Genomic DNA, 71,250 nt, shown 5'->3' on the forward strand with positions numbered 1-71,250 from the left:
AGCCACCCAGGCTCCCCAGGATATTAGTTTTAGGATTTTCTGACAGAAATGGCATTTTATCAGGTTGAGGAGGTTCCTTGCTATTTCTAGTTTGATTGTATCCTGAATGGGTGTTGGATTTTGTCCAGTGCTTTTTCTGCTTCTATGGAGTCGATCATGTAGTTTTTGTAAACACTCATGCACAACACCATAGTTAGTAGACAATAGTAATATCTATTGTCAAGCTTACAATCTTAATAAAAGTTCAAAAAAATAATTACCTTTAATTGGAAGTACTTATAATAACTTTTATTTGCTTCTTCACATTTTCCTCTTTTTATAGAAATATTAAAATTATAGCCTAAGTTTATATCAATAATTAAAATCAACACACTTTTAGGGACTTGGATCTAGTAATTCACTCCTATCAATACGATTGCTATTTAGTTTTTCCTTTATTGTTATTTATTTTTTCAATCTGGGATTCAATCAAGAATCATGAATTTCATTTGTGTGTTTTCTAGTTTTACTGAGATATAATTGACATATAACATCGTGTAAGTTTAAGATGTATAATGTCATGAGGTGATACACATACAATGAAATGACTACCACCTAAGGTTCATAAACACATGTAGCACCTCACACAGTCACCTCCATGTGTGTACATGTGTGAGGAGAACTTTTAAGATCTACTCTCCAGCATCCTTCAAATATACCATATACTATTGTTAACTATAGTCACCAGGCTATGCGGTAGATCCCCAGAACTTATTCATCTTATAACTAGAAGAGTGTCATGCTCTACTCACTGGGCCAGCCAGGCGCCCCTCCCCTGGGGACTTTTCAGAAAAGCAGCTGTACAAAGCGCCTTACCCGGGAAGGTAGAGTTCAGACTCTGTTACCTTTCTTCCGCATCATCTGCTATCGGGGACACCAGAGACACGGTGAAGACAGCACTAGGTCGTAGGTGGAACACTCCTGCGTGAGCCCGGTTCTGCCGCTTAGGTAGCTCCGAGAGTAGAGAGCACCAGCGCGTGGTGGAACGGCGCCCAGCCCCGCGGTCCCTCGAGGGCGTCGTAGATCAGTTTGGCTGCGCGGGTACTTGGCGCTGTTCCTCTTGACAGGGCGGCTCAGGGGGGTCTTGGCCAGGAGCCCGATGCCCGCGGGGTCTTCCGCAGCCCCTCGCCGCGGCCGCTGCCCTCCACCAGTAAGGTCCGGTCTTTGTCGGCTCCGGCCCCGCGCGTCCAGGTGATTTGGTCCAGGTCGCCGGGCGCCAGCCCCACTTTCCGCTCCCGGTCGCCGGCCGCCGCTGCGTCCGTCCCCTCAGGTGGGGTTAGCGGCCCCGCCGCCGCCGCCGCTCCGGTTGCAGCTGCCGCCGGCCGCCCTGCGCGTCTTGGGCCCCAACTGCCTCGCCTCCACCGGCCGCTTCGCCTTCTCCACTGCTGCTCCGGGAAAAAGGGACGCTCAGGGTGCACGGATGAGGCGGAGGCGGCTGCAAGCCCGGGAGCTCCAACGGCACGATCCGCGCTCCGCTCCCCACGCCCCCCACCCCCGCACCCCCAAAGTAAGCAAAGGCAGGCCCCCCGGGGGGCCGGGGAGGCCGCACTGTGGTAAGAGGTCACATCCCGTGCGGCTTAGCCACGGGACACGAGGGGCGCGGGTCGGGGGTTGCAAGGAGCCGGCGAGGGCGCACAAAGCTGGTGCGGAGGCGCTAGGGCGCGAGGCGTCAGGACGAAGGCCGGCGAACCAACACAGCGTAGCAGTTTACTTACAAGACGGTTGCCAAGCTCCCGCCAGCCACACGCTCGGCCGCTGCCTCCGCCCTCCTCCGCGCTCCCCGCCCCCAGCGCCTCTCCCCGCCGGCTCCAGCCTCAGCACCGCAGCAACCGCCCCGGGCCCAGCATGTGCCTCTTATTGCTGTTTAACTATGGACAATGAGAAAAAACTGAGGGCCTCAGAGGGGAGGGGGGTGGGGGAATGGGATAGGCTGGTGATGGGTAGTAAGGAGGGCACGTATTGCATGGTGCACTGGGTGTTATACGCAACTAGTGAATCATCGAACTTTACATCGGAAACCAGGGATGTACTGTATGGTGACTAGTTTATTATTTTTCTCTGATCAAATAAAATTTTTCATTATAAAAAAAATAAATATCCCCTGGCACGAGGCCTCTTGCAGGTGGGTTCCCTAGTTGCTGCCCTGTAGGGAACCCAGAAAAGTCTGACCATGTGCCCTGTATAGATTATCTCATTTATTCGTGTGAGGAAGATCATCATCATCTCCATTCTCTAGTTGAGGAAACTGAGATACAAGAAGAATATTGTCTAGGGTCATACAGCCACTGAAAAGAAAGACAGAGGTGATAACAAATGCCCTTCTGACTGCCAACCCCTTATTCCTCCCCAAGACACCACCAAATTCAGCTGTAATCTAGAAAATCATATTGGAATTGAGGTCCTTCTGAACCCAAACCACTGTTCTTGTCTCTGTAATATACTCATTTGGCTGTAAATCACGTGCTTACAAGATTGGAAGATTTTTTTTGTATTGGGAAAATTATCATACCTTAAAATATGAAGGATATTATTCCATTTAACCATTTTAAATGTATAGACCCTTTGACCATACCATTTCTGGAAATGTACCTGGAAGAAATCATTGCTTCCAAGTTTTTCTATTACAAAGAATATAGAGTTGTATGGAAATTCTGAGCACTGATTGGGACAAGGAGGATGAAGTGAGGAATTGAGGAAACTGGAAGGAGAATGGTTGAAGTGCTGAGATATGATTTCAGGCCAGCACTTTTAACACCATTCAACATGATCTCATCCTCAGTTTCCTTCTTGACTTTCTTATCATGCTTCCTTTTCCTCGCTTTTTCCCAGCCAAACTGGCCTCTGTGTGGTTTCATGAATATGCCAACTATACTGTGTCCTCTGGACCTTTGCATTTACTATTCTCTCTATCTGGAATACTATTTCCAAAATACCCCCTAGACTCTCTCTGTGATCTCCTTAGAATATTTTTTCAAATTCGTTTTATCACTGAGGCCTTCCCTAGCTTCCCTATTCATATCCCCTATTCGTTACTTCCTTATTACCTATTAGTACCCTGATCCCAACTCTCACTATCCTCCTTCCCTACTTTACTCCTTAGCGTTTATCACTCTATCCTACTAATATTGTACTTAGTTTATTTTCTGTCTCCCTCACATAAAAACAGAGGTTTCTATCTTTTTTTGTTAAATACTGTATCCTCAATGCCTGTAATAGTATCTGCACTTAGAAGGTGCTCAAGAAATACTTGTTGAGTGAATTAAATTTCTATAAATGCATGGCAAGATTATGATGACATGTTCCCACTTCTAAGACATCTCAGGATCTTTAGGCTCATATTATGTGCCAGGGATGGTGTTTGTTGTATGATAGATGTAACCTAATGTCTGACTTATGACAAAAAAAAAAAAAACAACATTCCTCTCATAACGTTCTTGCCACTCTAGGTAATGTCACAAGAAATTTTCCAACAAATATATGCCAATATGAGATCTCGTTGTGCTGCTAATTTGTTTCTATTTCAATGGAGTCACAACTGCCTAATATATATATGGATGGGAACATGGTTTTCCAGTCCCTTTCTACGAACCCGGGAGTCATGTGGATCAATCTTAGTTTTCAACACAGCTGCCTATGTGAAACATCTACACAAGCAGATCTTCAGTAGTAAGGAGGGAGCAGCATATTTGTGAGAGTGACAGTGGTCTAACAGAAGGATTGAGGGAGTGGTAATAAGGCTACTTTTTCCTTTTAATTGATTAATTTATCAGATAATTATGAAAGCATCACTATATATTACCTGAAAAATTAACAGACAAGCATAAAGCATGAAAAGTGAAATGTATGTACGTGAGTCTTTTCTTTAATATAGTTACTAAATAAATCTCTTGAACTTTCAATAGGTTATGGGAAGCTATGGCCTGAAGTAATAGGTTATATTAACTGGCCCTCTTTCAATGGAAAAAAAAAATGCAGTGCTGATGCCAGTGGCATTAGGAGAACTTCTGGATTCCTTGATATACACAGGAGCTTTTAAAGCCCTTATTTCCCCACATATTTTTTTCCCAACCTCTTTTTCTCCCAGGCCTATCAGTCTGTCTGTTACTTATCCTGACTGTTGCCCTTTTCTAGGCTGATGTAGTCAATACTTTCCCTTTTGAATGCTGTATTACTTTGCTACGGCTGCTATAACAAAATACCGCAGACTGGGTGGCTTAAATAAGAGCAATTTATTTTCTTCACCATTCTAGAACCTAGAAGTCCAAGATCAAGGTGTCTTCTGAGGCCTCTTTTCCTGACTTGCAGATGGCCACCTTTTTGCTCTGTCCTCACGTGGTCTTTACTCTGTGTGCACATATACCTGGTATCTCTTGTGTGTTCAAATTTCCTCTTCTTGTAAGGACACAAGCCAAATCAGTTTAGGGCCCATCTTGAAAGTCACATTATAACTTAATCACCTCTTTAAAGACCCTATTTCCAAATATAGTCACAATCTGAGGTACTGGGTATTAGGATTTCAACATATGAATTTTCATGGCACAGGACTCAATTCATAACAATCCACGCTCTGGATCCCCAAAATTCATGTCCTTCTCATATGCAAAATACATTCACCCCTATCTCAACAGCCCAAGTCTTAACCTATTCCAGCGTTAGCTCTAAGTCCCAAATCTCACCTAAATATCTAAATCAGGTATGGGTGAGACTCAAGAGATGATCTGTCTTGAGGCAAAATTCCTGTCCAGTTGTGAACCTGTGAAATCAGATAAGTTAACCTGCTTCCAAAATACAATGGTAGGATAGGCATAAGATACAGATTCTCAGGGCGCCTGGGTGGTGCAGTCGTTAAGCACCTGCCTTCGGCTCAGGTCATGATCCCAGCGTTCTGGGATCGAGCCCCACATCAGGCTCCTCCGCTAGGAGCCTGCTTCTTCCTCTCACACTCCCCCTGCTGTGTTCCCTCTCTCACTGTCTCTATCTCTGTCAAATAAATAAATAAAATCTTTTAAAAAAAAAGACACAGATTCTCATTCCAAAGGTACAAGATTGGAAAGAAGAAAGGAATTACAGATCACAAGTCTAAAACCTAGTGGGAAAATTCCACTTGATTTTGAGGCCCAAGAAATAGTTCTCTTCGGCTCAGTCCTCTGTCTTCCAGGCCCACAGGGTTGGAAGTTCCACTTTCTGAGCCCACTGAGGTGGCAACCCCACTCCCAAGACCCCAGGCTTTGCCCACTGAAACCAAAGAGGTGGCCCTGCCCTCTGAAACCCAGGAAGACACTGCCTCATTTTGGGATCATTCTTATTTTTTTCTTGAAGGATAATACATGTTCACAGCTGGATAGGTCTATTGTTCTGTAGAATCCCAGAAGTCCAATAGCTTTTCTTCATCTCATCTCATCTTTGTCTTCTTCAGTCAAAGCTGGCAGTGTTTCTGTTGGTATAACCGCATCTCTATGGCTTCTGGCTTCTGCTGAGATTGCTGGTTAGACTGAGTAATGCCCATGATCTCTTTTATGGAGTGACTGTCTAATCACACCTTTGGTGTTCTCCCCCGAACATGCTTTCTCATTTTTTGCAATATGGATAGACAGAATTTGCCAATCAAGTTCTGGTGTTTTTTGCTTAATGATTCCTGCTCTGATTTACCTCTCTCTTCTTATATTTTATGATAAGCAGCAAAGAGAAACCAGGCAATGTCTTCAACTTTTTGCTCAAAATCTCCATGCTAAATATCCAAATTAATCACTTACAATTTCTACTTTCCACAAAATACTAGAACACAATTTGGCCAAGTTCTTTGCCCCTTTGTAACAAGGATCACCTTTCCTCCAGTTTCCTATAACATGTTCCTCTTTTCTTCTTAAAATCTCACCAGAGTCACCTTGAACGTCCACATTTCTACCAATAGTCTCTTCATGGCAATCCAGACTTTTTCTAGCATGCATCTCAAAACTCTTCTAGCCTCTACCCTTCCCAATTCTAAAGCCACTTCCACATTTTTAGGCATTTATTAAGCTAGTACCTCACTTCTCTGTACCGACATCTCTGTATTAGGATTCTCCAGAGAAACAAAACCAGCAGGATGTTTATTTATTTGTTGGTCTTAAGGAATTAGTTCGCATGATTGCGAGAGCTTGGTATGTAAAAAATCTGCAGGCTAGGCTTCCAGGCTGAAGACCCAGTTTGAATCCAAAGTCAGTTTGTTGGCAGAATTCCTTCTTGCTCTGGGTCATTAGTCTTTGCCCTATTAAAGCCATGAAGTGGTTGGATGAGGCCCACCCATAGAAAGGGGGTTTTGCCTTACTCAGAATTCACTGATTTAAATGTTAGTTTCATCCCCCAAAAATCTTCATGGAAACATCCAGAATAACGTTTGACCAAATATCTGGGCACCATGGCTCAGCCAAGTTTGTACATAAAATGAACCATCACAAATGCTGTCAGCAATGCTGCCTGGGAAGTCATTGCAGCCCTGGGAACTCTCCAAGTCAAAAGAAACAATGGAAAGCCCTTGAGATGGTCTTTCACGGAGCTGCCAGTCCAGCCGAAATACAAAACCACCATTCTTTGAGAATAAGGGCTGTACTGTTCCCTCTGGCACTTAGTAACCTGCACCAGGAGTCTTCATGGCTGCTGCTGATTTGGGGAATGGAAATGGTAAGAGAGGTGTTTAAAATGCCACCACTCTCTCTTACTTAAACGCTGCAGCTTCTTTCTTCATTAAGTTTTCCCCTGGTTGTTCTAAGATTTTGACTAGATTCCCGAATTCTGTGAAAGCTGACTCTAACAATTTTGCCGGCTTCATTGCTTTTGTAGATGGGTCAGGCCCTGGAGTTTGCTACTTTGCTATTTTGAGTGGCATCACATCCTTAAATTAAACCATTTTTATGGACTTCTAAAAGTAACATGATACCTAGGCATTGTGCCTACTGTGCTTAATGGAAAAGATCGCCCAGGGCCTATCTAGGGTCTTTGTACCCAGAGGGCATTCTGGCTCACCACCTCTCCAGGGATAATGAACTTCCTGGAACAGATCAGCTTCAGAGGTCAGAAAAATGGGGATTCAATTCGCAGCTATGCCCTGAACTTTATGATCTTGTCCAATGGACTTAACTTCTCTGAGATTCATTTTCTCTCTTTTTTCCCTCTTGGTTCTCAGAATTAATTTAAGAATTAAAAGCCCTAACAAATGCGAAAGTGCCTAGCCCAATACTGGTACCTAAATCTGATTCCAATTCTCTCTCATCTTGAAATTTTCCTTGAGCTTTCTATTTCCTTTCTTGCCACTTTTCCATGGGGTAAATTAGTGGCTGGTAATGGCTGAATAAATTACCCCTTGAGTAGTGTTTGCATTCTCACAAAGGATAGTCTTTAGCCCATAGGATTTAAACCTTTTAGATGGAATTGAAAGTCTCATTCCTTCTGGGAGAAGAACACTTTAGAAAGAAAGACTATTTCTCTCCTCTTTCTAGATACTTTGGGCATTAGCATGTGCTTTTGGTGAGGGAAGATCTCTGGTAGATGATGGCATTCCACTCTTGCAGAGTGGAGCCTTCTTTCTCAAAGGATATGATGTTTGACAAATTAGACACACTACAGTGGATTTACAGGTATTAACTGCCAACAGGTAGGGAGTTGTGTGATTTGAGGCGCATCACTCAAAGCCTCACATATGTGTACTTGGGATAATGAAGGTGACATGTGAAAACATTTTAAAAACTTGAACTTAACCAATGGGTGGCAGTATAATTATTAATTTATAAATCCACTATTATAAAGTCATAGCTGATGGCAAAATGCCCACCCACAAAGCAAGAGCATAAAAACTGTGACAATGGAAGGAATTTGTGACTTATAATTACTTCTCACTTTCCCTGAAGACACAGTTTCCCTACAAAATCTCTCCTAGAAATGAAACCACAAAAATGTTAATTCCTAGATTCAATTCCACTTATAATTTTTGTGAAATTTGTTTGCTTATTTGTTTATATCAGGCTTTATTTTTTTAAAAAAGTGTCAAGGCAGCTTACAAAGATAGAGGCTTCATGACAGGATTTTTTTTAAATGATGAAATTGCAGATAAAGGAAAGTAAGGTAGAAAAAATAAGAGTGAAGTTATGAGGGATAATGACAGTAAGTTTGGTGTTGAACCCCACATGTAATGCTTCAGAGCTCCCCACACATCCTAGTCTAATAATTAGTCAGCCTTTGAACACTGCCAGTATTCATTACCTCTTGAGATAAACCAGTTTCCCTTTGGACAGCTGTGACCACTGGAAAGGACTTTTTCTTGGGGTCACCACCTTGTAATGTAGCATTTAGTAATGGTCTCCTAACTGTTACTCTCTACTTGTTAGTCTAATTTAATCAGTGTGTATTGAGAGTTCAGTATCTGTCAAAACTCATTATCTTATTTCAAGTTCATCCTCAAATAACCTTGTGAGATGAGTTTCTTTAAATCTCCATTTTATAGATGAGGAGAAGTAAGGTTGCAAGAGGCTAAATGACCTCCTTCCAGTTATCTTAAAGCAAATCAGTGTGAGAGTAGTCTTTCAAACTTAGGTCTTCTGAATCGGAATCCAGTGCCTGCAATACTCCATGTCATTTCACCATAACATATAGGATTTTTTCTCCTCCTGCTGCACTATAAGTTACCTGGGCATTTGATAGGTTTCTGCCAGTTTTTGAATAACGGATATTATACTGAAGTGAATTCAGAGAAAACATGAGGGACCACCTCCTGACTTAATTGGATGTGCATTGAAGAAATCTGTAAAGCTAGAATTTTCTTTCTTTCTAGGATGGGAATGAGCCCTGCTCCACCTAACCTCTTAAAGGTGCTATCAGCTATGGAAAAGAAAAACATAATGTGGATTACTTTCTTGGTTACTTCCTGCAATATTTCAGGATAAATGAGAGCTTGATAAGCCATGGCTCTGGCTTCTCCCCATAAATGTCCCTTTATAGAGTTTATAGATTCACCCATTTTACAGTGGTTGAAAATTCGAGGAACCAAATAAATCTCTTGCTTAGTACTAATGAAGCATCAAACTTTACATCGGAATCTGGGGATGTACTGTATGGTGATTAACACAATATAATAAAATAAAATTAAAAAAAAAAAATCTCTTGCTTAGAGCATTTCTTAAACTAAAGGGAAAGAGTACTGCATACTTCCTGTTTTTCTATCTCTTTGGGGAGTACCAGATACACTTCCTTTTTTCTAACAAATCTCCTTGACCTGTGTATATAACGGGTACGGTAAGATAGATATACAGTTAATCTTTTGAAAAGAATTACACAATTAGATTTCCCTGACACACTGTTCTACCCTCAGTGAGCCAATTAAAGACTTCATGAATTCTCTCTCTTTAATTTTGCTATAATATACCTAAAAATTATATAAAAATAAAAGGAAGGAAACATAGACAAATCTTTAGCAAGATTGCACTAATAATTTTATTTTGTTTTTAGAATAGCAGCCCTGTGGAAAATCCTTTTTTAGCTTTCCAGAATATGATTTATTTTTGCTACTCCCAAACATTTGTTTTCTGAGTGCTTATCTTAAATTGAGGTGCACAGTGAAGTTACACTGACACGTCCCATGGGTCAATTGTTACATACTTGAGGTTTTTAATCCTCCCTGGACTGGATTAAAAAATTTTAAGAAACTTGAGTCTGTAGCTATATTATTAGGGTTCTTTCTATCTGAAGGCTATCTCTTTCCTTTCATGGCATCATGACGTTAGATTGACTTTCTTGGTATCAGTCATTGTGAAATTAGACTGTCTGAAATTAAGTTTTGCTTTTCTCTCAGACATCTATGACTCAGTCCTACTCTTTCAGAGTCTTTACAAGAGAACTTCATAATCTTTTTCTATCTGTCTCTCACTCCTAGTTTTCTCTGACATCATCCTAGTCCCTGATATTACATTTGGATTACCATACAGATTATGTGTCTCCTTCCCTGCTCATCCTTCCAACTTCACACTAACACTCTTTTTTAAATGAACGCATCAGATTCATTTAAGACCATCCAGTCCAACTCCTTCTCATTTTCTGCTTAGAAATCCTCAATGACCCCTGTTACTTAACAGGCAAAGACTACAACCCTCTGTCAAAGCCTTTCATGTCTACCCTACTCTCCCTGTGCATATTCTCTCTCATATACCCTCAAGTGGACTGCTTTCTCTATTTTTATCGCTAACTTCCCTGCATTATGGGGCTCTTCCTGGAAACACCTAACCCTCTTATAGTCTGGCCGCAAATTTTCTGGCCTTTAGAGTGCACATAGACTCTTTTTACCCTGATCAGACCAACACTTCTCAAGCCATGTTAAGTTGTGATTTGATTATAGTTATTGGTCTGGTGACCAGCAGGAATTGTGGTGGTAGATGCTAGGGGAGGGGACGATTTTGGCAAGGCAGAGGGCTAAATATCCTCTTCAAGCAAGATGGGAATGCTAACAACCAACTGGGAGAAATGGGTAGGGTTGTCAGATTCAACAAAGAAATAAATACAAATAATCCAGTTAAATTTGAAGTTCAGATAAATGATGAAATTTTGTTTTAGTGTAATTGTGTCCCAAATACTGCATCGGACATATTTATACTCAAAAATAGCTCTTTTTCTGAAATTCAAATTTAACTGGGCATTCTGTATATTTTTCTGGCAATCCTAGAATTGGTCCACCTCTTCAGGGTAGAAGGCTCATGGGAGATGAGATTTCAAGACAGAGATGGAAATCCTTTTATATGCTACCGAAGATGCCTTTATTTTGCTTTATGTTGGTAATTAATTCTCTAAACCTTTCATTTTCTCTCTCCAGTACAGAATGGCACTCAGCAAGAGTCAACAGATTCTACATAATTGCTGTTTCCCCCAATCCTCTCAACCGCTTGAGTTATTATATTTGCATGAACATTCCTTTTCACTACTATCACTGGTGAAAGTTTTAACAATTGTACTGCTATAGCACACCACGGACTACCTACTAGCAGTATTTTACTAATTACCAATGATTGACAGGATCCTCACTTCTTGTTCCCCAAATCCCATTTTTGGAGTCTGTTTCTTATGACTACTCCTGATACCACCTGTCTTAGGTAAGGTTCTGGGGGAAAATAAGGATGAAATGGAGATTTGTTTGTAGGTAGTTTATAGGGGCATGTTCAAAAGAACAACACTGTGAGGTAGTAAGGGAAGCAGGATTAGCAGAGAAATTGAACTGTGGTACAGTTACAACAAAGGTCTCAGCTGATCCCATGGAGAACTCTGGAAATAAGATGGCCTTTCACAGGTACCAAAAATTGAAACAGGAGACCTTGGCCTTTGTATATATATATATACTTACATTATCCCACCAATGGATGCATGTTGCCCCCAGGAGAGGGCATGATCTTACAAGACACAGTTCCCTTCAGACAAGGCCAATTACCCCAAAAGTTGGGGAAATGAATGCCTTTGTCCTGAAATGTTGGGGCAGGGGGCAGGGGTGGTTCTGGGCAGCACCAACACAGTTCCATTACAACAAATTTATCTCCCATTGGCTGTCTTTTATTTGTTCTATCAATCTATATAATTTTCAAAAATTTGTCTTTATTTTCCTTTTTTTTCTATTCTTTATTCCCCCCCTCTCTTTTATTATGTTAGTCACCATAGAGTACATCATTAGTTTTTGATGTAGTGTTCCAGGGTTCATTGTATTTTCCTATCTTTAACATAGTGTCTCTTCTTTCTTATATTCCTGGCAATTTAATCTCCACTAATTATTTTTATATTTATTTACTTAGTTCTGTCAGTTTTTGTTTTACATCTTTCTGTTGTCTATTTCTGGGTTTTCTTTCTGAATTTATGCTGTGTATCAAAGCTCTTAAATGTTTTCTTTCTTTCAGCTCATTTTAAAATACTGGGTTAGGTTAGTCTTCATTTGCTTTGTGTCTGCATTTCTCTGGTGTGTTCACATTCTATTAGGTCTGGCCTTCCAAGGTGCTACTCTCACCTTTACAAGTTTATTTTGCTGTCATAATACTTCCTGGGATCTGCTTTTTCTGGATTCTTCCCCTATCCACTACTCTCTGAACTTTCCTTTCCCCTTACCCACAGTGCTTCTGTCCTGTTCCATTTGATTTCTGAAACTAGCAGTTTTCTTTTTGTATGTGGGTTTGTTCTGCAGGAAACACTATGCTGTATAGTTCTGAAATCCTCAAGGGCCTAATTCACCACAGCACTCTTTGATCTCTTGCTGATTCTGTGTAGTTTTTTTCCACTCACCTGTAATTCAGAAACTCTGATGGCTTCTTTGAATGTTTCAGTTGTTCTCAAGCCTATTTTCCTAGTTCGATCAAGAAATGATATCTCAGTTTAGAGTGGTGGCAGTGAGGATGAAGAGAATTGAACATTAAGAGAGATATTTTGGTGATACGATCAAGGAGAATTGCTTATGGACTAATGTAAAAGTGAAGAGGTTCTCAAAGATGGTTTTTGACTTGAGCAATTGGACGGTTTTACAGAAATGGCGGAGACTGGGAGGTGAACGGTTGGTAATGGCAGAAGCAGGCACTCTAGGTAGCTATCTATATTAAGTTTGAAGTACCTATTAGATAGCCAAGTGGATGTATTAAAGAAATGTCTTTGAACTGAGAGGAAAACGTCTGCTTAGATGTCACTTCCTTTGGGAAGCCTTTCCTGAATGCCCACTTCCCATTCCATTAAGCTCGTTACCCTTCTATCCACAGCATCCTTCAGCACCCCTATTGTAGCCTTTATCGAATTTATATTGCAATTTCCTATTTCTTGGTCCATTTACTCTGTCAGACCGTGGGCTGTTTGTGGAATAGAACCCATGCTCTTCATTTTTTCCCGCAGGTTCCTTCCTGGCTCAATGCTGACAGTCAGCTCTTATTTGTTTAAGGAATGCATATGACAAGGCAGTCAATTCCATTTTTCCCCTATACTTGCAATTACTGAAAATTATTTTCCAAATTCAGCCAAAATTTGCCCCTCCATTTTTATTAAGGACATACCTATGAAGCTAGGTGCTATTAATTTACTTGTCTGAATACTGACAATTTGTCTTAGATCATATGTGGTCTTACGTCTGGATGAGCATATTAGTCTTTCAAACTAAGCATGTAATAAAAATCAATGTTGTTTTTATATGCAATATCTTAAAATTACACCTCCTCAAATATATTTTTGTATTGTCTTCTACAGCCAAATGCAGGATTTAATATTTATATTACTAAATTTCATCTTACTAGATTCAGCCTCAACTCCTGAAGTAGAGTTAATTTTGGATGCCACACATATATTTAAATATCTTGACTTTACTGTAACCTCCTAGTGCTCAGAGGCAGAAGTTGTGAGTGGAGCAAATGTGCCAAAGTCAGACTCCAGGTCCTTGTTCCCAGCTTCAACCAGAAAATACTTTCTGGTTAATAGAAAATTAATTTTATAATAGAGTTAACGTAAAGTTTATTTTTGTCAAAACAGTTTTTGTCCTAAAAATTTTCAAAACCACTTTCTAGAGCAAGTCACTGGTAACTTCCCCAAAAATGTAGTCAATAGCACACCCTTATCCCTCCCCCAAATTGCCACCCCACCTAATTTAAATGATTTTAATGTTAAAATTTTGTGTGATTTACACAGTATTGATGAAATTGTGTGCTGCTAATTTTAATAAATCATTGATCTATTTAAGTTATTTGGAAAAGATCAAAGCAATTTGGTGTCTTAGTGAATATTCTGATGATGTATAGTTTTGAATTCCTACCCTCCACCTTTCAACAAAAAAATGGACTTCTGCAAAAGAATTTATCAATTCTAAAAATGCTTACAATTCAATAATCTTCTCTTGCACTTTCTGTGGAAAAAAGCTGCAATTTTTGCCAAATTCAGAAAGTAGATTTTGCTATTCGTGTGGCTAATTCACAGTATTTGCTCTGCTCTGGTTCTTTTCCCTCTCCTTTCACCAGTATACCAGTATTCATCTGGTATACCGGTATACCAGATGTGTTAAAAAGAAGAGAAGTAGTATTGTAGCACCAGATAATCTTACACCAACTGTCTTGTGGAAGAAAAGTTAATTTGGGAACTATTAAACTCCCTTTCAGACTATTCATTAAACCTGGTATAAACCCAATCAATCATATTATGCTTCAGCTCATATTTACCATTTCAACAAAATCTCAAGGAAAAAACACTATTAAATGTGTTGCCTACATGCAGATGTATCACCACCTAAATTAATTACCTTTTTGATAAGATTAACACATCAAAGGAATACTATAGCCTATTTTTCCTATTCCTGATGACTCCATGTTGGATTCTGATAATATTCCCACAAGGTCACATGGCAAGTTGATGGTACAGCTGAGACCAGAATCCTGGGATTTGGATTCCCAGGATTACTCTTTCTACTGTACCATGGTACAGTACCATGGTACAGTACTCTTTCTACTGTACCATGGTGATGTTCAAATACTTGCAGGAGGTGTTAATCATAAAAAAAGGGAGTACCAGTGTAAAAAAAATAAGATGAAACGATTTAAAGATAATGTACTCTCACAACCCTCTCCCACTTAGAAAATCCTTCCTTCTTCAGTTTCAAGTTATTTAGTTGGTCAAATTTTTTAAAAAGATTTTTTTTATTTATTTGACAGAGAGACAGCTAGTGAGAGAGGGAGCACAGGCAGGGGGAGTGGGAGAGGAAGAAGCAGGCTCCCAGCGGAGGAGCCTAATGTGGGTCTCGATCCCAGAATGCTGGGATCACGTCCTGAGCTGAAGGCAGACACTTAATGACTGAGCCACCCAGGTGCCCCTACTTGGTCAAATTTTTTAACTTAAAACTGAACTCAAGTCTGCATCTACTAAGCAAGATGTGAAATAAATGAAATTATTAAAACCTTACATTGTGATCTCCCAAGAGGTACAAACTGTATAATTGTTTCCTCTCTCTTTCCCAAAATAAAATCATATTTGGGTGGGAAATGACTGGTTACACAAAACAATATGTAGAAATTAAAACACTTTAATATAATATAAACATTTCCAGAATATAGACTGATTTTGTATCAGTACCTTTTGAGAGCTTTTTAAAACTATATATCATCTAAACTTATTATAGACTGTTTCATTTTCACTTTCAGAACTAGAAAATACAAAAATACACTGCAAATTAGATTTAACAAACAAAAAAATCAGTCTAAATCATTTCATTCATTTTTCTTGGAGAAAGCCAAGAAACAAACACAACAACAACAATAAAATACCAACAACACTAACACAAACCCAAACAAGGGATGGATTCTGTAATGCCTGGTAATTCTCTCATTTAAAATAAATTATCTCCCATGGGTAAATAATTCACCACCACAGCAATTTGATGAATAGAAGTAGAGACAATGTAAGCAAAATTACATTATATGTAAGAAACATAATTTTTCTTTTTTTTTTTAAGAAAATGAGGAAAAGTAACTTGAGGAAAAGGCATATTGAATACTTTTACTTCACTTGGCTTCTGTTAGAGGTTAAAGTTAACTGTTCACTTAGGAAAATTCAATAAAAACAATTTCATGAAACCAAACTCTTCAACTCATTTCTTCAATTCAACCTTAAGAGAACAAAACTAAAAGGTTCATAATCCGAGAGTAGACTCATCCCAAAGCATTATCTTTCTTCGATAGGTTTCCTTTTCTTTTCTATTCTTATGTTCTTCTTTCTCAGAGGCTAGGTTTATGCTTGTTTCTTCTTTCAATTCAATTTCAATTTTCTCACCCCCCCAAAAAAACTGAGTTTTCCTGAATTGACATTGACCATATTCACCTCTTCTCTTCTTCACTGAATATTTTTTTTTGTCTAAATCCATTTTCTAAACTGATGTCTTCAATTCATCCTTCGGTAAACAAAATGAAATGTTCAAATTCTTAGAACAAACTCCACCCAAAACATTGACTCTTGTCTTTTCTTCAACAGGTTTCCTTTTCTCTTATGTTCTTGTTGTGTTTTTATGTTTTTTTGTACATTCTTTCTCAGAGGGTAGGTTTAAGCTTGTTTCTTCTTTCAATTCAATTTCAATTTATACACACAAAAACTAACCTTTCCTGAACTGACACTGACTGTATCCACGGCTCCTTTTCTTCACTAGATGTTCCTGTTTGTCTAAATCCATATTCTTAACTGATTTCTTCAATTCATACTTGGGTAAACAAAACTAAAAGCTCAAAATCCAAGAATAGATTCATCCCAAAGCATTTCTTCTTCTGTCTTTTCTTCAACAGATTTCTTTTTCTCTTTCTTGTGCTTACGTTCTTCTTTCTCAGTGGGTACACCGTGGCTTTTTTTCTTTTTTCGATGTTTAAGCTTTCCTGAACTGACACTGACTTTATCTCCCTGTCTCTTCCTTTGTCGGATGCTCTTGTCCTTGTCTAGATCAGTATCCCCATAACTCTTTCTCCTTTTATGCTTGGATTGCTCTTTCTCTGGCCTTTCTTCACCTTCCTCCAGGTGCCGCCTTCTCTTCTGACGTCTCCGTTTATGACCTGCTTGATGGTCACTGGTACTGTTTTCTGAGGAGAGGTGCTTGTAAACTTCAGATTCTACACTGTATGGGCCAGAGTTATTTTCTTGCTGACTAAGGCTCAGGGGTACTGGTTTTTCTGGGAAATAGTCTCTGATGGGTTGACAAGAGGGCATGGAGTCTAGTTTCTGTTTGCTGTCATTAGCTGGTAAGCAATGAGGTAACTGGTTTTCTACTGCTTGTGAAATACTGTATGATCCTGTGTAGGTCTGGGAAGTCTCAAATGGGAGTTTTTCCTCAAACATTCTATGTTTGGGTCTAGAATCAACCATTTCTTTGTACTTATGGGTTTCTGTAAAGCTATCACTAATCTTTCTAAAACAAGTCTTTGGCTCTAGTCCTCTGGCTTTCTGCACTTTGATATAATCTTCAAGTTCATCTTGGAAAGAATCATAAGTCCTCTTTGAATGAGTTGGTAACCAGTGATGTAATTGGCTTTCCACTGGTGAAATATTATATGGTTGTTGGTAGGTTTGGGAAGTCTCAAGTGAAAATCTTTGCTCAAACATTCTTTGTCTGGGTCCAGAATCAATTTCTCTGTACCCACAGGTTTCCACAGAGTTCTCTCTTACCTTTCTGAAACAAATCTTTGGATCTAGTCCTCTGGCTTTCTGCACTTTGATGTAATCTTCCAGTTCATCTTGGAAAGAGTCATAGGTCTTCTTTGAATGAGCTGGTGAGCAATGAGGTAACTGGTTTTCTCCTGTTTGTGAAATATTGTATGATCCTGGGTATGTCTGGAAAGACTCACATGGGAGTCTTTGTTCAAACATTCTATGTCTGGATCTGGAATCAACTACTTCCCTGTACCCATGGGTTTCCAAAGAACCCTCTTCCATCTTTCTGAAACAAGTCTTAGACTCTGATCCTCTGGCTTTCTGCACTTTGATGTAATCTGCACATTCATCTTGGTAAGAGTCTTGTGTCTTCTTTGAATTCTTCACTAGATTGATGACAATGGATTCTCTGCAAAGAAGACAGTAGAAAGTTCTTGTTACTAGGTTATTTTATTCTGAATATTTTCTTTGCTTTAAAAAAGATTAGTTTGGAAAAACAAAAACAAAGAAAAGCCCAAATTTTAAAACCTACTGCAATATTTAAAAAGCTATAAATCATCACTTTTTATGTCAAAAATAAGCAGCAGCAGGAACAGTCAGGTATTTCCCATGTACCTCACAATTTTTTACACACAAATAAATTTGCAGGGCTGAGATAAAAGGGAAGATGTGTACAAAGATGCAGACATAGCTGCTACTGTCTTAGTACTTAAAATGTAAGGCATGTTGTGATATGTAGGAAAGGACCAATAATATTTAATGTCCCAAAGATGGTCTGAACTGAATGTCACATTGTTTTAAAAGTTTTAATTAATTCCTTGTATAGATCTATAAATGTAATGGCTATTTATTCTGGAACCGTGAGATTTAAAAAAAAAGAGTCTAAATGAAGATTAATTTGATGAATCAGACAATTTAGCTCCTAAGTATTCAGACTCAAAGTAGAAATATTTTCTACCAGAATAAAATAATGTAACATAATCACTATGTGTTGATTTTTAAAGCAACAAACCAAAAATATAATAGTTAAGTGCCCCTCTGTCCTGCTACCTAATTTATCCAGTCAGTCCACTTAATCCTCTCCTCCTTAAAACAATAAAATAGAATGGAATAAATATTTATTGAGCTCCTATTATACGCCAGGCCAGGCACCTTACACATATTTTTAATATTTGATTATAACCACTTCATATTGGAGCTGTCCAAAGTTATACACTTGTTAGAAAGACAGATCTGATATTCCAATCCAGGTCTGTCCAACAGCAAGACACTTGTTCTTAACCACTGTACCTCACTGCAAGGATGATGACCAGATCGCTGTATCTCCTGGAACTAAGCAACCTTCCAGGAATTATTTGAGTTTGTATGGCTCAATGAGAATGATTCTTTAGCATCTTTCCAGAGAAGGACAATGCTGTCTGGTCAGGAGGGGTGCCAATTACCCAGCTCTGCCAGTATACTATCATGGCTAGAGAAGTCCCTAGGGGATTCAAATACCATCACCTATAGCAGTATCAACTCATAGGGAAACGAATGCCTTGACAGTTTGTAAAATACATGCAAGGATACTTGACAGAAGCCCTGCTCTTTGGTATCACAGGAGCATTTTGGTAAAAAATACTTACTTAATTTGGTGTTCACTTCCTTGCATATGGGACCGGAACATTTCTAAAGATGTAAAGGTGATATTACAAATATGGCAAACGTAGCTTCTCATACTAAATGCTGAAAAAATAAGAGAGTCCAAATTAAGGAGGTCAATATGGACACATTTAGAATCACAAAGCTGGATAGGAATTTACTGAGATCATCTACTGAACATTCCCAATTTAAAGATAAGGCCCAGAGAGGTCAAATGACTTGGTCAAAGATCCAGTTAGTAATAGAGATAACCTTTCAGAGCCCATACTTCTTAATTTAGAGCCCAAAATTCTTTACACTATGCCACACTGCTTCTCTAGCCTTGGCCTCTTTCCTAAGGAACTGCTATCTGCCTGCCTATTGTTTCTACATGAAAGTGCATCAGGCACTTCAAATTTAGTATGCCCAACTAGCATTTGCCTCTTAATCCTTTAACCAACCCTTTTGCTTGCTCCTAATTTTCTTTCCACCCAACAAAAACCTGAAAGGTCCCAAAAGATTAAACAAAAGCAAATTTTTACTCTCTTACCTGAAATCACTGTAGTGCATTAGTTTACCAAAAGTAATTTCCACAGACAGATTTTAGAAAGGAGAGAGGTTCAGTGAGCCCCACTCTCAGGATAAAAGCTGAAAGCAAAATTCTAAAACAAAACTACTAGTTACCACTTCAAAAGAGTCAAGAACTATAGAATAGGTATACCAGCTACCTCTCTATTCTGCTTCTTAAGTAGAATTGAAAGGAGGGGATAAATTAATCTTTATTTTCTTAATCTCATTATTCTTCCACCTTCTCTTTGGTCAGAAGTAGCAAATTAGTCAATTTCATAAGCCAAATATAAAATAATCCCACCCTAAAAAAGAGGCAGTATATTGGTGGCTGCAGTAATATTAGGGTCAAGTGAGGTCATCTTTTAAATCAAACAGCAACTTAATCATTCAAAGGATGCTAAATTAATCATTATCGAGTGTACTGGCCTTGTCCAAGCAAAGATTATTCATAGAAACAAGAGAATATTGTCAAGGGGAAAGAAAGATGCTAACTTGGAAGAACACGAGGAGCTAGTATTACTATTGACAGATACTCTAGTGGACCCGGGAGAGCTCAGCAGGTTATGCCAAAGACTGAATGAATGATTCTTCATAACTATCCTCTCTCTCAGTGCTCTGATTTCATGCTCACCAAGTCACTTTCTGATTATAAATTGGTTTCCCATATTCTTTGATCCCAAAAAAAGGGATACCCTGGATGATAGATCCAAATTTTAAAAACCCTGAGAACTGAAAAAATATATATCCCCTCCTACCATAAATCAATACCAGAATGACAATGTATTAACTTAAATTACAATGTTTCCCAGACTTCTCTGATAAGAATTACTTGGAGTATTACTCAAATATAGATCCCCAAGGCCCTCCCCTGGAGAACATGATCTGCTGTCTCTAGGAGAGGGAATTTGTATTTTAACAATACCCCAGGTAATTATTCTTAGAGAACGTGTGGGGAAATACACTAAGGGAATACCTTTCTAGTTCCTTGATTATTTATCAGTGTTTGCCAAGTTTGTTTGTGGTCTGGTCAGTCCCTGATTTGAGGCTGACCTACCGTGAAGATTCTGGACTTCCTGCAAAGTTAAGGACTAAATCCAGGATTATGCATGCTCACAACAAACCTTTTCAAAAAATTAACATCCTTATTTAACAAGTGTGAAAACTAAGACTCAGATTTGCTTGGCCAACACAATACATTTTGAGAGCACCCAAGTTATGCAAGATAAGCAGGAATCCTGGTTTCCTCTAGGTTAGTGGTTCTCAATGCTAGCTACACATTAGAACCATGTGGAAAACTTTAAAAATATTCATGTTACAGCTCCACATTGGACCATTTAAAACAGGCTTTCTTACTTTTTGAAAGTATTTTTAGGAGATTTTTTTATACAGCCATTGTTGAGCACCACTGCCCTAATATCGAGCCAATGATCTTCATTATGATTATAAACTCAGATTATATTTCAGGGGTTTTACATATTTGTTTAGTGCTTATAAAGTATACAGTATACATAATATTCTCCTCAGTTCCTCTTTACAAATTATATTAGAAGATTATAATATAGGTAATATAGAGGTTTAGAGAAGCTGCAGGTCACATATAAAAAGTCTAGAGGCAGTTCTGGAACTTTGTGGTTTGATTACTATTACCTTAACCCCTGTCTTTTTCATACACTGATATTCTTTATTTTTTTTCTAGATATAGACATCTCAGGAAATAATATATAAAAATGATGTAAACACTTTCTGTGAAGATATGAAGCCTATTTATTGGCTCCAAGATCAGAATTCATGGTCTAATTCTTCTGTAACCCGCCTCCACTATGTTTCTTTTTCTTTTCCTTTTTTAATTGAAATATAATTAATATATACTGTTACATTAGTTCCAGGTGTACAATATAATGATTCAACAATTTTATACATTATTTAGTGCTCACCAAGATAAATATACTCTAAATCTCTTTAATCCAGTATGTTTCTTACACTTTCTATTCTCCCATCTTGGTCTGCTCCTTGGCCCTGTCCAGCTCTGCTGCCCTCAGCTCTGCTAGGATTCCTTGTTTCTGACTTCATCCAGAAACTCAAGCTTCTTTTCATCTCACACCTTTCAGAATCTTCCATAGCCTAACACTTGCGGTGCCCATTTTTCTCCTAATCACAGCTCTATCTTATAACTCCCCAGAGTAAGATCTTTGTTTTCAAAGCACAGATTGGGGAAGTACATGTCTTTATAGTCTAATGTTGTGGTTCTCAATATTAGCTCTATATCCTAATCAACTGGGGAGTTAAAAAACAGAAAACAAAACACTAATGTGTAGGTCCTAGGGATTCTAATTTAATTGATGTGAGGGATGGCCTGAGCATTGAGATTTCTAAAATCTCCCTGCGTGATTCTAACATGAAGTCAAGGTGAGAACCATTGGTCTAACAGCTTAAATGGAAAATAATCAATTGAGAGCTACATATAAGCAAAAATGCAAATTAATGTGGGATTTACTTTATGAAGAAAAGTAGAAAAAGTCTAATTTACCTGTTTTTAAATTACGACAGGAGAACAAAGTATTTCAAAAAAAAAGTAACATTTGTTAAGGACCTATTCTGTGATGGGTACTGTACTGCTTCATTTCATCCTTTGCCAATCCTGTGAAGTAGCCTTATTTTCATTTCACACCTAAGGAATCTGAGGTACAACTGGGTAAGTGACTTTAAACATATCTCCCAATCTATGTTTATCCTTTTACATGACACTGCCTCTCAAACAATTAGCGAATACTGAAAAAAACTATGTACTTATTATCATATAAAATGCTAAGATGGATATTGCAGAATAAAATATAATCCCTTGTCTCAAGGAGGCTAATTCAGTTAAGGGGCTATAATTAATGCAATTGTCAATGAACGGTGAAGTCTACGGGGAATCAAAGGATGGGGAGAATACCAGTAGCTAGAGCAGTGAGGGAAGTTATGATGGATCTTGGAAGACAAGAAGGATTTGAATTGTAAAGAAGGCAGATAAGGCATTCCAGGGGATGAAACAGTATCACATATGGGAGAGACAGAAATGAGCATGATGTGTCGACTTCAAATGATCTGTTCAACAAACACGAAGCACGTATGTGGCACTAAGCATCATGCTAGATTCTAGGGGTACAAGATGAAAAAAATGGGCAAGTTGCTTACAAATCCAAGTGAGAAACAGTTATATAAACAAAGGATTTCAGTCTCATTTGGTAAAAGGTATGAGGTATGCTCAAAGAAACAGGCACTTAGCACAGTATGGTCTGAAGAAGGTTACTGGAAGAGATGATGCCTTAGTTAAACTTGGAAGGATGAACAATTGTTAACTTGATAAAAAGAGTTAAGAACAGTATTGTACGGAGAGGGACTAGCATGATATAAGCATAGAAGTGTTTATAAGAACTTAAAATTTGGAACTGTTGTAAAATAAAATATAACAGGACAAGATGGGAGAGGCAAAAGGGTGTCAGATCAGAGAGACGTATATGTTATGCCAAGGAGCCTAGACTTTTTATCCTGTGTATTGGGAAAACTTGAAATGCTTTAAGTAGTAAGTGACATGGTCAGCTGTGTGAGGGAGAAGTCCCTCCTCTAGCTGCAGTATGGAGGATAAATTTGACAGGAACAAGCCTCAAAGTAAGGAGACTACATGTATGAAATAACTAGACGAGCCAAGAGATAAGGAGGGCATGAGCTAGAACACCGTAGGGATAGAGAAGAGCAGGGAGATGGTGAAATATACCATTAAAACTGGCAAAACTAAAAAAAAAAAACTGGCAAAACTTGGTGACTGATTGAATGTGGGAGATAAGTTTACCTGAAGGGTGTGAAAACGGGAAGTGTAGAAGAGTGGAAGAGAGTCCTGGAGAGTGGTGTGGGTTTAAAATCATTGCTGAGAGGAAAGTGAAGGAAAAGGTAAGGGATTAAATAGGACTACAAATCCACAGAGATTGGATCCCAAGACTCTGTTGAGATACCTGATCTCTAGCTTTACATAATTTTCCATAGCATCACTCAGTATCCTGAATGTAAAAGTAGAAAAGGTGACTGTGGAATTGATCCAGGGTTGAAATCTTGCTACTAAGGAGTGAGAGAATAACAATGAGGTATATGTAAAGCCTTCCAGAAGGTTGTTAAAGCACTGAAGTGTGAAGTGATGGTAGTGGAAATGTAATGGAAAGGAAAAATAGTTCTAATAAGACTTGATAAGACTTGCTGATGGACAGGATATAGGAAAATTAAGTAGTTGAAGACACCCTCAAAGATTCAAATGTAGGTGACTAATAAATAGTGGTATAACTGGCAAAGACAGGAATCTTGGGAAATTCAAGTTGGTTTTAGAGAAGTTTATTAATTCAATTTTAGGTATGTTGAGTTACAGGTGAAGGTGAAATAGCTAAGTGCAATAATGAGGCTAGAAATTAGTAAGATAAACAAAACAAATACAATAAATAAAAAATACATACATACTTTAGTTCCATATCGTTATGGTAGCCATTCCTGTGCTAATAAGATCTGGGCTGGATGAGGAACATGAAGAAAACAGTGAGAATGATGAAGACAGACAGGGATTAGGTATAGCAGGAACATATATAAACAAAACAGTTGAAAAAAAAGGCAGAGACAGAAAGAAGGGAGAAAATGGGGTGATGAATGAAATAGTTAAGTTGTCATATATCAAATTGTTTCTGTCTTACCACTTGCTCGCTTATAATATGGGATTCTCTGTTCTGTTCATTGAAATTCTCATTAGTTAATTTAAATTCTCCAGCTATTTTTTAATCCCCATAGGTTTACTGTTCTTAAAATGGAACAGTCAAAAGCAGGGCTGAAAATTTGTTCTTTGAGCTCTATTATGCTAATGGTCTGCTCTCCCTCCCTGTCCAGACGAAAATTTCACCAAAATCCTCCTTCTTGTATTCTAATAACCTTGAAACTTCAGAAAGCTAACATGACTCTCCCTTTAGAAGTGACTAGAGTATACAGACTTCTCATAGTTGACTCAGTTCCAATTTTACCTAATGCCGGCCATTAAACTAAAAGGTACTTATTTCAGATATCCTCACCCCAGCAATAGGAAAATAGCCTAACAAGTTAAAGTTTCTCATTTCTCCAAACATCTACTACTTTCAGAAGCCCTACCACTTTTATTTCTACACTTGCCTAAATCAACATTCTTCAAATTCCTAGATAAAAACACAGATCTCTATGTAACTTTTTGAGATATGTTGAATTACATTAATTAGGAAACTTAGATAGTATAAATGCAGGGTTAGCACTCAATACATCAAGATTAGTAGTTCACTGATTCTATATTAAACTAATTGCTATTGAGGTAGGCCTACTCTGTACCAATTTCTATCTCTAGCACTGGAAATACAGATGAGTTAGGTGTAATCCCTCCCTCAAAGAACTTATACATTCTAGTGCGAGATAAAGACACATAGAAAATTAGACATGCAGGCTAAGGAAAAACAGAAGATGAGTCTTGAAGGAAGTGAAAAGGCTTCCCGGGAAGTAGTACGTTAAAGAATACATAGGAATTAGATAAAGAGGAGAAACATGGAGATGTTCCAGGTAAAATGGCAGCATGAAAAAGGGCAGAGACAAGAAATAGGGTAATGGTTTATGGAAACCATAAGCAGTTTGTAGGTTCTGACCTATACAGATCATGGCAGGAAGTAGCAGGGGATAAGCCTGGAGAAGGTAGGCAGGGAAAGATGGTAAAGAGCTATGAAGCTTAGATTTTTATCCTCAGAAAAAGGAGAAACAAGTAAGGATTTTAAAGTAGGGAATGACATGGAAAGATGTGTACTTTACGTGAAACACTCTAGTGGTTAAATTGAGGGCAGATTTGGAGAGACAAAACTGATGGCCGGGAGAGTAGTTAGGAGGCTGTGGCAATATTCTAGAACAGTGCTTCTCAAAATTTATTGTGAGTACAAATCACCTAGGGATCTTGTCAAAATGCAGTTTCTGATTCAGTAGGTCTGCAGTGAGGCCTGAGATTCTTTTTTCTAACAAGCTCCCAAGTGATGCTGATGATCCTGGCCACAAACCACACTTTGAGTAGCAAAGCTCTAGGAAAGATGTTGAGGGCCTGACCAAGTATGGGAAGAGTAGGGCTGGAGATAAGGGAATAGGTAAAACAGTCATGGCTTGGTGTTTCATTAGATATAAAAAGTGAAGAAGGTAGTGTTGGGGGATTCACAGTTAACTACAGGTTTCTACTCTGAATGATGGAGTGGAATTGAAATGGATATGAGGTATCCAGGTAAAGCAGTAGCTGCCAGTTGGATATATGAGTCCAAAGCTTGACAGAAAGGTCATAAGCATACAGATAAGAGATGAAATCAGGGGAACAGCTTAGATCATGTTTGTAGTAAGGTCAAGAATGGAGCCACAGGAACACCTACATTTAGGTAATGAATTTAAAAAAAGAGCCCCCAAAGAAAACAGAAAAGAAACAAACACAGAAGAAGAACCAGAGCATAAGGAGTTACATATGACAAAGAATAGGGCTTCAAGGTGGGAGTAACGAACATTTTCACATGAAGCAGAGAGGTCTAGGAAGAAAAGAATTGAAAAATAAAAGTGAGTGGAGGAAAAGAAGTGGGTGGAAGAGAGAATATGAAAAAGGAATAAAATACACTAGTAGTGAGAAGGTGCCTGTGGGGGAAAAATGAAAAAAAATATGGTTAGAAGAGCAAGTGGATTATTCCAGTCAGGATCAGAATCTTTATTGTGCCTGAATTCTTGCCACTCTTTCTAACTCCTTTGTTAATTCTCTCTTCTTCCCACTTCTACCAATCTAATTCATATACTTCCTATATGAAGGTTTTCTGAACCATGATGTTTCACTCCTCTAGCTACCAAAAATATGTACACAAAAATTCATGTCTGTAGCCTCTTGCAATGAAGTGTTATTAACCCAACTAGTTTACACACTTGCTCCTTCAGGGAAAATGGTATATCCTCATTTGTATTCCCAACAATAACTAGCCTAGCACTCTAGAGACACTTAAGCCATACTTCGTGACTGAATAATATAACCACAAGACACTAATTAAAAATACTTCCTTATGTACCTATGATATACCATGGAACCATGGGAATACCTATATTTGATTCTATGATTAATAAACATCATCTAAACTTTTCTGAGTCTCATTTTCTAGAAAACCAACAGAACTAGGTGGACTCTGAAGTCCTTACTCATCTAAAATTCTATAATCCCATCAGTACTATCAACCTACAGCAAAATGATATATACATAAGCCAGTATGTTTTATAAAATATAAACTTCCTATGAAAGAGTTTTGGGATATTTTTACTGTTTACCATTTGCATCTGATTTTGCTGGAAGAGGTTTCTCTCTTATGTTGTCTACAAATTTCTTCCTAGCTTCATTTCTTTTGTGTTTTTTCCCAACATAATGTTGTTGGGCCATTAATGGACTATTAAAGGAAGCAGGACAGAGCTTGCAATACTTGTTTGGATTATTCAAATCCAAAGCACTGCTGGAAGAGGAAGGCATAGTCTTGTCTTTAATCCCACCTGGAGGAGGCTTGACAGCAAGGGGCTTCAGAAAAGTTGATTCTGCAGAAGTAGTAAGAGGCACACCTGCTGAAATAGTTGTAATGAGAAGTGATCAACATATATTCAGCTATTAGAGCTGCATTCATTACAAAGTATCAGGGGAATTCAGAATTCTTTGAAAACTGCTATCTTTGGACTTTTTTCCACACAGGGCTGTTGGATAAAGGTATTCAGGTTAAAAAGAATTTCCCTCTGTGAGAATAGAAATTCGAATAGAGTCTGTCAACAAGTTTCTTCAACAAAGGTACAGGAAAGAATATTCAGCATCAGGCATTGGCTAATTATATTCATTAGAAAAATCAATGAAAGCATGAGAGCTTAGGATGGTTCTTAAAATTAGTGAGGGTAAAACAGATAGTACCAACTTCTAAGTTGGTGTCTTTCTGGAGTACCCCAGTGAGTCTGGCCAGTCCAGATTTGTGCTGTTTGTATCAAAATAAAATTTATGCAGTTGTTTAAGGCTATAAAATTATGTTTCCACAATTATAGTTATTTCAGAGCTCTTACATTTAGTATCCTACCTGAGCTCAAATTGATGAGTTTGGGGGACTGAAAATAAGACTTTACAAGATGCTTTCTTATTGTAGGCCGTACTCATTCTAACCCTCTTTAGATGACAGGAAGAAAAACAAATATACAAAAATTAGGGAGACTAGAATAAGTTTAAAAATAACTCTGATTTAATTATTTTATTTTATTATTCATAGCATTATTATCCATAGTTATTTATATTATTATTCATAGTATTATTATTCATAGTATTCTTTTTTATTGATTTTTTATTATGTTCAGTTAGCCACTGTATAGTACATCATTAGTTTCTGATGTAGTGTTCAATGATTCATTAGTTGCGTATAACACCCAGTGCTCATCATTATTAAGAAAACAGTATGTTTTAAGCTTGGATGAGGCCTACAATATGAGTTGGAAATTAATGTTCGTAAATTTTCCATACTAAGCATGCCTTATTCCTAAAGTGTTGAAGCTAGTGAGAATGCGGTAAATTATTTATTCCAGAGGATTAATCATCTCATTTTTTCTTCTAGCACACAAAATTTTCAAAACACAAGTTTGGTTTTCCAGGGTGTACTCTGCCACCCTAGGCCAGAAGTGAGATCTTTAGGTGAGATTTCTCATGTGCTGGTGACTCAATATCACTGGAAGGAGGAAAGAGGCAATGTTTTATAGTTCTCTGTTTCTTTGGGATCTAGCATAAAATAAGTACCCATTACTGAATGATGATGTTGGTGGTACTTTATAAGAAGAAAGAAATGAACTATCAGGGTAGAAGGAGAATCCATAACTTATTATTATTTTTTGCTTATAGTTATAGTCAGAAAATGTTACAGCATAACTATATTATGGTGAAAATACTGGTGTGAACACACATGTGAGATAATGTTCTACAAAGTACTAAAGAAGAAGAAACGAGATAGATGGCAAGGGAAAGAAGAAGGAGCTAAGTAAGATTTTATGATTTGATTAAAAAATGGAGAGCTCAGGCTGCTTTTTGTTGTTTCTTTATAGCAGCATAGCAAATTACCTGCTTTCATTTATACTTAATAAACTAAAACAGAAAGGTCATAACATTTCTTAAAGTTCAGCTAGGATTATAATTTCTATGTTAAGCAACAAAGACACAGAAAGGAATTAACTGGGCAGGAGAAGAATGAAGTTATTACTCCAGAGTGGAAGTCTCTCCAATAAAACAATGGATAGCAAACTTGGAAAAAAAATGATAAGGAGCCCCTGTATTGAAGCTGAAGAGGTGAATGTAATCTTACCCATCTCTGGCTGAAATCCTGATGGAGATACCTGATCATGCTCCTCCATTAATTGCTTCAGTTTTTTAGCATGGACTTTTCCCACATAGTGAGACCGAGCAACAACTGGGGAGCTAAATACCATGTTGCAGAGATCACAAAATTTGTTTCTGTCTGCTACTTCACTCCTATGGACCTGAAATAAGCACAATCTTGTTAGAATGATTTGATAACTCAAGGTTTAGAATTACGACATCAATATAAGTCACTTACCTCAAAATTCCTAACATCCATCTTCATTTTCTTACCAGGCACTTCATTTTGTTCCCCATGCATTTGAAAATAAAACCTAACATTTTGAGCATGTTTTTCACTCTGAAAAAAGATATAATATGACTTTGTTTATTCAATAACAGAGGCACACTGAGTTTACACCTCTTTGAATTTGAGGATAGCACTTGTGAGTTGTAATATATGTGGTGTGTACCAAGTTTCTGAAAGACCTTCACATGCTTTTTCAAATCTTTAAATCTCAGTTAAAATGAAAGTAATGTTATAATTTAGAGGTCAATAACTTTTATGTTCTTGGTTTTGACAGAGACTCCTGGTTGCTTCCTAATATCAATTTTCTTCTTAGTTACATGTCTTGGGCAATATACCCAGCTAAAAGACTACATGTTTCAGCCTCCCTTTAAGCAAAATGTAACCATGTGACTAGATTCTGGCCAATAAGATATAATCTGAACTATTGGTTGGAACTTCTGGGAAATCTCCTTAACAGGCTGAAGGATGAGCCCTTTTAACCTTCTTCCCTTCTGTTTCTGGAATTAAGATGGAAAGGTCACAATTCCAACAGTCATCTGGGACTATAAGGGATCTTGAGGACAAAAGCTAGTTCAGCAGAACAGAAAATGCCTAGGCTCCCAATGTCATGGAACTGTCATATCAGCCCTGCAATGCCTACCCCTCAAATTCTTTTATGTGAAGATTTTAACCCTTCTAGGTTAAGCATATTAGAAAAATCTCTAAAAGATGTGTAACAAAATATGTAAGAATAACAAAAATGCTGATGTAGGTAGAAGGGAAACTAACATCCCTGAGCACATGCTGTGATACAATCACTATCCACAGAATCTTAAATTATGAAATATATCCATCTTACAGAAAAGTACAGAAAATAATATAGCTGAAGCCAATACCCACCACCCGTTTTTAACAGATGTTAACATTTTGCTATCTTTCTTTCAGATCTCCTTTTTAAAAGAGGTAAAATTTTATATATATGGTCCTATCTCTTGTTATAAATACCATTCAATATGTGGTTTGTCTTTTAACTTTATGATGACTTTTTTCATGTAAAATTTCACCGCCACATATCTTCCTTTTAAAGCTATAGTAACGAGGTGAAACTATTGTACAGAAAGGCAAACAAAGCAATACAATAATATAGAATAATAGCTTCAAAACAAACATGTATATGAAATTTAGTATATGACATAAGTGCCACTACAAATCAATGTATCAAGAATGGACTGTGAAATATACAGTGCTGGGACACTTGGCTATCTGTATGAAAAAAATGTCATAAACACCCTCCATATGCAAAATTCAATACTAGATGGAGTAAATACTTTAATATGAGAAACAGAACTTTTAAAGGTATTAGAAGGAAATATCTATACGACAAAAGTGCAAAAATAGTTGCTTAAATATATGAGTATAAATACAAATGGAAATATTAATAAGCACAACATCATTAAAACTCAAAACTTCTTTGTCAAAGATTAATTGACCCTATGGTTGTGGGTTCATTTTTGGGTCTTCTATTCTGTTACACTGATCTATGTGTCTATTTTTGTGCCAGTGCCATACTGTTTTGATCACTACGGCTTTGTAATAGAGCTTAAAGTCCAGAATTGTGATGCCTCCAGCTTTGCTTTTCTGTTTCAAGGTTGCTTTCACTATTCCAGGTGTTTTGTGGTTCCATATAAGTTTTGGATTGTTTGTTCTAGCTCTGTGAAAAATGCTGATGGTATTTTAATAAGGATTACATTAAATGTGTAGACTGATTTGGGTAGTATAGACATTTTAAAATATTCGTTCTTCCAATCCATGAGCATGGAATGTCTTTCCATTTCTTTGTCCCTCTTTAATTCCTTTCATCAGTGTTTTATAGTTTTCAGAGTATAGGTCTTTCCCCTCTTTGGTTAGGTTTATTCCTAGGTATCTTATTGGTTTTGGTGCAATTGTAAATGGGATTGATTCCTTAACTTCACTTTCTGCTGCTTCATTATTGGTGTATATAAATGTAACAGATTTTTTTAAGTTGATTATGTATCCTGGAGACATTACTCAATTTGTTTATCAGTACTAGCAATTTTTTGGTGGAGTCCTTTTGGGAAAACTGGACCACAACATGGAAAAGAATGAAACTGAACCACTTTCTTACATCATACACAAAAATTAATCCAAAATGGATTAAAGACCTAAATATGAGACTGAAACCATAAAAATGCTAGAGGAGAACACAGGTAGTAACCTCTTTGACATAGGCCGTAGCAACCTCTTTCTAGATATGTCTCCTGAGGCAAGGGAAACAAAAGCAAAAATACACTATTGGGACTTCACCAAAATAAAAAGCTTCTGCACAGTGAAGGAAACAATCAACACAACAAAAAGGTAACCTACAGAATGGGAGAAGATATCTGCAAACGACATATCTGAGAAAGGGTTAGTATCCAAAATATATAAAGAACTTACCAAACTCAACACCCAAAAAATGAATAATTCAGTTAAAAAATGGGCAGAAGACATGAATAGACATTGTTCCAAAGAAGACATCCAGAGGGCCAACAGACACACGAAAAGATGCTCAACATCACTCATCATCAGGGAAATACAAATCAAAACTATAATGTGATATTACCTTACACCTGTCAGAATGTGTCAACAAGACAAGAAACAACAAATCAACAAGACAAGAAACAACAGGTATTGGCAAGGATGTGGAGAAAGGCAAATACTCTTGCACTGATGGTGGGAATGCAAACCGGTGCAGCCACTCTGGAAAACAGTATGGAGGTTTCTCAGAGAGTTAAAAGTAAAACTACCCTACGATTCAGCAATTGCACTACTAGGTATTTACCCAAAGAATACAAAAATACTAATTCAAAGGGATGCATGCACACCGATGTTTATAGCAGCATTATCTACAATAGCCAAATTACGGAAACAGCCCAAGTGTCCACTGATCAATGAATGGATAAAGAAGAAGTGGTATATACATATAATTGAATATTACTCAGCCATCAAAAAGAATGAAATATGGGATGCCTGGGTGGCTCAGTTGGTTAAGCGTCTGCTTTTGGCTCAGGTCATGATCCCAGGGTCTTGAGGTTGAGTCTTGCATCAGGCTCCTTGCTCAGTGGGGAGCCTGCTTCTCCTTCTGCCTGCTCTGTCTGCCGCTTCCCCTGCTTGTGCTGGCCCTCTCCCTCCCACCGTCCCTCCCTCTCTCTCTGACAAATAAACAAAAACTTTAAAAAAAAAGAATGAAATCTTGCCATTTGCAATGACACGGATGGAGCAAGAGAGGGAGAGTATAATGCTAAGGAAAATAAGCCAGAGAAAGACAAATACCATATGATTTTACTCATATGCTGAATTTAAGAAACAAAACAAACTAGCAAAGGGAAAAAAAAGAGAGACAGAGGCAAACCAAGAAACAGACTCTTAACTATAGAGAAAAGACAGATGGTTACCAGAGGGGAGGTGAGTGGGGAGATGGGTGAAATAGGTGATGGGAATTAAAGAGTGCACTTGTGATGAGCACCAGGTGTTGTATGGAAGTGTTGAATCACTGTATTGTACACCTAAAACTAATATTATGCTGTATGTTAACTAACTGGAATTTAAGTAACTTAAGAAACATTCAAAACTTCTACAGTACTGTTTTATTTTAGATGTGCAATAAATACTATATACTGAGATAGTCTGAGAGTATTAACCAAGCTGTATACTAAAGAGGGGGAAAAATCACCTTTTCAAATAGAGTATTTGTATGGAAATGCTTTAAAATATATGGAAAGTTAGAAAGAGTTTTGATGATTTAATAAGTATAAGCACCAAACTTACAGATGGCACTGAAATTTAAATTTAAAAATATGCTACATTATTAACAATAGCGAAATTATGGAACAAGGTCAAATGTCCAACAACTGATGAATGGATAACACACACAATGGAATATTACTCAGCCATAGAAAAGAATGAAATCTTGCCATCTGCAACGACATGGATGGAGCTAGAGAGTATAATGCTAAGTGAAATAAGTTAGTCACAGAAAGACAAATACCGTATCATTTCACTCACATGTGGAATTTAAGAAACAAATGAGCAAAGTGGAAAAAAAAGAGAGAGGAAGGCAAACCAAGAAACAGACTCAACTACAGAAAACAAAGTGATGGTTACCAGAGGGGAGGTGGGTCAGGGATGGGTTAAATAGGTAATGGGGGCTGAGCAGCATACTTGTGATTAGCACCAGGTGTTGTATGGAAGTGCTGAATCACTATATTGTACACCTAAAACTAATATTGCACTGTATGTTAACTAACCGGAATTAAATAAAAACTTGAAAAAAAATGGTGACCTATAGAATCTAGAATTAAATTGATAAGAAATGGAATTTTGAGAGACATGTACAGCCCATTTTCTATTCTTATTAAAACCATACTGCTTTTCAAAAATGTTTTTGAAATCCATACAATTCCGTTTAAAAGTACTTATTTCATAATACAGTGAACAGCAAACCTGGCTCTTAGGAAATCTAGCTTTGCCCTCCCCAAATTTTCCCAGAACAGAATAGCTTCTCAAAGGCTCAGAATTCTGTAAAATATTTTTAAAAACTCAGTCTTTCTGAAAATGTATAACCTTTCAAAGTACTAGAATTGGCAATGCTTTAAATATCAATTTCATTTTATAAAGTGCCAACTTTTTAATTGTAGGCTAGTAGTAAACATTTTCTAATTATACAATGTGTAAACTTATCTATGTTTGCTTTTTAATATCATAAAATTTATTTTGCAATGTATTTTTACTGCCTGCATTATTTGCAGAGTTTTGTGAAGATAAGGACATTGTGTTATTTATCAATATGTATAATTTGTATATGTATAATTTAATCCTTATAACCATCCAAGCTCTGAAGTATTGGAAGTTCTCAATAAATATTTGTTAATAAAAAATGCTCTAACATTACATAATGCTTTATTGCCATTAAAACATTACAGAAAAATAAAAAGGTGTAATGATAGGACAGGTGTCCAGAATATGCTCTTGTATGAAAAAACAAGTATAAAACAACATATACAATTATCTTTTGTTAAAGTGTGTGTGTGTGTGTGTGCACATGCGTATGCAGAAAGCATACTGGAATCATATTAGCAAAACAGAAGTTAAATGATGGTTACCTACAAGTGACAGAATTATAACGGAATGTGATTTTCTCGTATTTTTGTATATTTTCTACACTGAATAGAACTTCATAAGCCCACAAAAAGCTATTTTCTCAAATTTAAATTCAAATGGTTTGAACCACAGTTATCACAGAGCCCCCTGATTGTCTCTCTTTACTAACTCTAAATCTTTGAACTATGGGGTCTGAGGATGTACTCGGCACTGTCACATATTTGATTTCCTTTAATTCTCACGAGCTTAGTAAGAGAAATTTTACCACCCCTATTTTGCAGGTTCAAGAAACATGCTGAGAGAGGTAAAGTGACTTGCCCAGGGTTATACAATGATGGTGTTAAAGCTTGAATGTAGGTCTTCACAATCCACAGCCAACAAGATTTCCCTATCTGTAATTATAGTAATTGAATCCCAGTCAACATAAGAACTGAAATATACCTGCCAATAACATGAGCAATGGGCAAAATGAAATGTGTTTAAAAAAGTAAAGCTGGATCCCTCCTACATTGTTGGTGGGAATGCAAGTTGGTACAGCCACTCTGGAAAACAGTGTGGAGGTCCCTTAAAAAGTTAAAAATTGAGCTACCCTATGACCCAGCCATTGCACTACTGGGTATTTACCCCAAAAATACAGATGTAGTGAAGAGAAGGGCCATATGCACCCCAATGTTCATAGCAGCATTGTCCACAATAGCCAAATCGTGGAAGGAGCCGAGATGCCCTTCAACAGATGACTGGATTAAGAAGTTGTGGTCCATATATACAATGGAATATTACTCAGCTATCAGAAAGAACGAATTCTCAACATTTGCTGCAACATGGACGGCACTGGAGGAGATAATGCTAAGTGAAATAAGTCAAGCAGAGAAAGACAATTATCATATGATTTCTCTCATCTATGGAACGTAAGAACTAGGAAGATCGGTAGGGGAAGAAAGGGATAAAGAAAGCGGGGGTAATCAGAAGGGGGAATGAAGCATGAGAGACTATGGACTATGAGAAACAAACTGAAGGCTTCAGAGGGGAGGGGGAGGGGAATGGGATAGACCGGTGATGGGTAGTAAGGAGGGCACGTATTGCATGGTGCACTGGGTGTTATACACAACTAATGAAGCATCGAACTTTACATCGGAAACCAGGGATGTACTGTATCGTGACTAACATAATATAATAAAAAAACATTAAAAAAAAACAGCCCCACGCAAGCAGACTGTTTTCAAAACTCTTTATAACAAATGAATGGCATGATTGGCATTACCATGTATTCATACCTGAATACACTTCCTAAAAAGGGTTGAATAAAAAATTAGATAATTGTAAAAAAAAATCATGTTAAGTGTTCAATAAATTGCAGCTGTTTATAGTGGGCAAAAAAAATAAAAAATAAAAAAATAAAAAAGTAAAGCTGGCATTGTATTTTTTAAAGTAAATTTATCAAGTACGTTTGGTAATCCAGACACTAGATACGAAAGAAATCCAATAGCTCATCATAGGATATAGAAATGGGGGGGCAACACCAAATGAAAGAAAAGAGCACTGGATATGAAATCAGAAGAAATCATTTTTAAGCTTAGTCATGCCAGTGATGCTATGAAGAGTCACGATCCTTCTGGGTCTCAGTTTTTTAATCAATAAACCAAAGGAGTAAGAGCATTAAACATCCCCTCTCCTAGCTTTAGAATTCTATGGTTCTGTGCTTAAAAAGATGTTGGCTAAGTCAAGTGCAAGACTGGTTCGTTTTGTTTTTACAGCCTTCATTTACTATAATGGAAGACTCTGGAGTTCTATAATATCGCTTTATTCACATTAATAGTTTCCTACTCAAGCTTTATAATGCCTCCCTTATATTTACTATGAGGACATGAAGGTTATAGTGGCTTGGTGAATACAAAGGGAGACAGAATGGTGTGAAGAAAAGAAGAGCTTTGGAGTTAAAAAGACCGATTTTAAACCCAAATTCCCCAAACTTAAGCTAGTAAGTTACTGTCCCTCTCTGAGCCAGTCTCCTCGTCCACCAAAGGGAAATAATATCACCTAATTCATAGGATTTTCATAAGAATAAAAAATGATAAAATATGATGTTTATCTGCTACATTTAAAAACCTCCTTTAAATGAGTTTGGAGGATAAACAAATATATAAATAAATATATGTATACATTAAACCATAAAAAATAAAATAAAAACCTCCTTTAGATTCTATTTCCATTATTTTTAACCTACCTCATAATGTGAAATCCTTTGTGATTCAAACTGTAGCACCACTCCACATATATTACAAAAGTTATCTGTATAAAGTTCAGTCTTTTCCTGTTCATTCCAAGTCATATCTATGAATAAAATAAAGGGAGGTGAGACTGTATATCATATTAATGAATATTTAGAAGTATTACTTTCATTCTTCAACTACTGTTTTATATGTCACCTCAAATCTGAGTGCCTGTGAGGCTACATTAATAGCTTTTTGCTTATCAAGGATGCAATTTAATATGGGTATATTAAGTATGCTTCTAATGTCTGATATAGCAAGAGTTACTTATTTAGTATGATAAGTCTAGGCAATATCATTCCAAAGGAAAAGTTATGGGATTATCAGTAACTTCATGAGCTTCATTGGGTGATCTAGAGCACCGATAATGAAAGGCAGGATTAAAAAACCCACCCTTGAAATTTTGTTTTACAGGAGATAATCCTAAGAAAAACATTGTTTTAAGACTGTCACTTATCTAGAGCTACGGCTCCAATGTTACCTAAAAATAATTTGGAACCACAAAGAAACTTTGCTCATGGTGGGCAAACATCCTCCATTGTTTTAAAAAGACTAGCATACCTATCTGGCAAAACATGTCTTGCACAAGCCCCTCAAATCTAGAAATTACGCTATAGTGTTTCTCACTGTAGTAATAACACATACTGAAACTTTCTGCATTTACACTTGAGGTCCACACTTTTTTTTAATAATAATTTCTTATTAAGATATGTTAGTCACCATACAGTATATCCTTAGTTTTTGATGTAATGTTGCATGATTCATTATTTGCGTATAACACCCAGTGCACCATGCAATACATGCCCTCCTTAATACCCATCACTAGGCTATCCCAATCCCCCACTCCCTCCCCTCTGAAGCCCTCAGTTTGTTTCCCAGAGTCCATAGTCTCTCATGGTTCATTCCCCCTTCTATTTACCCCCCCTTTCTTCTTCCCTTTCTTCTCCTACTGATCTTCCTACTTCTTATGTTCCATCAGTGAGTGAAACCATATGATAATTGTATTTCTCTGCTTGACTTATTTCACTTAGCATTATCTCCTCCAGTCCCGTCCATGTTGCTGCAAATGTTGGGTAATCGTTCTTTCTGATGGCTGAGTAATATTCCATTGTATATATGGACCACATCTTCTTAATCCAGTCATCTGTTGTTGAAGGGCATCTCGGCTCCTTCCACGATTTAGCAATTGTGGACAATGCTCCTATGAACATTGGGGTGCATATGGCCCTTCTCTTCACTACGTCTGTATCTTTGGGGTAAATACCCAGTAGTGCAATTGCTGGATCCTAGGGTAGCTCTATTTTTAACTTTTTAANTGAGAAGTTCTTTCTGATGGCTGAGTAATATTCCATTGTATATATGGACCACATCTTCTTAATCCAGTCATCTGTTGTTGAAGGGCATCTCGGCTCCTTCCACGATTTAGCTATTGTGGACAATGCTGCTATGAACATTGGGGTGCATATGGCCCTTCTCTTCACTACGTCTGTATCTTTGGGGTAAATACCCAGTAGTGCAATTGCTGGATCATAGGGTAGCTCTATTTTTAACTTTTTAAGGGGCCTCCACACTGTTTTCCAAAGTGGCTGTACCAACTTGCATTCCTACTAACAGTGTAAGAGGGATCTCCTTTTTTCACATCCTCTCCAACATTTGTTGTTCCGTGTCTTGTCAATTACTGCCATGCTAACCGGCATAAGGTGGTATCTCAATGTGGTTTTGATTTGAATTTCCCTGATGGCTAATGATTTTGAACATTTTTTCATGTGTCTGTTAGCCATTTGTATGTCTTCCTTGGAAAAGTCTCTGTTCATATCTTCTGCCCATTTTTTGATTTGATTATTTGTTTCTTGTGTATTGAGTTTGAGAAGTTCTTTGTAGATCTTGGATACTAATCTTTTATCTGTAGTGTCTTTTGCAAATATCTTCTCCCATCCCGTGGGCTGCCTCTTAGTTTTTTTGACTGTTTCCTTGGCTGTGCAGAAGCTTTTTATCTTGATGAAGTCCCACAAGTTCATGTTTTCTTTTGTTTCTCTTGCACTTGGAGATGTGTCATGAAAAACGTTGCTGTGGCCGATGTCAAAGAGGTTGCACCCTATGTTCTCCTCTAGGATTTTGATGGATTCCTGTCTCACATCGAGGTCTTTCATCCATTTGGAGTTTATCTTTGTGTATGGTGTGAGAGAGTGGTCAAGTTTCATTCTTTTGCATGTAGCTGTCCAATTTTCCCAGCACCATTTATTGAAGAGACTGTCTTTTTTCCACTGGATGTTTTTTCCTGCTTTCTCAAAGAGTAGTTGCCCAAGGAGCCGAGGGTCCATTTCTGGGTTCTCTCTTCTGTTCCATTGGTCTATGTGTCTGTTTTTGTGCCAGTACCATGTTGTCTTTGTGATCACATCTTTGTAGTATAGCTTGAAATCAGGCAATGTGATGCCCCCAGCTTTGTTTTTCCTTTTCAACAATTCCTTGGCGATTCAGGGCCTTTTCTGGTTCCACACAAATTTAAGCGCTGTTTGTTTCAGCTCTTTGAAAAATGTCATTGGTATTTTGATCAGGATGGCACTGAAAGTGTAGATTGCTCTGGGTAGCATAGACATTTTAACTATGTTTATTCTTCCGATCCATGAGCATGGAATATTTTTCCATCTTTTTGTATCTTCTTCAATGTCTTTCAAGAGTGATCTGTAGCTTCTAGAATATAGATCCTTTACCTCTCTGGTTAAGTTAATTCAGAGATAATGTATGATTTTTGGTGCTATTGTAAATGGAACTGATTTCCTAATTTCTCTTTCCCAGGACCCTGAGATCATGACCTGAGCCAAAATCAAGAGCCAGCCACTTAACTGACTGAGCCACCAGGCACACCTAAAGATATTTATTTTAAAAGTTATATCAGATATCTTCAACTAAGCTTAATTTTCAGTATCACTGTATGCACTAAAAAGGCTTTCTTAAAAAATTGCTTGCCCAAGATAAGAATAACTATAATTAACATCACTAATCATCAGAGCAATGCAAATTAAAAACACAATGAGGTATCACTTTACACCTGTGAGAATGCTTAAAATCAAAAACACAAAAATTAACAAGTATTGGTGAAGATGTGGAGAAAAAGGACCCCTCATACACTGTTGGGAATGCAACACTGGTGCAGCCACTGTGGAGAATAATATGGAGCGTCCTCAAAAATTAAAAAATAGAATTATCATATGATCTAGTAATTCCACTACTGGGTATTTACCCGAAGAAAACAAAACCACTAATTTGAAAAGATATATGCACCCCTATGTTTATTGCAGCATTATTTACAATAGCCAAGATGTAGAAGCAACCCAAGAGTCTATCCATAGATTAATGGATAAAGAAGATGTGATGGAAATATCTACAATGGAATATTACTCAGCCATAAAAAATGAAATATTGCCATTTGCTACAACATGGATGGATCTAGAGGGTAGAATGTTAATTTAAGTCAGTAAGTCAGGGAAAGACAAATACCATACCATTTCACTCGTACATGGAATTTAAGAAACAAAACACATGAACAAAGTAAAAAAGAGGCAAATCCAAAAAGCAGATTCTTAAATACAGATCAAAACCTGGTGGTTTCTAGGGGAGGTGGGTGGGTGAAGTGGTGAAATAGGTAAAAGCATTAAGAGCACACTTACACTGATGAGCACTGAAAAACATACAGAATTGTTGAATCATTATATAGTACATCTGCCACTAATAGAATACTATATGTTAATTATAGTTTAATAAAAAGAAAGAATAACTGTAATTAGGAACATGTCAGAAATGCCTTGACAAACACTTAAAAATTTATCCCTGTAATATATCAATAGTATCCCCTCTGAACTATTTTTTTAGATTGTTTTAGAATATATGATTTATCTTTGACTCTAAAATCAGCAAGGTAAAGAGGTTAAAATGTATTTCAGGACTTCCCTTATTTCAGAATTAACTATTATACGCAATTTGAGCATACTGGTAGGATTTTGAATTTCCCTTTAAAATCTTTAACTAGTAAATATTATAATTTATTGGCAATATAACTTACTACCAAAGGTAAGTTTCCTTTAAGAAGACAAAAGGAAACTACTAATTTAGAAGTTCAGTAATTCCTAAAATATAACACTCATTTCTCTCTTAGATCAATCTTTAATTCCAGATTTCCCCAGGTCTAAGTACTCAATGTTTGAAACTCAGTGTTTCCCAACTCAAGTTGGGAAATACCAAGGCCAAGTATTTTAAGCCAGCCTTTCATTACTGGTGCCCCACATCATCTCCATGAAGCCCATGAAGTTACTGGTGCCCCTGTAACTTTTTCTTTAGAATGGTATTGCCTAGACTTATTGCCTTTGACTCACTTCCTCAAACAAGTTCTTGGTCTGTTTTTCTTTATTAAATGGCACAATGTTTCAGGCTCAAAATCTCAGCCATTCTTCTCCCCAGAAAATCACTATTTCATGTCAATTCTAGCTTATAATGTCATTTCATATCCATCTCTTCCTTTTCAATTCCCATAACACTACTCTAGTTCAAGCCATCAATGCCTTTAGGCATCATTTAGTTTTATGATAATTATTGAAGTTAGTGTCAAAGTACTATGGTTGACATTTTGGAAAGAGATAAGAAAAAAGAATGAGCATCTATTGAAGGCCTTCTATGTGTCAAACAAAACAACAGCTTACCCCTTTAGTCCTTAAAACAAATCTGCAATGTAAGTGGCATTTCACAATTCTGAAGATTAGAAAACAGGGATTCGGTACAATCAAAATTATTTGTCACATGTATTATTTGGTGGAGCTAAAACTTAATCTCTACTTTTTCCATTATATACATAACTGTCCCACATGTTAGAAATGATGAATTCCTAATCTCAAGAAATTTACAATTTAGCAAATTTACTAAGTGTATAGTTAGCATATAGAAAAAACTATGATCCCAAGATCAAATGTCGTAAGTGATAAAAGACACAAGGTACAGTATGTTCCTGCTGAGGAGTTTGAGAAAAGTTTTCTAGAGAACAGGTTTTGAACTAAGATTTAAAAGGTGTAAAATTAAGATAAAAAAGTTGAATAAACATTTGGGGAGAGGCAAGTATATGAAGGACGATAACTGAAAGGTTGGAATGAGGCCAAATCATAATTGTCTTCACTAGGGCGTTTGGATTGAATTCTGCATTCAAAAAGGGAAAAGTAGCAGCTCAAAATGGGGATAGGAGTTAGGAATCGGTTGCAGGCAAGAGTCATTGAGGCTTGAACCAGAGGGGCAGCAGGCACAGAAAGGAAGGAATGGATATAAGAGATGTACCTATCAAAACCAGGGGGGCATTAAATCCTGAGCTTAGAACTTGCTACGAATATGATAAGCTTTTAGCTCTATCACATCTAAGCTTACACAGTGTTATTCCTGATGCAAGAAGTGGAACTCTGACCTTAAATCAAATAAATTCACTTATAATTACTTGTCAAAGGGATATTCTTTGTGATTGTAATATAATGAGCTTGCTGATATTCTGACTTCAGTCAATCAAAAACTAAAATATACAAAAACCTGTAATTAAAAGAAGATACTGGAATCATGATGCACATTAAAATGCACTTAGGAGGACTGACCCTAATTTTCTTTAAATAGCATGTTTCCCTAATAAATTCAAATTTGATTAAATCTACATTCAAAATTTCAGGTACAAAAGTTCATGTAAAAATTATTCTCAATCAGGGTATTACATCAAATTCACATGCAGTTTTTCGAAATTATACATGCTGAACTAAAAATCTCTGTGGGTGGTCCAATCCAACCACAAGTGATTCTGATAATCAACCATGTTGGGAATCACTGCCCTACAGGACAGGCTCAGATCCTTACACATAACGGCTGCCCAATATCTATTTGGTGACTAAGCTGATTGACATACCCCCAAACCCCCTATTTGAGAAATGATTTTTGGACTCCCAGAACTAAATGGCCTATAGCCAATTCTGAAAGTGGGAGATGAAATTGGTGATATATAGTGCAGGTGTTTCCCAGCCTGTCTCAGGGGGAAGACCTAGAGGGCAGGCCAACTTCAGGTAATAGATGTTAAATTACGGGTCATTTGAGTAAATGATGTTGGCTGTGAGGAAGATGGCTGGAACAGGAACTAATGTTTATTGTGGACTCACATATGCCAGAAACTAAAATAAGTGTTCTCACAAAGAACTGGGGCTTTGGAACTGGTTCTGCTAGGAATAAAGAGCTAAAGAAACTTGGCAATTTGTTTCTTCCTCTTTTTCCTTTTCTTCTTTATACTCTTTCACATCTTTTCTCTTTATAAACTGGTTAGAATTTGAAACAAATGTATTTTTATCAGTTGGTTGTTAAATATGGGCTTACACTGATTCTTAATTCCAAAAGCAGTAAGAGTTGTAAAAAGCACTAGAATGAGAGACTGCATTAGCCTTATTTACCCTATTAACTAGCTATATGACTAAGAACATAATACAACCATTCAGACTTCCATTTCTAAAGTTTCTTTGTACTTGACCATATATGGATTGATAGTTATCAATAAGAAAAGGTTGTATTTTAGATAGAAATACACAGAGAAGCAAAATTTTGGCGGGGTACTTATAGAAGAATCCAAATATCTTAGCTCCTTCCAAATAATAAGTCCATCAGGAAACACAAAAGGTTATTTGAAGTTTTAAGCAGCTATACAATCATACAGACTTTAGGGCCTAAAAATTCAATATGTCCCAATATTTCTTCCCTTACTCCTCCATTATCTGCATTTCCTTATCTATGTCCTAACCCTTAAATTGGTTCTCTCCAAGGTATTTCTTTGCAAAAACATACAGAGCATTTCTATTAATAAATATAATGTTTGGTCATTATAGCTAGTGTCAACAAATTTTTTTATCGAATTAGGGTATTATTTTGGTTATAATTTAGGTACGAGTGGCTCAGTTTTCTTTTCCAACAATGAATACACCAAATTCATGGCAGATGGTCCTGCATCTTCCAGTCTAATTTAGTTAGAAGTTAGGAGAGCTAAGGTTAAAAATATAAATAGATTACACATTAGAATATCAAATGACAAAATAATAAATGCTGTGAAGTGTGACTTTATCCCTCATCTGCAGCAAATAAAGTTCTTTGAACATGGGAAGAACATGGGAAGGTAAATATCTCCCAATCTTAGACATGTTGCTTTAATATTCCTTTGAACATGGGAAGGTAAATATCTCCCAATCTTAGACATGTTGCTTTAATATTCCTAGCATAGTACTTCTCAACTGTTCTTCATTCTCTGACATATTCGAATTTTATATGCCATCATAAACTTGGAAAAGAGAGATGGATAGGGGAGCAAAATTTTATATGCAGAATCAAAGCCCACCTTAGTGTAGCTTGATAATGAGATCTTAGTGATACAATGGTGTGCTCTCAAATAAAGACTTGGATATACTGTCTTTGAAACATACAGGAGTTTCTCATGCTGATAACATTTCTTTGCATTTTAACATAAAAAGAGCAATGGGAAATAAGAAAGCACTATCAAAAACTAGGTTCAAAACGGAAAAAGACCTAAGGCTGATAATGGAGTTATGGCTTAAAGGATATGGAACAGAAGAAATAAAACCAACATTTAATGCATGGTCTTGTTTACAGAGTTAATAAGAGAGTAAAACTGCTTTGCAATGCTGTCCTCTGTGGTCACAATAAACAGTACACTTCCTCAGGTGGCCAACTGTTAACAAATTAAGCATAACTTTTAAATACTTTATTTTCCAGAAATTAGACACATCAGAAAGTTCTTTAGATTGGAGAAATATGGTCATATAACAAAACTATGACTTACAGGTACAGTTTGGGACAATGAAAAATTTTTGGAGATGGATAGTGGTGAGGTTGCCTAATAACGTGGATGTACTTAATGCCACTGAGTTGCATGCTTCAAAAGGCTTAAAATGGCAGTTTTATGTTATATACATTTGGCCACAATAAGAAATGTAATAAAATACTGAAAAAAGTTAAACTAAAAGACAAAAGCAACCTTCTTCTCCCTCAACCACAAGATGAAGGGCAGGCAGTTCCCCTAGGGTCAACCTATCATTCAGAGGAAAATGCATGAGCAAGTAATAAACCTTTGTTTAGCTATTATCACATAAGTGACCCTCTCTTGAATAACAATTATAAGGGTTAATTAATAAATTTTCATAAGGGTTATTTTAAATGAAAGAGTGGTTTTGTGACAAATCATTAATGGGATCTGATAAGAAAGTTCATGTATTTGGTGCTCCTACAATTTGATTATATTTTTGTGTGGTGTTAGCCTTTGGTGAGAGAAAGAATCAACTAATTTTCTATTAATGAAAGTATTTAGTCTTTTTAAAAATTTTATTTAGTTATTTGTCAGAGACAGAGAGAGAGAGAGAGAGAGCACAAGCACGGGGAGCGACAGGCAGAGGGAGAAGCAGGCTCCCAGCTGAGCAAGGAGGGCGATGCAGGGCTCCATCCCAGGGTCCTGGGATCATGACCTAAGCCAAAGGCAGACGCTTAACCGACTGAGCCACCCAGGTGTCCCAAGTGTTTAGTCTTTTTATTTCCTTCCTACAGGAGTGTTTACATGACTTGAGAAAGCAAAGCTTTCGTAATAATTTGGATTGGGGGGAAAAAACTATGACCTACAGCACTGGGTAGAAGGAAAAAAATAAGCTTTTGAGTTGGTCAAACAGATTCAAATCCTATCTCTACCTCTGACTATATAGCCTTGAGCAATTATTTAACCATCTGAGCCAGTTTTTTTTTTTATCTAAAAAGTACAGAAAAATAATGTCTCTCCCAGGACATGGTGACTATTAAATGAAACAAAATAAAAAAAATGTTTAACACACATAATCACTTGAAAAAGTATGCTTGTTTACTAATTCAGTAGCTGAAAGTTTTACTTTATATATAATAACATTTTTTCTGGTCAGAGTAATTTTAGAGATCATCTAGTCCAACGTTTCTGAATCTTAGCACTATTGTCACTTTGGGCCAGATAATTCATTGTTGTGAGGGGCTATTCAATGCATGGTAAGACATTTAGCAGCATCCCCAGCCTCTACCAACTAGAAGTTGGCAGCACTCCCCAGCTGTGACAAACAAAAATATCTCCAGACATTGACACATGTCCCTTGTAGGGCAAAATTGCTTCTAGTTTTTAAGTGATTTAGTCTAATGTTCTCGTTTCAAAATAAGGAAGCTAAAGCCTAGAGAGGCCAAAGGAAACAAAGGATTGGGGAAGTTAAAATATATGATTCCAGATTCAGGTGGATTTTGACTATGAAAACGTTCCAGAAGTCTGAGGAGAGGCATTAGTAATAGCTGAGGGATGTTTTTTAAGTAAGTGAGATACAAATGTTAGTACAAATAATTAATTCTGTGGATTAGAATCCCTTATGTTGACATAAAAATATTCAATTCAGCTTGTTTGAGTGTCTGCCTTTGATGATATAAAAAGCAAAGAGGATTCACTTCCCAGAAACTCATTTTTAGAGACCTTTGTTGGATTGTACCTACTCCAAATAGCTGCATTATTATATTAAAGTAAAATACCATTAACTTCTGTATCCAAAAATGCAATCGAGTGTGAAATCCAAATTATCTTATTTGAAACTTTCTTCTAATACTACTAGATAACACCAGACAACTTAGGATGAAATAGATTTTTGTGATAAAAGAAAAACATTTGTGGCATGAGTCAGAAAAAAATACAATGAATCTATTCCTATGATTTGGTCCACTCTCACGAATGAAATTAAAAACCATACAGGGTCTGGGGTGCCTGCATGGCTCAGTCGGTTAAGTGTCTGATTCGTGATTTTGACTCAGGTCATGATCTTAGGGTCCTGAGATCAAACCCCGTGTTGGGGTCTGCACTGGGTGGGGAGCCTCTTTAAGATTCTCTCTCTCCCTCTCCCTCTACACCCCGGATGCACCGTGCATGCACTCTCTCTCTCTCTCTCAAATAAAAAAATAGATAGATAGATAGATAGACAGATAGATAGATAGAATGATTAATTAACAAACAAACAAATAAAACCAAAAAAACCAACCACACAGGATTTCTAAGGAAAGGAAGATTGTAACTTTCCTTCAGTCCTAAGTACAAGAACTTTCTCTGTTCACTCCAATTAAATGTTCTTTGGTAATCTTGATAAGAAGTTTAAGCTTATTAAAATTAGATGATTCTATATATAAATGGCTATAATTAACAAACTGAATCTTACTTACATTTACTGCTGACAATTAGATTTAGTTGTACAAAACATCAAATTTCTTCCTCAAGACAACCCATCAAATGTTTATGGCAATAACTAGCTATTAACTGCTTTAATGCTTTGTTGAGGTGGAAATTTCACAGTCCAACTGATATTGATGCAAAAAAAATAGCATTGTAAAAAAAACCTTTTTGCATCCTATTTTAATAAAGTGACAAGAATGGAGCAAACCTCAAAAGAGTTGGCTGCAATCATATAAACATAAATCTCACTCTTAGTCACAGATTTAAAGTCAGGTATTAATAAACCAGAGAAATCATCATTTTACTTCTGCAAAGCGCAAATGTGCTGTATTCTCCATGATTACACCTTTTGAGATAGCCTCCCTCAAACATTTTGATTTAAAAGGTTTTTTTAATAGCTGACTCGACCTTTGCAATTTTTTAATGCCATCATATAAAGGAAAGATAAACAGGCTCGACACTAAGTTATGGTGGAAAACGGACCACGTTAACCTTGCCAAGGTGTTTTAACTCTTGTTTTCCCCTAAATATCATAACCCATTTAAGGAGTTTTCAGAAATAGTATTTGTGCCAGAAATGCAGATTTGTACCTGTGAGCATTATGAACACTCAGTTATAATGCTATCTGGTATCCTTACTTTCTCAGTTTATAAGATTAGCACCTGACCTATAAGTTTGGCAAGTTTTGGTTATTTTACACAGATTGTTACAATAAAAAAATAATGAAGGTTTTCCTGTAATATATTAACAATTACAAAATACAATGCAATTAATAAAATTACTGGGAGTACTAATTATATGTTTAATATTTACTTTGTCTTTATTTAAACATTTTTTTTAAAGATTTTTATTTATTTATGTGACAGAGAGACAGCCAGCGAGAGAGGGAACACAGCAGGGGAGTGGAAGAGGAAGAAGCAGGCTCCCAGCCGAGGAGCCCGATGTGGGACTCGATCCCAGAACTCCAGGATCACGCCCTGAGCCGAAGGCAGACGCTCAACGTCTGCGCTACCCAGGCGCCCCACTTTGTCTTTATTTAAACTAAGTCCCTGACCTTCATAATTATAAGCACTCTGTGGCTAGTTAGCTCTGGAGTCCTGCCTGCTTGTGAAGTTATAAAATGAATTCAAGTCCTGTGTATATCCATTAATTTACTTGATCCTATGAGAGCTACTTGGTGTCAGAAAGCCACCATGCCATTCATTCCAACAGGTTAGTAAGTGTGAATGGATCTACAAGACTGGTTTCAGGTGGAAAAGAATCAAAGTTCATACCCTAACAGATAGATGATGAATATAGGAGGGGGCATGCTTAGTCAATATTATCACATATTGACACCTAATAAAGACAGAGGGTCAGAAGCTAACAAGTGGTCATTAACCTCTCTCCAGATATCTCCACCCTGCCAAATGTAATGAACTAAAAATTAATTCTAACAGGCTGCTAATTATTCCTTCCTAGATACCACATTTATAATATAATGTGTTTTAGTGTGCCTGTAGTATATAAGACACCAAGGGTAGAATACAGATTTATAATGAACAATGGGACAGCCCTGATAGTTTGAGTTTGACAAGTAATATTTAAAATTGTATTTTTTCCCAGTTATTTGTTCATTTTATAATTTTACTATCAAGTACTACTATTGAGCTCTTTAATATAGCTGTGTCTAATTCATCTATATCATCATCACTGAGCATAGTGCCTGGCACACACGCATACAGGCGTTCAATAAATGATTCCTGAATAAATGAAGGAAAGGCCATTAACTAGGTTTTCTTATGGTGGGCTTGAAACTTTACCAAATAATAAGGAGACGAAGGTAATTGTTAGGTAATTTCTATGCAAATGAATTATTAATTAAGTAAAAAGCCAGCATGTCCTCCAATTTAAAACAGAATCCACTTAATAATTTATTTTTCTTAAAAGGAAGAGGTAAATAAACAAGAGGGATTTGTTTTTGTTTTGATTTTTACTATGATTACACTGGAACATCAATACTGGGTCAAAACTCATTTTTGAGCCATTAAACATTTTTGAAAATGTTACTGAATGAAATATGAACATGACTCCCCTTACTGTGAATTCTGGGCAGGTGTGTGTTTTGTCATGTCCATTTACTTGGCATTTCTTTTGTTTGTTGTTTTCCCCAATTTCCCATTTGCAACCTCAAAAGCTTCTATCTCCCCTGCTTGGCAATTTCTAATCTCCACTGACATCTGCTCATCACCAACCCCAAGAAAGATGTTGGCTACAGTTGAAAACAGTTCAGCAAATGCTTGATCAAACCACTTTTAATGGTCCTATCTGGAGTGGACTTGTAATAACTGGAATCTTGACAATTCTTTGTCACTGTTTAGACCAATTTCCTAACCAGGGCTTAAAAAACAAACAAGCAAATGATACCAGCAGACCATCAAGCAACATTTTTCTCTCTTCTCCTTTATCCACTATCGTACAACTGGCAACCATTTATAGTCTTTATAAATATCTAAACAAAAATATTTTTGAGACCTAATAACGTTTTGGACAGTGTACCATATCACAGATTTATCTTCTGTTAAGGGTAAAGGTAAGAGAGTTTTGGTTCGCAGTGAGCAGTTAATGAAGGATATTTACCTAAAATGAAATGGTAAGAGGTAATTTTTAGATAGCAATATTTGGTTTTTCATATCCCAATAAATGGTCTCAACACTAACAACACAGATTTCATTACTCACTGAATGTCAAATGATAACTATGGTCAAAGTTTCTCATGGCTTATGAATTACTGTCCTAATGAACAGCCATGGAAATGCCATCGAGAATATCAATGCAGAACTGCAAAATCGTGGTTCATACTTTCAGATCTGAAATCATCCTTGGAGTCTGGCCGGTCCAACACCTCTATTTCAGAAATGTCAAAACCCAAATCCAGGAAGTTTGTGATCTGTTCAGGGTCACAAAATCTAGTAGATAAACAACAGAACCTAGGTTCACTGCACCAAACTCCTATGCTAGAGCTCTCCTCATTTTGCCAGCTAGTAATAGTATATACAGGGTATTGCTGCTACTTTATGAATTTCTATCTCTTAAAGCCATCAATACCTACATAAATTCAAAGATACTATAACCAAGACAGTCACAGAGACAGGCAAAAAGCCATTTGCTCCATGACATACCCATGAGATACTGGTCCTAAAGCCTACTGTGGAAAGGCCATGACAGCCAGATTGAATTGTGATCTTGACCGCCTCTAAAAACTGTTCTCTCCCTCTTTCTAGTTATACATAGTTTGGTATAAAAACGAAAAAAATACAGATTTCATATTTTCATCCTGAAACAACTGTACGAATTCAGGCTGACTTAAGACACTACAGTCTTTCAAAGGCTGCCTTCAGTAAGTGAGTTAATAAATAAAAAGACATCACCATATCACAGTGTATTTCTAACTTCCATATTTAATAAGTGGCATTTATGTAATGTGCCTATGACCAATATTGTAAAGAAATTATTTTTTTACTGCTTTGCCATTCCTCCAAAGTGAAAGGTGTGAAAGGTTATGAAACAGCAGAGGGCTGTAGCATTCAAGAATGTGAAGAGAAAATCATTTTTATGGGGTAATTTTAATGGGGTGTTCTCCTAAGAAAAAGGAACTTAAATTATTCTACTCCATTTTGGTGTCCACGTCTTTCACTTTGGAGGCAAGTTAGCAACATAAGGTAACACACAAATACTGGAAATTAATTACGAAATTGACGATGGCAAAATGCTTTACTGAGCTCTTCTGTAGTGGAATCGGTCCCAACAATCTAAGAAGCATTTCCAAACACTGCTTTAAAACACATTTCAATGGCAAATTTTACAGTTTGCTATTAGTAGGCTGTTTACTAGTATATAGTATTTCGTGTGAACTAGAAACCACTTATTACTGAAATCGTCAAGAAATATCTTTTTTATGTTAGGAGTAGTATGTGTTGGTAGGTACAACAGCACTTATTAAAATCAAAACCATCTCAAAGATGGGCCCCTAAACTTTGCTCTACAAGGTCACATCCTCAAATAGCCAAAGAAAACTCTCCAAAGTGATTTCTGAAATCTGTGCTTCTACCACACTCTCTTCCTCTATTCTTTTCTTAGTACAACCTCCTCCACCAGACCCTATGACCCTAAAGTCTCCTATTTTAAAGCTAAAGTATACACTCTAACCTCCCCAAATTCCTAACCTCCTCTCTCTTTAAATACCCTACTGCAAGTTTCTCCACTGCAGGACGCTGAATTTCACCAAACGGAGTTTCCTCCCTCTTACTTATTTCTTCGGCCTGTCCCCTTTCCCTTTCCCTAATCCTCCAGTTCCACAGCACTTCTACCTTGCCTCCTCTTTTTACCAAATCACACCTCAGCTTCGTAGACCATACTGAGGCACCCTGGCTGGGAGAAAAACTATGTGGTATTTTTCTTCCCTTCAAATTCCTGCCTTGTGAATACCTGCAGCTCCTTTTCCTGGGGAACACCCACCCAGCCTTCTTGGGGGGGGTGGAAGAAGTAGGGAAGCCCCTCTCTGCTTCGGTCCATCTTGCACACTCGGGGCTACTACGGCGGGGCGGGGCGAGCTTGGCCTTTACTGCGCCACAGCAGGTGGGGGGTGGGGCGGTGACGAACCGCGCCCAGTCCGATCTCGGACGGGCTGAAGAGAGGCAGCGAAGGAGATGGGGCCGCCCCCACACCCCGGGACGGGAACTCACCTTCTCTGAGGCAAGGGCGGGTGTCTACTTTAAAACTACTGCCCCCCCTCCCCGCCGCCGCCATAGTAGAGCCGCCAAAGCTGCCGCCGCCGTCGCCACAGCCATCGGCAGGCGGGCTGGCAAGGGTGGAGGTGGCGGAGGAGGCAGGCACAGTCACTGCCGCCGCCACCGCCGCCGCCGCGTAGGCGGTGTAGGAGGAGGAGGAGACGGCAGAGACGGTAGCTTCCTGAGGGGAAGACTCCGCCGCCAGCGGTGTGACTGTGCTCGGCGCCGCCGCCGCCATCGCAGCGAGGCGCGGACAATTGCACTTGCGCCTCACTCCCGTTAAGCTCTTTTAGCCCCGCCTTCCGCTTAGCCCCGCCCCCTTCGCCCCTCTTTTCCACGCTTCAGCTCGAGCCTCGTTCTCACTCCTTCTCCCCACCAATAGGAACACTTTGGACCCGCGGGCTGCCCCTCCCCTTTCCCCCGCTGCTTGGCGTCACCCGCTTCCCTGTAGAGGGGAAGCGATGATGGCCAAGGGCAAAGGGCAAAAAGCGCGGGATGTAAAAGCACGTGGGCCTCACGCAGTGAGGTTTCTTCCTTTGGAGGAGTTGGTCTAAAACCAATTAAAGGTTTTAAAAAAGCCTGGAAACCAACTGATTTCACCTCCAAAATATCTCTTTCTTGTAGCCCTCAGTACAGAGTACAGAAATAAACAGAATACTTGGTCATGACATTTTCATCATGGGGCTGTAAACGACTACTTATCTATCCGTCTACCCATTTAAATTACAGGAAAAACCTGTGAATCTGGTACCCAACCGAAGAACTAGAATATTGCTGATAATTTAAAACTTCTCAACATTTTCCCCTAACTGCCCTCCTAAAGAAACCAATATCTTGATTTATATTTATTATATTCTTATCACATACATGTATGACTAAACAATGTATTTTACTTTTGTTTTCAAATTTCACAACATTTTGTATCTTTTTCTAGGTAGCATTTTGGGACATTTATCTTTTGCTAAACATTTTCTTTATAAGGTTCATCCATGTAGCTGTAGTTCATTCACTTTTCACGCTGTATAAAATCCCATTCTTTCCCCTGTTGATGGATACGTGTCCTGGTGCTTCTGTGCAAAAGTTTCTCTTAGGTATGCTCTCCTTTCCAGAGTCATTACCATTGCCCTATTTCAAGTCATCATCTCTTGTCAGACCTATGGCTTCTGTCTTACTGATCTCCTTTCCTCTGATCTCAGTCCCTTCCACTGTCCCCCACCTCACCACTCTTACTTTATGATTCAGTAATATTAAATAAATTACAAATCCCTACGAAGACTGTCATTTCATTATGCACTGTTGTATATATTGTTCCCTCTTCCTGAAATGCCCTTTTCCCCACATTGGGCACATGTCTAATGAGCCCTTACACACCCCCTTGAAACAAGGATAATACATCACTTCTTCCAGTAACCTGTGCTGTCCTACTTAGACTTACTTCCACCCTCCTCTGTGCTGCCCCTATATCCTGTGCATATTTGTATTGTGTGCCTTTCTTCTCCATAGCCTGGGAACATTTTGATACAAAAGACAGTTTGTTTTATTTTTGAATCCTTGTGCTCTAGCACAGTAAAGTCCTAGAGCCAAGGTCACAAGCCAGTGGTTCCTAGGGCTAGGTCCCTAAGTCCCTAGGTCTGGCCCACAGATATGTTTTGTTTAACTGTAAAATTGTTTATTACTTCCTTGTCACTATTTGAACGGGTCATTTCATGCCAAGAAAAAGTTTCTTAAAAGCATTTGAAAATTTGGCAGTATTGGCTGTGCATTTCTGACTAGCAAATTTGAAGACTTGGAATGCTGGGCTCTCAGGAACATGTCTTTGCTGTTTTGTGGTTCAGTAATTTACCCAAGATTACCTGAGGTGTTTTATGGTTTCTCTAATTTTCTATTCTGTCCTTCTGGAAGTTACTGCAATGTTTACTCATCAAAGAAATGACTGGATAGATCACACACAAGAAATATTCCACTGAAATAGCCAATAGGACAAGGTAAGCCTAAAGAGGGAATGTAATTTTATCCCTTCTAATATTGTGTGTAGGGGGGAGGAAATCCCTCAAAAACATTGTTTCTCAAAATATGAATCACCATCTACTTGTATAAAAGCCATTCAGTCAAAATCTTTGGGGAGTGTACATCGCTCAGGATTTAGTCAACAAAAGAGAAACTGCACTGAGCATTTTAAACAGAAAAGATTTAATATAGGAAATCTGATATGTTAAAAAATCATCAGAAATGTTGGAGGAATAAAACTCAGAGGACTTTTCCAGATATTGTCAGCTAGCACTGGGAAGCCTTTCTACCCCTTTCTGTGCACTCCCCTGTGTTGCAGAAGCTGGAAGACTATGAATTACATTTCTCAGATTTCTTGGCCAGCAAGATTCTGAATATGGTTTGGGTCCTACCGATGATCTATATTTGTATGACATTTTTTAAATGTTTTTTTATTATATTATGTTAGTCACCACACAGTACATCCCCGGTTTCCGATGTAAGGTTCGATGATTCATTAGTTGCGTATAACACCCAGTGCACCATGCAATACGTGCCCTCCTTACTACCCATCACCGGTCTATCCCATTCCCCCACCCCCCTCCCCTCTGAAGTCTTCAGTTTGTTTCTCATAGTCCATAGTCTCTCATGTTTCATTCCCCCTTCTGATTACCCCCCTTTTCTTTATCCCTTTCTTCCCCTACCGATCATCCTAGTTCTTATGTTCCATAGATGAGAGAAATCATATGATAATTGTCTTTCTCTGCTTGACTTATTTCACTTAGCATTACCTCCTCCAGTGCCGTCCATGTTGCAGCAAATGTTGAGAATTCATTCTTTCTGATAGCTGAGTAATATGCCATTGTATATATGGACCACAACTTCTTAATCCAGTCATCTGTTGAAGGGCATCTCGGCTCTTTCCAAGATTTAGCTATTGTGGACAATGCTGCTATGAATGTTGGGGTGCATATGGCCCTTCTCTTCACTACGTCTGTATCTTTGGGCATTTTAAAATGAAATGGGGATAAAAGCCATTCTTTATATGGCTTCCAAAAGATATAAGACATGAATTTTTGCGGTGGCTTTAGTATTCTTCCACAAGTCTTGCACCCAAAGGCTCTGGAGGACATGTAAGATTAACAATGGTTTTCTGCAGTCCCCTGACCTCTGTGTGGTAGTTATAATTTCCTGTCTTTGGACTATAGCATTCAATAAATATTTATTAAGTTTTTATTGTTACTCTAGTTAGTTTCATACAGTGTTATATTACTTTTAGTGTTATATTAGTTTTACAGTGATTCAACCCTTCCTGTACTCATCATAACAAGTGTACTCCTTAATCCCCATCACCTATTTAACCCATCTCCCCACTCACCTCCCCTTTAGTAACCATCAGTTTCTTCTCTATAGTTGAGTCTTTTTCTTGATTTGCCTCTATTTCTTGTTTTTTCCCTTTGTTTGCTTTGTTTTGTGTCTTAAATTCCACATGTGACTGAATTCATATGGTATTTGTCTTTCTCTGAAGGACTTATTTTGCTTAGTGTTATACTCTCTAGCTCTATCCGTGTCATTGTAAATGACAAGATTTCACTATTTTTTATGGTCAAATAGTATTCCATTTTATATATACTACATATTCTCTATCCATTCCTCCATCAATGGACACTTGGGGGTCCTTCCGTATTTGGCTATTGTAAATAATGCTGCTATAGACATAGGGGTGCTTGTATCCCTTTAAATTAGTATTCTTGTATTCTTTGGGTAAATACCCAGTAGTGAAATTACTGAATCACAAGGTAGTTCTATTTTTAACTTTCTGATGCACCTTCATACTGTTTTCCACAGTGTCTGCACCAGTTTGCATTCCCCCCAACAGTGCACCAACAAATATTTCTTAAATTATGGAATTAATTCTGCCCTCTTAAGCTCCGTGGAAAATTATGTGCCTGTTTTTCAATCAAACAGTAAAAAGAGGGAGAGGATAATGCATGAAATAAAAGAAAGTAGTTAATTTTCTCTGCATTCCCCAACTCCATTTGGTGATGTGTCATAACACAAAAAAATGCCACCAAATCTCAGTCATACATTATGAGAATGAACACATACTTTCCTTTTTACACTTATCATTGCTGTCTATGGCGGTAATGCTACTAAGTGAATGCCAAAGTAATTTCATTCACGGAAGTGAGGAAGAGGGATGTGAAAGAAAGTAACAATTGACAAATGCCTGCCATGGGCTAAAACTTTTCCATAATTTTTGTCTTCTCACAACAGTGCTGTTATATTACGCTTATTAATCACATTTAAAAAATGTAAACTGAAACTCGTTGATATAATTAATTATTCCATGGTTTTTAATTTAGTGATTGAAATGGTCTGTTTACATCACTGGGCTACAGGGAGGACACTGTATTGCCTCAACTAAGCTTTAACTACCAACTCCCCAAATCATAGAAAGAAAATGCAGGTAAGGAGCATATGGAAAAGGTCTAAGGTGGAGGTCAGAGATACCAAAAAGAAATAAAGGAATGTATCTGCATATTTGAGAAATAAGTAAAAAAAATGTATACCAGTGCTCCTTTCACTATTTTTACAGTGAAATATAATACACTTTGTTTGGAATAATGTGAGGAAATTAAAAATTTAATATCACCAAACACAATACACTTAAAGCCATCAGAAAAAGAAAGAAATAATTAAAACATAATTTAGTGGGATATAAGTAATATAACTGACATAAAAATGAATGTAAGAAGAACGATGTTCAATTTTATTAACAAATAAATCAAAGGTGAAAAACAATGGCAATCAAATATCCAAAGTTGTTAAGCAACACTTAAGTTAAAGAAAAACAAATAGACACATTGAGATATACAAATAAGAAATACATAAAATAGTACACATAATGTTACTTAGTTTTATTTATTTTTTAAAAGATTTATTTATTAGAGAGAGAGCACAAGTGGCAGGAGGTGCAGAGGGAGAGGGAGAGAGAGAGAGAAAGAGAGGCAGACTCCCCACTGAGTCCAGAGCCTGACACGGGGCTCAAGCTCATGACCCTGAGATCATGACCTGAGCCAAAAAACCAAGAGTTGGATGCTTAACCAACTGAACCAACCAGGTGCCCCTAATGTTACTTAGTTTTAAATAAACACATTTACATATGAATATATAGCATTTGAATTATATACAAACACACATAAAATATATCTGGAGAATATATAAAAAATCCTAAGTAGAGAGCATATGACAAATCAGGGTTATGATGAAAGTATAAGATAATTTATATATTTCTCCATTATTTAAGCAGTATAGTTATAGATAAAACTATGATAGCATAGGATGTATCTGATTGGTAATTGATGTTATGGAAGTATATTTTTATTGACATGACATATATATATTTGTGAAAAGGAGATTATACAGAACTTTTACAGAAAATGTATCTGTGTATGCCTAATGTATTTATCTCTCTACACACCTTCATATATTCTCTTTCTTGTTCTCTGCTCCCCACCTCCATCACAAACACACAAATAACTTTCTTGTTAGTCTAGAGAGAGTCTGAAGGGAACATCCTAAATGTGATTTAGCATCCAGACCTCTACCAAAATCACTTTAATGGTTCCTATTCACATAAATACTAGAAAGTTCCAGAAAGTTCTCACTGCTTGTGAACTATAGGGAAGTGTTTTCCATAATGTAAGTTGGTTAAGGGAAGAATACATTTAGGTATTTGTTATTTAGTCACCCAATGGCGTTTGGAGTCATGAAACAGTTTCAGCACCTCATTCTGTCTTGTTTCATGTACTCTTCTGACCTCTGATTTTTATATGTTGTGCTGTCCATTCTCTTTACATCACCATGCAGCTCTTGCTTTAAGAAACATCAGTTTAGGTCTCATCTGGAGTTGTTCTTTCAGCTAGAGACTGTTCTCTGCATTCAACTGACAACGAAGTTAAATACATGTAATTTCACAAGTAACAGTGTGCATTAGAAGATTTTTAAGTTTTAGAACTAATTTTACTACCCAGCTTATAATTATTTTATGGAGGTAATGAATGTGAGAATAAATGGCACTGTAGCCATTTTTTTTATTGCTAAAGAGTATTACTTCACATGGGCATTTAAAAAAATGTAACATGATTATAGAATACAAGATTTTATGCTACAAGAGAGTCTGAGAATTTAGTTTGATATCTGGAGTATATGTGTGCATGGGTTTGTGTGTGCATGTGTATGTGTGTGTGTGTGTGTATGAATAAACCAAATCCAGTTTTTTAAAAAATATTAATTAATTAATTAATTAATTTGATAGAGAGATAGAGAGAGAAGGAGAACGGGGGGGGGTCAGGGGGAGGGGGGAGAGAATCACAAGCAGACTCCCTGCTGAGCACAGAGTCCGACATGGGACTTGATCTCACAACTGTGAGATCATGACCCAAGCTTCAGCCAAGAGTTGGACACTTAACCGACTGAGCCACCCACGTGCCCTCAGATCCAGGTTTTTAAAATTCCTTTCAGTAGAGTCACTCACCAAAAGTCTTTTCTTCAGGAAAGATTTTCTCTAAAATAGCTCCATTGTACCATCGTGGTCTTCAAAATTAGAGCAGAAATAAAATAGAAACTAAAAAACCAGTAAAACAGATCAATGAAACCAGGAGCAGCTTCTTTGAAAATATCCAAAAAAGTAACAAAACTCTAACCAGAGTTATCAAAAAAAGAGAGAGAAAAGACTCAAATAATAAAATGACAAATGAAAGAGGAGAAATAGCAATCAACACCACAGAAATACAAACAATTGCAAGACAATATGAAAAACTATATGCCAACAAATTAGACAACCTAGAAGAAATGGATAAATTTCTAGAAACATATAACCTACCAAAATTGAAGCAGGAAGAAACAGAAAATTTGAACAGATTGATTATCAGCAAGGAGATTGAATCAGTAATCAAAAAAATCCCAATAAGTAAAAGTCCAGGACCAGTTGGCTTCACAGGGGAATTCTACTAAACACTTAAAGGAGAATTAGTAGCTAATCTTCTCAAACTATTCCAAAAAATAGAAGAATAAGGAGAACTTTCAAATTCATTCTATGAGGCTGGTATTAACCTGATACCAAAAGCAGATAAAGACACCACAAGAAAAGAGAACCACAGGCCAGTATCTCTGATGAACATAGATGCAAAAATTCTCAACAAAATACTAGCAAACTGAATCAAACATTACATTTAAAAAAGCATTCACCATGCTCAAGTAGGATTTACTCCCAGTATGCAAGCGTGGTTCCATATTCACAAATCAGTCAACATGATACATCCCATCAATAAGAGAAAGAACAAAAAAAATATGATCATTTCAATAGATACAGAAAAAATATTTGAAAAAGTTACAACATACATTCATGATAAAAACCCTCAAGAAAGTAGGTTTACCATGAGAGACTATGGACTCTGGGAAACAAACTGAGGGCTTCGGGGGGGGGGGGATGGGATAGGCTGGTGATGGGTATTAAGTAGGGCATGTATTGCCTGGTGAACTAGGTGTTATACGCAAGTAATGAATCATGGAACTTTCCATCAAAAACTAGGGATGTACTATATAGTGACTAACATAATAAAAACTATTATTATTAAAAAAAAGAAAGTAGGTTTAGATGGAACATACCTCAACATAATAAAGGCCATATATGAAAAACCCACAGTGAAAGTCATATTCAATGGGGAAAAACTGAGAGCTTTCCATCTAAGGTCAGAAGAAGACAAGGATGTCCACTCCTACCACTTTTATTCAACATAGTACCAGAAGCCCTACCTACAGCAATCAGACAACAAAAAGGAATAAAAGGCATTGCAAATGATAAGGAAGAAGTCAAACTCTCACTATTTGCAGATGACATGATACCATATATAGGAAAACAGGGATTCCACCAAAAAACTGCAAGAACTGATAAACAAATTCAGTAGAGTCATAGGATACAAAATAAATGTGCAGAAATCTGTTGCATTTCTATACACTAAAAATGAAGCAGTAGAAAGAGAAATTAAAACAATCCCATTTTTAATTGCATCAAAAATAATAAGCTACCTAGGAATAAACTTAACCAAAGAGATGAGTGACCTGTACTGTGAAAAGTATAGAATGCTTATGAAAGAGATTGAAAATGACACAAAGAAATGGAAAGACATCCCATGCTCATGGATTGGAAGAACAAATATTGTTAAAATGTCTATACCACCCAAAGTAATCTATACATTCAAAATAATCCCTATTAAAATACCAACAGCATTTTTCACACATATAAAGCAAACAGTCCTCAAATTTGTATGGAAGCACAAAAGACCCTGAATACCCAAGGCAATGTTAAAAAAGAAAAACAGAGTTGGAGTTATCACAATTCCAGACTTCAAGTTATGTTACAAAGTTATAGTAATCAAAACAGTAAGGTACTGGCATAAAAATAGACACACAGATCAATGGAACAGAATAGAAAACTCAAAAATAAACTCACAATTACATGGTCAATTAATCTTTGACAAAGCAGGAAAGAATACCCAATAGGAAAAAGACAGTCTCTTTAACAAATGGTGTTAGGGAAACTAGTCAGCTAAATGCAAAAGAATGAAACCAGATCAGTTTCTCATACAACACACAAAAATAAATTCAAAATGGAAGAAAGACCTAAATGTGAGACTTGAAACCATAAAAATCCTAGAAGAGAGAACAGGTAGTAATGTCTCGTATATTGGCTATAGCATCATTTTTCTACATATGCTTCTTGAGGCAAGGGAGACAAAAGCAAAAATAAACTATTGGGACACAACAAAATAAAAAGCTTCTGCATAGCAAAGGAAACAATCAACAAAACTAAAAGGCAGCCTATGGAATGGGTGAAGATTTTTGCAAATGACATATCCAATAAAGGGTTAGTATTCAAAATATATACAAAACTTATACAACTCAACACCCAAAAAACAAATAATCCAGTTAAAAATGGGCAGAAGGCTTGAATGGATATTTGTCCAAAGAAGACACCAGATGTTCAACAGACACATTAGAGGTGCTCAACATCCCTCAGCATCAGGGAAATGCCGACCAAAACTACAATGAGATACCACCTTACACCTGAGAATGACTAAAATCAAAAACACAAGAAACAACAAGTGTTGTTGAAGATATGGAGGAAAAGAAACCCTCATGCACTGTTGGTGGGAATGCAAACTGGTGCAGCCACTCTGGAAAACAGTATGGGGGTTCCTCAAAATTTAAAAATAGAACTACCCAATGATCCAGCAATTGCACTAGTAGTTATTTACGCAAAGAATACAAAAATAGTGATTCAAGGGGATACATGAATCCAGATGTTTATAGCAGTGTTATCTATAATAGCCAAATTATGGAAATAGCCCATGTGTCTATTGATAGATGAATGAATAAAGAAGAGGTGATAGATCGACAGGTAGATCTGTATCTATATCTATATCATCTCTATCTCTATCTATATATCATCTATATCTATCTATATCTGTATCTATATCTATGTCTATCTCATCTCTGTCTCTTTATCTCTATATTTATATATCATCTATATCTATATAATGTAAAAATGTTCAGCCATAAAAAGAATGAAATCTAGCCATTTGCAACAACATACATGGAGCTAGAGAGTATAATGCTAAGTAAAATAAGCCAGTCAGAGAAAGAAAAATACCACATAATTTTGTTCATATGTGGAATTTAAGACACAAAACAAATGAGCAAAGGAAAAAAAGAGAGAGAGAAAGAAAAACCAAGAAATGTACTCTTGACTATGGAGAACAAACTGATGTTTACCAGAGGGGAAGTGCATGGAGGGATGGGTTAAATAGGTGATGCGGATTAAAGAATGCACTTGTGATGAGCACTAGGTCATGTATGGAATTGTTGAATCATTGTATTGTACACCTGAAACCAATATACTGTATGTTAACTATATTGGCATTAAAATTAAAAGAAATAAACATTTTTGTAAAAAATAAAATTAAATTAAAAACTCCATTCTAGGAAGTTTGGATGGGCATCTGAATATTTTTGTAGGGCCTTGTATTCCAAAATTACTCGAAAGCACCACAGGACATTTAGTACATTATAAAATAAGAGTTGGCATTTATTGGGCACTGAGCATGGTGAGAGAGGATGTGGTCTACCTCATATGCTACAAACACTGATGGGTCAGAATATGGGAAACATACCTGCTGACTCCTACTATAGCACTTAATCCAACAGACCTACTCTCCTGAGTATATTGTCTTGTCAGCCTAAAGGGATAACACAGATATACAGAAAGAAGGATGTTGCAATTCTATAGCAGGTTTATATATTAATGGTTCTTAGTCTTTTTCCAAAAGGACCTATGGCCATATCCTTAGCTAATTGTACACTGTGGGCATTTTTAACATTTGGACATAGGACTCTAGTTGACATTGATGCCTGAAGACCTGAAGCATATTCATGGTCTTCTGTTGGAGAGGGAGTGTATGAATTAGCCCAGGCTGACTCACTGATTCTAACCAGTCTGTCCATGTCTGGCTCATTGTTGTTCTAATGAGTCCATGAAATAATGTGCTTGTCATCTCCCTGATCCACAAATATATAATTAGAATGGATATACATGATAAGCAGCAGATCCTCCACATTGGTTCCTTAGCCTGTGAGGAAAAAGTTATCATTCTGGAGAAATCCAAGTGGAATCCTCTGAAGCTCTACACTTCGGTCAAGACAACAACAACAACAACAACAAAAATCCTGTGGAGGAGTGGCAGAAATTTGTTGCCACCCTCAAAGACTTAAGGGATGCAGGACTTAAATAATGATGCCCATCATTTTCCCACTTAATTCATCAGTCTGGACCAGAGGGATTGTGAAAGAAGACAGTAAACAATCACAAACTCAAACAAGTATTAGCTCCAATTGCATTTGCCGTGTTGAACGTGGTATCTTTGCTAGAGCAGATTAACATGGCTTCAAGTACACGCTATGTGGCCACTAATCTAACAAATATGTTCTTTTCCATCCTAACCATGAAGAATGTCTAGGTGCAGTTTACATTCACAGGACATCTGCCTTCAGCTCAGAACATGATCCCAGGGTCCTGGGATTGAGTCCCACATCAGGCTTCTTGCTCAGTGGGGAGCTTGCTTCTCCCTCTGCCTAAAGCTCCCCCTGTTTGTGTACTTGCATTCTCTCTCTTTCTCTCTCCCTCTCTCTCTCTGACAAGTAAATACATAAATAAAATCCTTAAAAAAGAAAAAAAACACTTTTACATCACAGCCTCAGTTCTCAACTCACATTTATGGCCACGAGAGATCCCTTATGAGCAGCTGATTGAGAAAGAAATGGCCTGAGCCTGATTCATGGATGGGTTGGCCCAGCATGTGGGTGCAAGTTGAAAATGGAATGTTGCTGCATAAGCCTCATTCCGAGGTAGCCCTGAAAGACATCCTTTTTTTTCCCTTAATCTCCACCTATTCACTCATCCCCTGAGGTCATTCTTTTTCTTTAACATAAGCATCTATTGCTATATTTTAAAGAGTATTATTATTGAATTATAGTTGACATACAGTGTGAGCTTTAGGTGTACAAGATTAGTGATTGGACAGTTCATTACTCAGTGTTGACCATGATAAATGTAGTTAACTTCTGTCACCATAAACAATATTATAATATCATTAACTGTATTCCCTGTGCTAGAATTTTCATCCTTGGTGCTTACTTATTTTCTAACTGGAAAGTGTTACCTCTTAATCCTATTCCTCTAGTTTTCCCATCCTTCTAATCCTTTCCCCTCCAACTACCACCAGTTTCTTGTCTGTATTTATTTATCTTTTCAAAAAGATTTTATTTATTTATTTATTTGACAGGGAGAAAGGCAGCGAGAGAGGGAACACAAGCAGGGGGAGTGGGAGAGGGAGAAGCAGGCTTCCTGCTGAGCAGGGAGCCCAATGTGGGACTTGATCCCAGGACCCTGAGCTCATGACCTGAGCCAAAAGCAGACTCTTAACTTATTGAGCCACCCAGGCACTCCTATTCTAATTCCATTCTAAAAGCTTTATAGTTTCACTTTTTCAAATTTCTTCTTCAATGTACAGGTTATTTTTAAATTTGTTACCGAGTTTCCAAATATTTGAGAGTTTTCAGATATCTTTATTATTGATTCTAATTACATCGTGGCCAGAGAATGCTTTTTGTATGATTTAAATCTATTTAAATGAATTGAGACTTGTTAGGTTGCTCAGAATTCATTCATCATGGCCTCTAATGCTACCTTGCTGACATAAGAGACCTAAGTCTTTTGTCTATATTATTCCGATAGCTTTAGAACTTCCCTCCTTTTATACTCGTCTTCTTCCAGTCTAGTCTCAACAAAGAGCCAGAAGGATGCTTTTTTAAAAAGTTTTTAATTCGTTAGTTAATATACAGTGTTATATTAGTTTTGGGTGTAAAATATAGTGATTCAACACTTCCATACAATACCCAGTGCTCATCTGGACAAGTGCACTCCTTAATCCTCATCACCTACTTAACCCATCCCTCTCTCTTCTCCCCTCTGGTAGCCATCAGATTGTTCTCCATAATTAAGAGTCTGTTTCTTGGTTTGTCTCTCTCTCATTTTTTCCTTTTGTTTGTTTTTTTTCCCTAAATTCCACATATGAGTGAAATCATGTGGTTTTTGTCTTTTTCTGACTTATTTCACTTAGCATTATGCTCTATAGCTCCATCCGTGCTGCAAATGGCAAGATTTCCTTCTTTTTTATGGCTGAATAATATTCCATTGTATATATAAGCCACACCTTTATCCATTCATCAGTCAATGGACACTTGGGTTGTTTCCATATCCTGGCTATTGTAGATAATGCTGCTATAAACATTGTAGATAATGCTGCTATAAGCACATGTGTCCCTTTAGATTAGTGTTCTTGTACTCCTTGGGCAACTACCCAGTAGTGCAATTGCTAGGTCATAAGGTGGTTCTCTTTTTAACCTTTTGAGGAACCTCCCTACTGTTTTCCAGAGTGGCTGCACCAATTCACATTTCCACCAACAGTGCACAAGTGTTGCTTTTTCTCCACATTCTCACCAACACCTGTTGTTTCTTCTGCTGTTAATTTCAGCCATTCCGATAGGTGTAAGATAGTATCTTATTGTAGTTTTCATTTGAATTTTCCTGATGATAAGTGATGGTGAGCATCTTTTCATGTGTCTTGTTTGGAGAAATGTCTGTCTATGGCTGAAAGACATCCATTTTAAGGGTAAAACTTCCCAGTGTACATAGCATCTGGTTATTCACCTTTGTTCAAAGAAAACTGGCCCAAGGTAAGGATATATATGAATTCACAGGCAGTGGAAAATGACTTGTCAGGTTGTTCAGGGTCCTGGAAAGTGAATGATGAGAAAATCCAGTACAAGAATGTTTGTAAGGATGCATGCAGATGGACTCTTGGCAAAAAGGGAACACCTTTGTCTTGCATGTTAACACCCACTAAAGAGCATGGAAAAAGGTACTAAACAATCAAGTAGACAAAATAACCCAGCCAATTGACCTCAATCAGTTCCCATTACTATAGTGCCAGCAAAATGGTCACTTGAAGGGAGTAACAATTAATGGAAAGGATGTAAGTTATGCATGGGTCCAATAGGATGGGTCTCCTGATTTATTGCTCTATCTAGCAGTACCACTATAATGCTCTGTCTCTCTGTATCATCTTTTCATTTTGGGGCTCATTGGAAAATTTTCTCTTAAATCATATTATACAATAAAAGTAGGGGTTAAGAAAATACATGAACAAAAAGGAAAATGATAAAATTATTCTTTTCTTCTTCATCCTATAACCACTGAATCTTGAAAATAATGTGATATGTCTGTCCATCTGTCTGTCTATCTCTCTTTACACCCACACATACAAGGGGAGAGAGAGAGAGAGAGGGAGAGAGAGAGAGATTCCTCGAAAGATGAAATACCACTTAGCAAGGAAAAAAGCCAGTAAGGAATAAAGCCAGTAGTTCGGTTGCTGGAGAGGCCACTGTAGTAAATTCAGGAGGCCTCTCTGGGTCCTGGTATCAGACCCAACCCAGTAGTTCTATAAGAACCTTGCATAAATCCCTTTACCTCTCTTCATTACCTCACCTATCAGCTTGAACTTCACCTGCCATGCTTCTCAAACATCCAGGAGAATGCCGGAGAAGAATGTGAATTTTAGATGAATTATTTTAGTTAATTGCCTTCTGGTTCATGATATTAAAGCATGGTGGCATCAACAGGCGGGTGGGGGCCAATTACCAGTAAGAGCAGAGGCCTTGAGTTCAGTAGCCCTGGGTAGGAGCTTCCAGATTTATGAAAAAGATGTGAAAGTGCTTTAAAGTATCCTGAACTAAAGTTATTATTTATCATTTTGCTACAAAAATGGAATCCAGTTTAGTATTGTATCCAATGAGAGTCCACACAATTCCCCATTGAACAATGTGTGTCCATTGCCTTAAGAGCTGCCAGCTTCCATCCTAGATTATATATGATGTCTTCCTTCTCTCAACTGAGGCCTGTTTCTCCATTCCAGTAGCAATGAAGTAATGAGATACATTTCTGTCTTTCCTCACCAACACTATAATTTAAAATGAAAACCAGGACTACTCTTCCATATAGGCTCCATTCTCATAAGATCATATACCCGTGCAATGAAGTTGTCATTGATCAGTGTGTAACCCACCTAAGAGCACCAGGATCATAAAAACATGGTCAGTACACTCAACCTTTTTTTTCCCAACTGTTTTTTCAATACATAGTCGAACTATATTTCTCATTTGTGGAACTCATATAATTTATAAAACACTGTGCCTCCATAGCTCTTTCTTTATTAATATACTGCCATATTAGACATTTAAGCTTATAGAACATATAACTTTTGGAGTCAATTTTCATTGATCTTACTTCAGGGGTTCTTTTCAAAAACAGCTCCAATATTAAAGGCAATAACATTAAATATAATGTCATTAGGACCTGGGTTACATTCAGTGACTCTGTTACCCAAGACCTCATTTAGTGAATGCAGTTGCTAATACTCTACAGGTATGTTGTAGGGGATAACTGGGGTAATTTATGTCGAGAGCAAGCACAGTGCCTGGCGCACAGAAGACATGCTGAATTCCCTGGGTTTTTCAGAGTACGAAGACCATGTAAACTTTCTTCAATCCTTGAAAACCCCAGTGGACACTTAAAGATAAAAAACAACAACAATTTAAAAATAATATGACTTGCTTGTACTTATTGAGAAAAGTCAGTAGGATAAAAGGAACCAAAAGGAAGCATGGTGATTTTAAACCATGTCCACAAGTTTTTTGACACTCCCATCAAGAGGTAAGGTATATGGTCCTTCCCCTTGAACCTGGGCATGCTTATGACCTACTTTTAACCATTAGAATATGTCAAAGTGATGCTTTGGCAGTTTCTGAGCACAAGCATTGAGAAACTGCAGCTTCTATTTCCTTTCTCTTGCGTTACTTGCACTTGGAACCTAATCACCACATTGTGTGGAAGCCCAGGCCAATGGAGCTATCATATTCAGATGTCTGGTTAGCAGTTTCTGCTGAGACCCCAGCCCACAACTAGCATCAACTGGATAACTTCATATGATATCAGCACTAGCCATGAAGTCACCCTGAACCTCTGAGTTTTTCCAGCTGAGGCCTTAGATATTATGGAACAAAGAAAATCTGTCTCTGCTCTTCCCTGTCCAAATTCCTGACCCACAGTGTTGGTGAGAAAAACAATTCTTTATTACCACTAAATTCTATGATGGTTTGTTACACAACAATTGATAACTGGAATGGTAAGTATCAAAGTAACTTTTTTATGTTGAGGGAGAAGGCAGGGTGAGGCCAGTTTCTGAAAGTGCCCAATGTGAAAAACCCTCTTAGGTTTTCTCATTTTCTCCTCCTAAAGATCATATTAGGAAGGTTTATTTGCTCCCACTTTGAAGATGGGCAATCCCTGAGTCACAGGAAGTAACTTAATTTCCTGGAGTAGACACACACACACACACACACACACACACACTAATCTGGAGATTATACATCTAAATATTGGTATTGATTTATCTTGTGATGTAGCAAAATGACAGGCAACAACATAAAAATTTCCTCTTATACAGATAAATATATCTGCCCTAAATACATATTTTTTGCCCTAAATTTGTTAATTTGGTCATCAGAAGAAACTGATACAAAATTTTAAAACATAAGATAAATGGGGTTTTTAGGGGCTCCTGTGTGGCTCATTTGGTTGAGTGTCTGACTCTTCGATTCAGCTCAGGTCATGATCTTAGGGCCATGGGATTGAGCCCTAAGTCAGGCTCCAGCTCAGGGCAGAGTCACCTTGTCCCCCTCCCTCCCCTTCTGCCCCTCCCCCTGTGTGCACTCTCTCTCTTTCTCAGATAAATAAATAAATATTTTTTAAAAAGATAAATGGGGTTTTTAATTAAAATAGAAAATGATAACGTGTAAATGTATTTCCTTTACATTCAAAGATGTTAAATATATATCATTGACAAAAAAAAGTGAGGTTATAAGCACCTTTTACAAAAGGACTGCATTTTTTAAATCACATATAGTATATTTATGGTGTTTATATACAGTATATATGTATTTTTTCAATAATATAAAATATAATGCCATATGTTTTCTTAGTATGTCTCTAGCTCCTGCACACTTCTGATCTCTCTCTCTCTTTCTCTCTCATTTTCTCTATCTCTCTTTCACACCACCATACCTTCCTTAGCTGAGAAAGGCTAAAGGATACTTTTTGTCATGTGATTTTGTGTTTGAGTGCTCTGCCTGATTGTTCTATACCACATAAATCCCTTCATGCCCCTAAACTCCCTGCTACCTGCTATGTAATGTTCAAGCTGCAATTTTGGATTTCTTCACCAGATATCACTGAACTATGACTAAAAACAATACCTGTTGCATCTATTTTAAATATAGATTGTAAAAAGGTATAGAAAAAACATAATTAATAGCCACATTCAGTGATAACATTTTTCCTGTCAAATAATTATTGTAAACACAAATAATATAATTTCACATTTACTGAGTGGCTACATTATCACATGGTGCTGATAGGGCTGGTGGATGTTGAAAGCCTGCAGTCAGAGCAAAGAAACTACAGTGTGCAGGAATTTAGGGACCCTAGGACGGTGTCCTGGATACAGACTGAAGCAGTGGATGCCAGAATGTCAACCACCTACAAACAGAGCTGACCAGTTTTACTTAAGCCACCAAGGACATTCCCAGACCATCCATTTCCCAGCCAAGGATCTATATGGGTCTGTTCATGTAAGAATGCCAGAGGGAGGCTACTGGATTGGACAAAATGCCTTAAAGTCCCCCAGGTTCAAAGCACTAATCTTTATTCTTCTTTGGTTGGCTGGGAAGAATACAAGTAATAATGTATTCATTTAACATATACTGATGATTTACGTGCATTCGGGGGGGGTGGAGGAGTAGGGGACCCTTTTTTCAGCTGGTCCCCTGCATCGAGCTGGATATCTACCAGATCATCCTGAACACCCATGAAATCAGCCTGAGATGCAGGAAGATACATCGGATCTCTACAAACGAACATCTCCAGCGTTGAGTATTGAGGTACGAAGAGCCGTGATTCAGGAGCCGTGAATCCACACACAGATATCTGAAGATAAATGGAAGGGGGAGGGAGCCGCCTTGCTTGGGCGCCGGGAATTAGTAGCCACCTGCACTGGAGAGTGGGCCAGACTCGCGGACTGACACCCACCGGAAAGCAGACTGAGACCGTGAGCCCGGAATGTGCGTGCAACCAGACTGAAAACCCGAGCTCCGGAGCACTCACTGGAAGCAGACTAAAACCGGGAGCTCGGGAGCAGGCGCCCGTCCAGACTGAAAACCAGAGCTCCAGAGCGCTCATTGGAACCGGACTGATATTGGGAGCTTGGGAGTGCATGCGCGTGACCAGACTGAAAACTGGAGCTCTGGAGCATGCACAAACCACACTGAAACAGGGAGCTTGGGAGCGTGTGCGTGGGAACCCGGGTGACTGGCGGTGTTAGAAGCACAAAGGACAGAGATGTGCCAGCCCTGGAAGCGAGGGCTGGGAGAGCGGCTGTGGGGCACACAACCCAGGTCGCGGCAGGGATTTTAGCAGCATGGACAGAAGCAGACTTGAAATGGCCAAAGGAGCTCAGTGGAGAGCGGACTGTGTTCTCTCTGTTCTGAGACAGAGGCTAGGATATGGCCACTGCTGCTCTGACTCTGAGAAGAGGCACAGAAAACCACCAGGGAAAGCCGCCAGAGAACAAAAGCCCAGAAATACGGGTTCACATTGTGCCCATCCCCATCCCCCCTTGCAGGGGACAGGGAGACTCTACTCAAACAGGGTTGACTGAATATCAGCGGGACAGGCCCGTCCCCAAGAAGGCAGCCTGAAAAATCAAAAAGCTCAATCCCTAAGATCCCTATAAAACAAGTGCACCCTGCCTGGGTCCTGGTAAATAATTTGGGCTCTGGGCATCCCTGCAACCTCTTGTCACCAGAATGATGAGGAGGATGAGCCCTCAGCAAAGAAACGACACAGAGACTGTGGCCTCTGCCACAGAACTGATGGATATGGATATAACCAAATTGTCAGAAATAGAGTTCAGAGTAACAATGGTTAAGATTATCTGTAGGCTTGAGAAAAATATTAACAAAAATATTTATGAGAATATAGAATCTCTAAGGGTGGAAATGAGAGCGAATCTGGCAGAAATTAAAAATGCTAAGAATCAAATGCAATCTAAACTAGACACTCTGACGGCCAGGGTAAATGAGGCAGAAGAACGAATTAGTGAATTGGAAGATGGGATGGTAGAAGAGAAAGTAAAATCAGAAACTTGCCTCAAAAAAATCCAATCTCAAGAATATAGGTTATGGGAGATTACTGACTCAATGAAAGGTTCCAGTGTCAGAATCATCAGCATCCCTGAGGGGGTGGAGAAAGAGAGAGGTCTAGAAGAGATATTTGAACAAATTATAGCTGAGAACTTCCCTAATCTGGCAAAGGAAGCAAGAATTTGTGTCCAAGAGGCAGAGAAGACCCCTCCCAAGATCAATGAGAACAGACCTACATCATGTCACATCATAGTGCAATTCGCAAATATTAGATCCAAGGATACAGTATTGAAAGAGGCCAGGGGGAAGAAAATCCTTACGTACAGAGGGGAAAATATTAGAATAACGTCAGACCTGTCTACAGAGACCTGGCAGGCCAGGAAGTGTTGGTAAGGTATTTTCAAAACTCTAACTGAGAAGAACATGCAGCCAAGGACCCTTTTTTTTTTATAATTAATTTTATTTTATTATATTATGTTAATCACCATACAGTACATCCCCTGATTCTGATGTAAAGTTTGATGCTTCATTAGNGTCACATCATAGTGCAATTCGCAAATATTAGATCCAAGGATACAGTATTGAAAGAGGCCAGGGGGAAGAAAATCCTTACGTACAGAGGGGAAAATATTAGAATAACGTCAGACCTGTCTACAGAGACCTGGCAGGCCAGGAAGTGTTGGTAAGGTATTTTCAAAACTCTAACTGAGAAGAACATGCAGCCAAGGACCCTTTTTTTTTTATAATTAATTTTATTTTATTATATTATGTTAATCACCATACAGTACATCCCCTGATTC

General features: G+C 37.6%; 1 protein-coding gene across 7 annotated transcripts; it reads right to left on the bottom strand.

Moving 5' to 3' along the window:
* Positions 1–15,062: 15,062 nt before the first annotated feature.
* On the bottom strand, positions 15,063–51,804 carry ZMAT1 (zinc finger matrin-type 1). 7 transcript variants are annotated; one of them, XM_034653552.1, is made up of 7 exons: positions 51,482–51,804; positions 36,433–36,539; positions 29,019–29,120; positions 28,767–28,941; positions 26,941–27,006; positions 18,804–18,903; positions 15,063–17,587 (listed from the first exon to the last, which is right to left on the bottom strand). In XM_034653552.1, exons 1-7 carry the CDS (start codon positions 51,762–51,764, stop codon positions 16,264–16,266), a joined length of 2,157 nt encoding a protein of 718 aa, XP_034509443.1. In that variant the 5' UTR covers positions 51,765–51,804; the 3' UTR covers positions 15,063–16,263. The 7 variants fall into 7 exon arrangements, with proteins under 7 accessions (XP_034509443.1, XP_034509442.1, XP_034509444.1 ...); XM_034653551.1 differs by having other exon boundaries at positions 26,941–27,009; XM_034653553.1 differs by having other exon boundaries at positions 15,065–17,587; positions 26,941–26,982.
* Between the last annotated feature and the right edge of the window lie 19,446 nt (positions 51,805–71,250).

The sequence above is a fragment of the Ailuropoda melanoleuca genome, unplaced genomic scaffold (genome assembly GCF_002007445.2).
Source record: "Ailuropoda melanoleuca isolate Jingjing unplaced genomic scaffold, ASM200744v2 unplaced-scaffold9825, whole genome shotgun sequence".
NCBI classification, from domain to species: Eukaryota; Metazoa; Chordata; class Mammalia; order Carnivora; family Ursidae; genus Ailuropoda; species Ailuropoda melanoleuca.

Coding starts and splice junctions, on each gene's coding strand:
- ZMAT1 (XM_034653551.1), bottom strand. CDS start 51,764: ATGGCGGCGGCGGCGCCGAGCACAGTCACACCGCTGGCGGCGGAGTCT. Junction 36,540..51,481: donor CCGCCCTTGCCTCAGAGAAG/GTGAGTTCCCGT, acceptor TTTTATTCATAG/ATATGACTTGGAATGAACAG. Junction 29,121..36,432: donor AAAGGATTTCACATTATGAG/GTAGGTTAAAAA, acceptor ATCTTTTTTCAG/AGTGAAAAACATGCTCAAAA.